The 72,089-nt window shown below is 40.3% G+C and overlaps 5 protein-coding genes across 6 annotated transcripts; 3 read left to right on the plus strand and 2 right to left on the minus strand.

The window, feature by feature from the left end:
- Positions 1–5,095: 5,095 nt before the first annotated feature.
- LOC309850241 (olfactory receptor 10R2-like) lies at positions 5,096–6,037 on the minus strand (the record flags this gene model as incomplete). The annotated part of the gene is made up of 1 exon (XM_082703922.1): positions 5,096–6,037. One exon carries the CDS (start codon positions 6,035–6,037, stop codon positions 5,096–5,098), a length of 942 nt encoding a protein of 313 aa, XP_082560048.1.
- Positions 6,038–12,676: 6,639 nt separating this feature from the next.
- On the minus strand, positions 12,677–13,618 carry LOC309850239 (olfactory receptor 10K1; the record flags this gene model as incomplete). The annotated part of the gene is made up of 1 exon (XM_082703920.1): positions 12,677–13,618. One exon carries the CDS (start codon positions 13,616–13,618, stop codon positions 12,677–12,679), a length of 942 nt encoding a protein of 313 aa, XP_082560046.1.
- Positions 13,619–30,428: 16,810 nt separating this feature from the next.
- LOC309850237 (olfactory receptor 10T2-like) lies at positions 30,429–31,373 on the plus strand (the record flags this gene model as incomplete). The annotated part of the gene is made up of 1 exon (XM_082703918.1): positions 30,429–31,373. One exon carries the CDS (start codon positions 30,429–30,431, stop codon positions 31,371–31,373), a length of 945 nt encoding a protein of 314 aa, XP_082560044.1.
- A 5,292-nt stretch (positions 31,374–36,665) lies between these two features.
- Positions 36,666–44,505, plus strand: LOC309850238 (olfactory receptor 10K2-like). 2 transcript variants are annotated; one of them, XM_082703919.1, is made up of 3 exons: positions 36,666–36,981; positions 42,557–43,596; positions 44,409–44,505. In XM_082703919.1, exon 2 carries the CDS (start codon positions 42,616–42,618, stop codon positions 43,558–43,560), a length of 945 nt encoding a protein of 314 aa, XP_082560045.1. In that variant the 5' UTR covers positions 36,666–36,981; positions 42,557–42,615; the 3' UTR covers positions 43,561–43,596; positions 44,409–44,505. The 2 variants fall into 2 exon arrangements, 1 of the variants encoding a protein (XP_082560045.1); XR_014304149.1 differs by lacking the exon at positions 42,557–43,596 and having other exon boundaries at positions 36,666–37,031.
- Positions 44,506–60,166: 15,661 nt separating this feature from the next.
- On the plus strand, positions 60,167–61,114 carry OR10T2 (olfactory receptor family 10 subfamily T member 2; the record flags this gene model as incomplete). The annotated part of the gene is made up of 1 exon (XM_082703069.1): positions 60,167–61,114. One exon carries the CDS (start codon positions 60,167–60,169, stop codon positions 61,112–61,114), a length of 948 nt encoding a protein of 315 aa, XP_082559195.1.
- Between the last annotated feature and the right edge of the window lie 10,975 nt (positions 61,115–72,089).

Here is a 72,089-nt window from a genome sequence, read left to right on the forward strand (position 1 = left end):
AGGAGATTGGAACAGTCATCAGAAATCTGCAAACAAACAAAAGCCCAGGGCCAGACGGCTTCCCAGGGGAATGCTACCAAACATTTAAAGAAGAACTAATTCCTATTCTCCTGACTGTTCCAAAAAATAGAAATGGAAGGAAAACTTCCAAAATCATTTTATGAGGCCAGCATCACCTTGATCCCAAAACTGGACAAGGATCCCATCAAAAAAGAGAACTACAGACCAATATCCTTGATGAACACAGTTGCAAAAATTCTCACCAAAATACTAGCCAACAGGATTCAACAGTACATTAAAGGATTATTCTCCATGACCAAGTGGGATTTATTCCAGGGCTGCAAGGTTGGTTTAACATCTGCAAATTAATCAATGTGATCCAACACATAAACAAAAGAAAGAACAAGAACCATATGATACTCTCAATAGATGCTGAAAAAGCATTTGACAAAGTACAGCATCCCTTCCTGATCAAAACTCTTCAAAGTGTAGGGATAGAGGGCACATACCTCAATATTATCAAAGCCATCTATGAAAAACCCACCACAAATATCATTCTCAATGGAGAAAAACTGAAAGCTTTTCTGCTAAGGTCAGGAACATGGCAGGGATGTCCATTATCACCAGTGCTATTCAAAATAATACTAGAATTCCTAGCCTCAGCAATCAGACAACAAAAGGAAATTTAAGGCATCCAAATAGGCAAAGAAGAAATAAAACTATCACTCTTAACAGATGATATGGTACTATATATGGAAAACCCCAAAGAGTCCACTCCCAAACTGCTAGAACTTGTACAGGAATTCAGTGAAGTGTCATGATATAAAAATCAATGCACAGAAATCAGTTGCATTTCTCTACACGAACAACAAGATAGAAGAAAGAGAAATTAAGGAGTCAATCCCACTTACAATTGCACCCAAAACTATAAGATACCTAGGAATAAGCCTAACCAAAGAGGCTAAGACTCTGTACTCAGAAAACTATAAAGTACTCATGAAAGAAATTGAGGAAGGCACAAAGAAATGGAAAAATGTTCAATGCTCCTGGATTTGGAGAACAAATACTGTGAAAATGTCTATTCTACCTAAAGCAATCTATACATTTAATGCAATCCCTACCAAAATCCCATCCCTTTATTTTTCAAATAACTGGAACAAATAATCCTAAAATTTATATGGAACCAGAAAAGATCCTGAATAGGCAAAGAAATTGAGGAAGACACAAAGAAATAGAAAAATGTTCCATGCTCCTGGATTTGGAGAACAAATATTGTGAAAATGTCTATTCTACCTAAAGCAATCTACATATTTAATGCAATTCCTATAAAACTACCATCCATTTTTTTCAAAGAAATGGAACAAATAATCCTAAAACTTATATGGAACCAGAAAAGACCTCAAATAGCCAAAGGAATATTGAAAAAGAAACCCAAAGTTGGTGGCATCATGATTCCGGACTTCAAGCTATGTTACAAAGCTGTCATCATCAAGACATTATGGTACTGGTACAAAAACAGACACATAGATCAATGGAACAGAATAGAGAGACCAGAAACAGACCCTCAATTCTATGGTCAACTAATCTTAGACAAAGCAGGAAAGAATGTCCAATGGAAAAAACACAGCCTCTTCAATACATGGTGCTGGGAAAATTGGACAGCCACATGCAGAAAAATAAAGTTGGACCATTTCCTTACACCACACACGAAAATAGACCCAAAATAGATAAAGGACCTCAATGTGAGAAAGGAATCCTTCAAAATCCTTGAGGAGAACACAGGCAGCAACCTCTTCAACCTTAGTTGCAGCAACATCTTCCTAGGAACATCGCCAAAGGCAAGGGAAGCAAGGGAAAAAATGAACTATTGGGATTTCATCAAGATCAAAAGCTTTGCACAGCAAAGGAAACAGTTAACAAAACCAAAAGACAACTGACAGAATGGGAGAAGATATTTGCAAATGACATATCAGATAAAGCGCTAGTGTCCAAAATCTATAAAGAACTTAGCCAACTCAACACCCAAATAACAAATAATCCAATCAAGAAATGGGCAGAGGACATGAACAGACATTTCTGCAAAGAAGACATCCAGATGGTCAACAGACACATGAAAAAGTGCTCCATATCACTCGGCATCAGGGAAATACAAATCAAAACCACAATGAGATATCACCTCACACCAGTCAGAATGGCTAAAATCAACAAGTCAGGAAATGACAGATGCTGGCGAGGATGCGGAGAAAGGGGAACCCTCCTACACTGTTGGTGGGAATGCAAGCTGGTGCAACTACTCTGGAAAACAGCATGGAGGTTCCTCAAAATGTTGAAAATAGAACTGCCCTATGACCTAGGAATTGCACTACTGGGTATTTACCCTAAAGATACAAACGTGGTGATCCGAAGGGGCACGTGCACCCGAATGTTTATAGCAGCAATGTCCACAATAGCCAAACTATGGAAAGAACCTAGATGTCCATCCACAGATGAATGGATCAAGAAGATGTGGTATATATACACAATGGAATACTATGCAACCATCAAAAGAAATGAAACCTTGCCATTTGCGACAACATGGATGGAACTAGAGCATATCATGCTTAGTGAAATAAGTCAAGCAGAGAAAGACAACTATCATATGATCTCCCTGATATGAGGAAGTGGTGATGCAACATGGGGGCTTAAGTGGGTAGGAGAAGAATCAATGAAACAAGATGGGATTGGGAGGGAGACAAACCATAAGTGACTCTTAATCTCACAAAACAAACTGAGGGTTGCTGGGGGGAGGGGTGTTGGGAGAAGTGGAGTGGGGTTATGGACATTGGGGAGAGTATGTGCTTTGGTGAGTGCTGTGAAGTGTGTATACCTGGCGATTCACAGTCCTGTACCCCTGGGGATAAAAATATATGTTTATAAAAAATAAAAAATAAAACGAAGTCAAATTAAAAAAAATGCATCTGTGGAATCCCCAAAAGTTTACTTAACTTTAAAAGATAGATTTCATAACAAAATTCACAAGTCAGTATTGCTAGAAATATACTTGTGAAGTACTTGAAATGAGCACAATGAAACAATGACATGTACACACAAAACAGATCATGATCTCTCATAGTAAGATGGCTTAATTACAAAATCCAGAAGATATCTATACTATGATATTATTTTAATTTAAATAAAAATATTTCATTGGAAAAACATTAAAATGCATGAATTCTAAAAATAGAACTTGTACCAGTCACATACTGTCACTAACACACACACACACACACAATAAATAAATAATAGAAGTTACTTAAATATTAACAAGGAAATATCTATCATGAATAAATACCTGTTTCTAAAAAAATAATTGGGCAATAAATGAAAATTGCAAACATATTAGGAAGAAATTTTAATTTCTAATTTTATTTTATTTTATTTTTAAGATTTTTTTATTTATTTGACAGAGAGAGATCACAAGTAGGCAGAGAGGCAGGTAGAGAGAGAGAGAGGAGGAAGCAGGCTTCCTGCTGAGCAGAGAGCCCGATGCGGGACTCGATCCCAGGACCCTGAGATCATGACCTGAGCTGAAGGCAGCGGCTTAACCCACTGAGCCACCCAGGCACCCTAATTTCTAATTTTAATTAGAAATTTAAAAAAGCACAGAATGAACTAATGGAAATGGCCTATGCCATGTTTACAAAGATATATAGTGCTTTAAGTGCCTTAATTATTTAACGACTAAGAATAAAAATAATATAAAAAGCTTTAATCCAAAACCTGAAAAATGGGAGATAAAAATAGAGAGGTAATCACTTTAAAATATGCATCATTGATGATTATACACTTGAATTGGAAAATCTAAATACATTTAACAAGAGAGTGCAGTTACATTTTACCTGGAAATGGAATCATGTGTGAAACAAGAACTTTGATTTCAGTCATGAGGCTTCAAAGACAATACCGATATGCTGTCGTGTGTCCAGATGACCGTACACAAGAAGACAGTGTCTGAAATTCAGATCCTGTAGGTAATGGGTAAAGTCCTAATTGTCATAATCACCTCAAATATCTGTGAACCAAGGTTATCAGGTATGACACGAGAGACTTAAAGTGTGAAAACTATAGAAAAGCAAGTGTCTCCTGCAACAAGGGGAAAGCAACAGGTTCCGGGTCAGCACAGGATGGGTTCCCTGGGAGGTACTCTGGAACGACCCTCTGTACAGGGGACATGTGGGACAAGATGGCCATCAGAGTCATTGGGTAGCTCCCTCTCCTTAACGAATTTAGTTTGGAATGCCATGGAGACCTCTCCTCCAGCTTGCTTATGGGGACTGGATGGTGGATTATTTTTTCCACTCATTTATGGTACGTATCTTCTATGTTACAGAACAAGTGGTTCAGAGGGGTAGTCAGAAAAAGCACCTAGAAATACCATCTTCAGAGAAGTGGAAGAAGAAAAGGTCCTTGCCAAGATGCCCCAAACCTCTGTTAATATGAGCTTCCGCTCTATGCCGCTGTACATTTTACATGTGCTTTCTTTCATCTTATCCATTAGATACAAACAAAATCCCTGGGAATTAGAAAAGGAAAATTATACTATCTTTATTTTCCATATTATAACATTCAGATTCAGAGAACAATTGTGATTTTCTTAATGTCATGGCTTAACCAGTGTTGGGCTGAAACCTAATTCCTAGTGCAATAAATGATTTCCCCATCATGTAATGCCCCAACGTCTAAGCCAGCTTCAGACTCAAGCACCTCCTCTTAAGCTGGACATAACCTTAAACAAAGAGAACCATCAGAGCTTTGGGACAAACAAGCCAAAGAAAGAGCAAGAGATAAAGGTTTTTTAGAGACTTTTGAGAACTATAAGTCATGAAGAGGAGAGCTAACCTCTAGGGACAGACGCTGTGCTATCTCCTTGGATCTTTGCAAGAGCCTTGAGAGGAACGTATTACCATGTCTGCTTTAATAAGAGAACATTTATACCCTGAGACATCAAACAAGTTGTCTAAGGGAACACACTTATATGGACAGATATTATCAGAAACTGTTATGGACTAAACATGTAGTGACACATTTGGCCCAAATGTGTGTGAAAACGTTCTGATTATAAAGTCTTAAGAGAAACCCCAGTCTTCCCAATCATTTTCCGAATAGCCAGCTGTACATCTTTGTTCCTAAGGCTGTATACCATAGGGTTCAACAGTGGGGTAATGATAGTATAGGTCACTGTCACCAGCCTGTCTTTGCCTGATGAATATTTGGCTGAGGGCCGAAGATAGACAGAGGAAGCACATCCGTAGTGGACAATGACCACAATAAGATGGGAGGCACAGGTGGAGAAGGCTTTCCGTTTGCCCTCAGCAGATGGGATCTTCAGAATGGTATGGACAATGAAGCCATAAGAAATACAGATGAAAATCAAGGGTACAAGAAGCACCAAGACTCCGCAGATGAAGATGACCAGCTCATTGATGTAGGTTTCAGCACAAGCAAGACGGATAACTGGTGAGATGTCACAAAAGTAGTGGTTGACTTTGTTGGGGCCACAGAAAGGGAGGCTGAAGACCAAAGTCGTTCCTACCAGAGATATTAGGAAGCCACTAACAATACAGCTTGCTGCCAGCTGTCCACACACCCTCCAGTTCATGAGAATGGGGTAGCGCAAAGGCTGGCAGATGGCAGTGTAGCGGTCATAACCCATAACTCCCAGAAGCAGGCAATTGGTGACAGCAAAGCCGAGGAAAAAGAACATCTGTGTGGCACAGCCCGTGAAGGAGAGTGTCCTGAGGACAGAGAGCAGGTTGATAAGCATCTTGGGCAGGATAACAATTGTGTAGAAGACTTCAGAGGTTGAAAGGACACAGAGAAAAAAGTACATGGGTGTGTGAAGGCTGCGGTCCAGGTGGATGACAGAGATGATGGTGAAGTTTCCACTCAGGATGATCAAATAGAGGCAGAGAAAAAGCACAAAAAGAACAGGCTGCAAGTCACCAAAGCTAGAGAAACCCAGCAGTAGGAACTCAGTGACCTGGGAAGAATTGGCCATGGAGAAGATGCTGTGGCACAAAGTCAGTGTGATCAGGTCCAGGGACTCCTGGGATGGAGGAATCAGAAAGACTTACTCTTCATAATAAAACCAACGCTAGTCTGGTGTGAATGGGAAATAAAGAGAAAAAAAGCATTATAGATTAACCAAAAGTTATCCTAAATCAGTATGTATCCACAGTGCTGTTTCTCTGCCGATGATTTTATCAGTGAGTCTGGGATTAGTGTTCACAGGAAGCCAGTACTTTCATCCCCCCCGCTCCACTCTTGCAGACTTATGTTCTCTCCATTTAATTCTTTGGTAACCTAAATTTCAAAAGAAACCTTATGTTAATTATGATTTTCCATGATCATAGTTTTATCCATATTGCTGATACATATATTCCATAAGCAATAGCACCAGTGTCCAAGGATATGCTTCTTACCTGCTTTCAATACATTCATCATCTAGGGAAACATCCTTGATCTGTCTTTATGCCGCTGGCTTCTGAAGAGTACAACTCCTTTTCTTTACTGACCGATGGCCCCATTTCCATGCAGTCGTTCATGAAAGGTTAATTTGGCTTAGAACTACTCCTTCTGTCTTAGAACCAGTTTGATGATTCCTCTGCCCACCCTTGTAGGACAGTAAGCCTGACTTCTCTTGTGGAAAACCCATGGCTGGAAGAATTTAGTTTTGATTCCACATTAGCTGGTTGCCCATTGGGTTTCATGTCTTATCCTTGATACACTCGACTTGGAGACTCACCAGACCGTCTTTCCCAGGATCCATCTCTGAATTGCTGAGTAGGCAGGCTCAGATAATATCCCTAATGTTTCTGGTAAGTTATTGTTTCTAGCGATAGATTATATGTATTTTAATCAAGATCATTCTTGTTCTCTTCCAACCCTTCTCCAGATCTATTCCTTCACAAGGATTCTGTGTCTCAGTAAACAGATCCAAAATCCTCCCCATCACGTAAATTCCGGAGACATCTTTAAACATGTGATTTTTCTCATCCTCACATGCAATCTATTTTTGATCTGCAATAAGTTTAGGATCATTTCTTCTTTTCTGTAAATTAGTTCTTGTCTGGGCATGACTGACAGACCTGCTAGATTATATTTTGTTCTACTCTAAGCCATCCTCCTTTGTGCCCTCAGAGCTGTCTTGTTACAGGACAAATCTTAACTCTGTTAACAAACCTAAATGACCCTTAAGTATCTGCAAACTTAAATCAATCATACTCTGTGTCTCGTATTTTTTCCCAAATGCAATAATACCCTTATTACCCCTATGCAATAATAATTAAAAAAAAAAACTGAAATCTTGACATTTGCAATGATGTGGATGGAACTAGAGGGTTTTACCCTAAGTGACATAAGACAATTATCATATACTCTCTCTGATATGAGGAATTTGAGAGGCAGGGTGGGGGTGGGGGTAAGGGAGAGAAAAATGAAGCAAGATGTGACCTGGGGGTAAACGAACCATAAGAGACTCATAATTTCAGGAAACCAGCTGAAGGTTGCTAGACGGGAGGTGGTGGGAGGGATAGGGAGGCTGGTTGTGGACATTGGGGAGGGTATGTTCTACACTGCTATGAACTGTGTAAGACTGATGATTCACAGACCTGTACCCCTGAAACAAATAATACATTATATGTTAATTTAAAAAAAGAAAGAAAATAAATAAAAGTCAAAATACCAGTTTTAAAAAAAATTACTGCTCTCTGACCATCAAGTGGTTTCCTCCTGAACTAACTAAACTTGTAATTTTCCATTTGAATAGTTAGTCTTAAAGACCTATGCAAATAACAAAGCTTCTATCATCATTTGCTCTTTTGCTTAGTCAAAGGTGTAGAAAATTTTAAAATGGGACTAAAATCAGGAGCTTTCTCTTCTATTTTGGTTGAAATAGAATTGCCCATCCGTGGACTTTATAAGTAAGAAACACACACCAAGGTCTTGACCGGGAACAGTCTCCCCTGGGGCTCTTCCTGAGATGCCATCTTCAACTTTCCAGTGTCCCAGTCTTCATCCTTTGAGTTTGCTCTTTCATAGGACCATCTCCAGAAAGAGCAGTGACCTGTCACCCAGGGAGGGTTGGGGTTTGTGTGGAAAGAAAGAAAGGCCATGTTACTGGGTGACCATGTTGTGACCCTCCCCCACTGCACTCACAAGACATCACCTACTTTCTCGAGTCATCCTTGGAATCTATGCAAGAATTGAAATTTGAAAAGAAATTCCTTATTAAAACAGACAAACAAACAAACATACTGTCTCTCCTTAACCTGGCTGAGGATGTTGCATAAAATATTTGGTGAATAGAAGAGCTTGGAAGGGAAGAATCTACAGATTCAGAGAAAAGCTTTGGGAAAATAAGGGCAGGGGAGAAAATAAATAAAATTGTGTAACTCAATCGTCTTCTTAACAAGTGGAAAAGTGAATTGATTTCTCATTACCTTGCTCAATGACTTCATGTGGAGGCGAAGCCAGTTCCTTAAGCTGGTTAAAAAGACAGCTAATTCTTCACCCCCAATTCCCTTTACAACTTTCTCCTCTAAATCTCCATCACACAGAAATTAAATTAAATATGTATAGTTTTCTTTTTTTTAAGTATATTTTAAAATATACTCAGAGACAGAGAGAGGGAGCGAGTACAAGCAGGGGAAGCGGCAGAAGAAGAAGCAGTCTCTCCACTGAGCAAAGAGCCTGATGCAGACTCTATCCCAAAACCCCTAGATCACGACCTGAGCTGAAGGCAGACCTTTAACCAACAGAGCCACACAGGCATCCCTGAAATACTTAGAGTTTTCTATATATGCTTTTGATTTTCAAGACTTCATGCTGAGAAAATGTGTGTGCAAGAGATAGAGACAGATACAGAAGACAGAATTAGGGAGAAAGAGACAGAAAGGGAGGGAGAGAGAAGGATAGAAAGAGAGAGAGGGAGAGAGAATGAGACAGAGAGAAAGTAGAGGCCTCCATACTCTCTTGCCTTCATCTAGGGCCCCCCCATTGTTCACATTTTTTTAAAGACACTAGTTGTTGAACTTTCTCTAATCTGTACAGGGGGAGTTTGTTGTTTGTACTATATGTAACATTTAGTGAATTTCAAGATTGTTTTCTGTGTCTTTATCAAAATACTCAACCTGCTGTGTACAAATTATTTCTTCCAGTAGACTGGAAAACCTCAGGAACAAAGACCAGACCTTAGTCACTATGAAAACTTACCCAATGTTTAAATTAATAAGATATAAGTGCTTGATGAATAAGTAAATCAAATAGTCCATTAATGAATTAGTAAGGATCCCAATTAGTTCCCTCTACAGCAGCTGGGTTCCCTTGGTACCACCACGTGCTCCTAAGTGAAAACACGGCCTGCGTTCTCTGTCCATTCCATGTTCTCTATAAATTTTCATTTTCATCCTTTCTCAGTCTCATACTGTATCCCCAAACTCACATGAAACAATCAAACTGAGTCTGTGGCCCTGCCTTCTTGTTGACCTCCATCTCCAGCCTCAAAGTTTTCACCATCCAGTTGTCTTTTCTGACATTTTATCACATTTCCCACTACTGATCAGGAGGGGAAAGTAAATCACTGAATCATGAAAAAACTCAATTTAAATTTTGACATACAAGAAATGACAGGATTGTCACCATTCTTCTCAATGTGGAAATCAAAGTCCCTAAATAAAAATAAAAATTTTGCAGTCCTTCAGATCAATGCTAGTGCCTGGTGGTATGCTGGCCTCTTCATTCTCAGACACTTCCTTGAATCTTCTATGAGGTTTTCTAGGTGAAACTTGCAAAATTGTCTTCCCTGTCATAATGTGCTAGAGTTCTTCTCTGGTTTTCCATCAACCATCTGAACCAATATAAGGAAACTGTCTGTACGACTCCACAGAAAGTATCACCTGTGCCTCTTCTCTATGGGTGGTTTAGCTCATGCCTCAATGAGCATCACCAAGGGTGTTTTTCCTTTCTGCACTGGCATGGCCTCAATGCCTTGTTGGTAATTGAGATCCCCTCCTCCACCGGGAGCTAATTACCGCATGGTGCCCAGTGCTTGTCCGTAATTTCCCCAGTTAGCAGGTGGAATGATAGTAATACACTAAGAGAATTTGTTGGTCAGAGAGAAGGCCGTTTTTAATACACCATGGTCATTAGTTGGTTTCCTCTTCAAAATTCTCTGGGGACTCATTAGGAAGCTGAACATTTTCTGGGCCCCATTTGTTAAAACAAACATCAATGGAGTTTGAGTTTCCCTACCTAATGACTCTAAATTTTCATTCTCCGGTTGGAGGAAAATGTAAATTTTGCAGTCTCATTTTTGACATCTGTAGGAGGGAAAGAAAGGGACGAACAAAGGACAGTCTACTAGAACGTCAGAGGCAGCCTAAGTGTTTCAGACTCATGGGAAACATACTCGTTCCTAGAGTGTACTGTGAGCATGATTAGTATCTGTTCAATAAACAAATAAACAAGGTAAATTTGGGTCATGGAGAAAAATATGGGGGTGCCCTGGTGGAGGTAAGTTTTAGCTTAGATGTCTCCCTTGATAGAATGTCCGCCTATTTTCAGATTGAGTATTATTCCCTCTCCCAGTGAATCCAGACACTTGGGCTGGAAATAGGACAAATGCTAGACATTGAGGGAAATGATAGAGAAGGACTAAAAATACGGAGATGGGAAATTATGCCCACGACTCACAAACCAAACAAGGGAGGAATCTGGATACTTGACAGTTTAATATTCAGACCAGGAGTATTAATGAACAACAAAAGACAGTAACAAAAAATATTTTGATGTTAACAACTATAATTCACAATGAAATTATTACAGATATGAATTTGCAACCCCCCCAAAACACAGCTGCAACCTTTGTAAGAGAGAAACTGTAAGATCTTTACAAAGAGACACAGTGATAATGGATAACTTTCCTAAATCACTCTGCTCAAACAAATCAGGATGAAAAATATCTCCAAGAGGTTAGGAGCCCTAAGGAGCAAAATAGTGAAGTATATCAGATAAGTATTTATTGGAATTTGTGTTCTAATGAAAGAGTACACATATTCTTATCAAGGCACATGAAGTATGTATGAATTTTGGCTGTGTATTAAGTCACAATAAAAATTTCAACCAAGGTCACAAACTAGTAAGAATAACAAACAATATTCTCAATCCCAGTGTAATAAAGTATGCAATGACTAACAGAGAAAAATGGCTTTTCTACCTGAGAATTTTAAAATCTATGAAATAATTGTTGGGTCAATAGGAAATCCAAGCAAAGTGAAATAAATTCTAGGAAATAGTATAAATTACACTCCATGTATCAGAATATGTGGATTAAGTTTAAAGTGAGCATGATAGGAAATTTCACAGAATAATTATATACATAAATAAACTTTAAAATATGTCATGTAGAAAGCATGAGGTCAGAAATAAAACATCGACTTAAAAGAAAATTCAAATGAAAGGTAATACAAACAACATTAAAAATAACAGTATGGGAGCGAAGCCCCATATTGTTGGCTGTTGCATCCATTCATTTACATGAACGTTAGCTTTTTGAAAACAATTGACAAGACAGATAAAATATACAAACTACTACTATATGAACCATAAATTTTTAAAAAAAGCAAAAAATATGCATAATATAAAATGACAGAGGAGAAAACCATTATAGGAATTTTCATATCTCAAAATATTTTGTAAATATTTTACAAAGAATTTTGAAAGTTTAGAAGAAGTGAATGATTTTGTAGAGTACTAAATTCCAGATATGATCCATTAAAAACAAAAATGACAATTCAGGAGAATTTTCTTGAAAGAAATTTAAATTATTATCACAAATAGACACTGTGCCTGTATTATTTCACAAAATTTCAACTAAACTTCAAACATGAAATGATCTCAACCTAACATTCAAAGAACTCAGTAAAATCTTCTTTAAGAAAAAGAGAAAAACCTGCTTAAATCTTTAAATCACAAAAGTTAAAAAATCTTGCAGCTATATCGATAAAATGCAAAAACAAATTAAACAGAGAAAAATTATACCACTGAATGAAAAAATTGGAAACTAAGTTTAAAGATATTAACAGATTCTATGATTAGTGGATAATCAATGATTTGTATAAAATGAAATATTTATTTGCAACATAGACACAACTAAAAATATTAGAAAACAATAGGTAATTTCTCAAAGATTATAAAAATGTTGATAAAAACCTATGACAAAGTGATGGATAAAAACTAAAACTCTAAAGTAGGAAATGGATGTAGACATACAGTTGATAAAATAAAAGGCATACAATTCACTGAATAGTTAATTATTTTTTTTTAAGATTTTATTTAGGGGCACCTGGGTGGCTCAGTGGGTTAAAGCCTCTGCCTTCGGCTCAGGTCATGGTCTCAGGATCCTGGGGTCAAGCCCCATATCCGGCTCTCTGTTCCACGAGGAGCCTGCTTCCTCCTCTCTCTCTCTCTGCCTGCCTCTCTGCCTACTTGTGATCTTTGTCAAGTAAATAAATAAAATCTTTTAAAAAAAGATTTTATTTATTTATTTGACAGACAAAATCACAAGTGGTCAGAGGCTTTAACCCACTGAGCCACCCAGGTGCCCTGAATATGTAAAATTTAATTTTAATGAATCAATTTAATTAAAAGGATATGAAATCTGGCCCATTACCCTTCGAAGGGCTGACTTGAACTCCTTATTCCTCAGACTGTAAATCATTGGATTGAACAGTGGAGTGAGGATGGTGTAGGACACAGATATGAGGGTGTCCTGACTTGACGAGTAGCTGGACTTGGGCCTTAAGTAGATGAAAGAGGCACAGCCGTAATGCACAGTTACCACAATGAGATGGGAGGCACAGGTGGAGAAGGCCTTGTACCTGCCGGTGGAGGATGGGATCTTCAAAATGGCAGAAATGATGCGGATGTAAGAGACCAAGATAAGTAGCAGGGGAATGACCAAGACGAATACACCAATCATGAAAATGACCAACTGACTGAGGCGGGAGTGGTGGGATGCCACCTTGAGGACAGGGGCGATGTCACAGAAGAAATGATGGAGCTGGTTGGAGGAACGGAAGGGCAAGTGAAATACTAGGGAGGTGATAATCTGTGCAATAGTAAAGCCACAGGCACAGGCAGCGCCCACTAGTCCCACACACACCCGGGGTCCCATGAGCTCCGTGTAGCGCAGAGGGTTACAGATGGCCACGTAGCGGTCATAGCCCATGGCTGCTAGCAGGAAGGAGTGAGAACAGCCAAGGAAGAGGAAGGTGAACATCTGGATGGCACAGCCCAGGAAGGAGATGGTCTTCTTCTGGGCCAGCAGGTCCACCAGCATCTTGGGTACAATGACGAATGTGTAGCAGGTCTCAGAGCAGGAGAGGACGGCAAGGAAGAAGTACATGGGGGTGTGAAGGGCTCTGTCCAGCACGATGGTGGAAATGATGATGGCATTGGTGCCCAGCGTGAACAGGTAGATGGGCAGGAAGGCTATGAAGAGCAGCCGCTGCAGCCCAGCCAGAGAAGAGAAGCCAAGGAAGACGAACTCCCTCACCAGGGTCTCATTACCCTGCTCCATGCAGAGCGCCTCCAAAGAGGAGAGTCAGGGACAGCGACAGAGGCCAGGATCCAGGAAGGAGAGTAGAAGTGTGTGGGAAAATCAGCACAAACTCTGTAGGCGGGCAAGTCCTTCATTCACCCTCAGAAAGTCTGCCAAGAAAAGAATTAAGGCTAAATATACAACCGAGGATTGGACAGCCACTTAGGAGACTTCTCTGAGACTAAGACCATGGTATCTCTCTAGCCAAGGATTAAGGATCTGTCTCACTGGTTTTACTTGTATCTTACTTAGGGATTACCATATTTGTCTTTTCACTAGCATTCCAAGAAACTAGCTCTCCAAAAGTGAAAAAAAAAAAATATATATATATATATATATGTTTAATTTCAGCCATCTGAACTCATTCAGAATGTGGAAAGAATGAGAGGTGTTCAGACACTATGTGTGAACCTGTTTATCCAACATAAAATGGGAAGGGAAAGGAACAGTCCTCCAGCAAACATGTGAGAGGAACTGTGTTTGTTGGTGACTTCTTACATGCTAGATATGTGGTAAGACCATCATAAACCCATGGCAGTAACCAAAGCATTAAGGAAAAACAAAAACAAAAACAAAAATCCTTTGGTGTTACTTCTGACAGACTGACTAATGAGTAATTAAGGACATTCTTGGAGGCTCCACTCTGGAGTCCTGAGCAAAGTGCGGGACAGATGACAACACTAGTTTAAAGAAGAACATCCCCTATTCCAGGAAAAGATGAGTCACTAGCATGGAAGAAAGAGACTCATTACCTTTGCAGTATTTGTAGCTCACCTCCCCTTTCCCATTTTCTGTGTCTCAGAGAAACTCAGAGAACAGAGTTTTCCAAAAATGGCTCAGAGCTCACAAAACATGAGAAAGAATGGGACGACTGGTCAAGTGTTCCAAATTCTAGTACCCTGCCATAAATCACAGACTCTGTATTATATATTGTCATATCAACAATATTTCTTTTTCTTTCTTTCTTTCTTTCTTTCTTTTTTTAGAATTTCATTTTGGGGTTTGTTTATTTATTTGTTTATTTATTTATTTATTTATTCATTTTTATTTTTAGCGTAAGAGTATTCATTGTTTTTGCACCACACCCAGTGCTCCATGCAATCTGTGCCCTCCCTAATACTCACCACCTTGTTCCCCCAACCTCCCACCCCCCGCCCCTTCAAGACCCTCAGGTTGTTTTTCAGAGTCCATAGTCTCTCATGGTTCACCTCACCTTCCAATTTCCCTCAACTTTCTTCTCCTCTCCATCTCCCATGTCTTCCATTTGTTATGCTCCACTTTTGAATATTCTGCAACACAGTCCCCAAGCTGCAGAAAGGATTTTTTCTTGTCATTTTTAGGACTAATATCAGATAATTTTTTCATGGGTGTATTTCCCAATTGTCCATGCCTGGGAACTAAAAAAAGTGTTCTTTGTAAGCAAAATCTACTAGCCTTTATTTATTGGTCTCATCCAGTCTTTATTTACACACTTTCAGGGGCACCTGGGTGCCTTAGTCAGTAAGTGTCTGCCTTTGGCTCATGATCCCAGGGTCCTGGGATTGAGTACTGCATCAGTCTCTGTTCTACAGAGAGCCTGCTTCTCCCTCTCCCTCTCCCTGCCACTCTGCCTACTTGGGCTTTCTCTCTGTTGAATAAATAAATAAAACCTTTAAAAATATTTTAAAAACTATTTTATTTACATACTTTTCAGTATATTTATATACTTGTACATCATTTTCTCTTCAGGAATCATTTGCATCTGCTACCAGAATTTTTCATTTTTACATTCTTCTAGCTAATAGCAAATCTTAGATTTCTAGATTTAAGTTAAATGATGAGATCTTTTTCTTTTAAAGATTTATTTATTTGAGAGAGAGGGAGAGAGAGTGCACAAGTGGTAGGGGCAGGGAGAAGTAAAGAGAATCTTAAGATGTGCATCTCCATCTCCTAACCCCCAAATTATAACTTTAGTCAAAACCAAGAGTCAGATGTTTAACCTACTTTACCATCTGCATGCCTCAAATGATGGGATATCTCTGAAGCTCATGGTATCTGTTCCTAGAAAATGGAGATTAAAATTTTTGTTCTTTCTTATTAGTTAGCAACTGGTCCTAAGCTTAAATAGATATAACTAAAAACTTATTTGAAATCAATATGCATATACTCACATTGGCTGGTATGAAAGCTCTTTAACAAATAACAGGGATTTGTCATTTTTTAACTATCAAGATAGTTCTGTTAAATATAAAGTATATATTTATCATGTCTATCCCCATTATATAAATATATATGTGTACAATAGCTGTATGTTTTCTATATTTAGGAAAAAAATTGAATGAGATAGTGTACATACATACACCCTCACCAGGACAAAGGGATTTCTGTATTTCAAGACAATGAGGCAAATCTATATTTATACACATTGCTTGTCCTTGTCTTGGCACTTTCCAAATATTTTTCTGGGTTTCCATTCACCTAATGCACATCCAATTCCCACCATATCCTGACTCCACTGAGTATATCATATGGATTAGGCCACAGAGGCTGAAATTCTCTCGATTCTGAAGGTGTACCTGTATCTACCCAAATCCAGAACTACTGTGTAAATGATTTGTCACTCAGACCCGTGAAACAGCTGATTTCAGTTATGTGGACATTTTTCTTACATACTATTAATATTACCCCACCATCTAAATGGATTGTGTTATTGATATATTTGCCCTTTTGTGATATATGGGAACCCAGAAACACAGTCCATCTGGGGAAGCAGCGCTCATCTGCTCCAGATAACATCAGAGACCACTACAGTCTGATAAATATGTACCCTGAATAGAAAGATACAAGAGCAGAGAAATGAAAAGATCTTCCAGCCAAATACCCACAGGCTATAAAAGTCAAGAAAAAGATCCCTCTGTGATTCATGAGAAGAACTCTATGTTAAGTAGCTTTGAGTAACTTTGACCAAGACACTTCATTTAAGACACACATAAAGTAAGGATATTCCATCACCTTACTTTAAAACTAAGGGGCTAGGGGGGCGCCTGGGTGGCTCAGTGGTTAAGCCGCTGCCTTCGGCTCAGGTCATGATCTCAGGGTCCTGGGATCGAGTCCCGCATCGGGCTCTCTGCTCAGCAGGGAGCCTGCTTCCTCCTCTCTCTCTCTCTCTGCCTGCCTCTCTGCCTACTTGTGATTTCTCTCTGTCAAATAAATAAATAAATAAAAAATCTTTAAAAAAAAAAAAGAAAGAAAAAAAACTAAGGGGCTAGGGTAAGCAACAAGTGTTATAATTTGACCAGAGGCATGGAAAAGTACTTAAGCAGAAGTTCCTTGAACACTACCTTACAAAAGGAGTTTTGCTTAGGGTGAGAGTGAAGTTTAGATCCCAAGAGTCTTTTCAACTCAGGGAGTCCAAGATTCTCTAAATGATGATCCCTAAAGTGCCCTTATATTTGAGAAGCTTTGGAGGACATTCAGGTTTCAATTCTAGGAGATGATATTTGCATACCCTATTTCCCTCATTCCTTAGATACCCCACTGAGATATAATATACTCTGGATTTAAATAGTGTCTTGGCATAGGAGGCCTTCAAAAGGGGGCAAATCTACATGTTTTTCCAATGCAAAACTTTTGAGATACCCAGATGCTTTCTTAAGGAAAACATCAATCAATAAACCAAGAAAAATTACATAGACAGCAATGGAGATCAAAGAAGTAAAATTTTTATCTTCTTTTATAAACACAAAAAACCTGAACTTCTCCTATTAAAATGGAGTCTGAACATTGGATTTCAGTAATAACTAAAAGGAGACTTCATGAGTACACGGCAGAGAGAGAAGTGGAGATTCGGGATCTGTTTCTTTCAATCCCTGAGTCAACCAGACAGAAAGAAGAGAAAAGAAAATCTATCTGGGAACCAAATTGACCTAATCTGATCATTATGAAAATTCATGGAACTCTACTAGGGAGCACACCTAATCACTCTTCGGACCTCAAGTTAAAAGTAGCCCCTGATTCTCCTTCTCACTTACAGAAACGGCCCTCGGTGATCTCCTTGAGGAGCTTGATGTTCACAAGCTCTACCCATCACTCAGGTTCACACCGCACAGAGCCCAAGGCTACATCGATATTCCTGTTGTCCTATCAGCACCTACATCACTCTCCTCCTTTCAGTTCAGACAGAAGGAGCTATTCAGTATCTGGAATCCTTGACAAGTAGATTCTAAGCCAAAGATTGGAAACTGAAGAAATGACACCAGAAGAGAGTGAATCTGCCCTGAATAGAAGCTCTCATCTCCATCAATAGAGCAAGCCTCTGCCACCCATCAGGACCCTGGGTCAAACTCACTGTCTGTAGAAGCTCTGGTGACCAGCATGCAGTGTGGTTATCAGAAGCATGTCCTTGATTGTTGGACTCTTGAGGCTAGTTCTACTACTGGAGATGTTGTCTTGGGGTTAATTAGATATCAAGTCTATTTTGGAGAATTAATGTCACCATGTTCTCAAAGGTAGCCTTTTCTGGGGAACCTGGGGAGAAGGAGCCAGGAGCATAATTAGCCTGAGTCTAAAATGGAAGTTGAGTCTGTGCGTGATGGATTCTGTGGGGGAAATCACCAGAATTGAAACTATATTCCACAGACCAAGTGGGAATGTTTCATTGAATTTTAAGTCAGGAATATTGTATATCAGCCTAGTGATTCTCAACTTCAGTATTGCTAAGAGTCAAAGGAGGGCTTAATTACAAATTTATCTTCTCAGGTACTTGTCTATATACATTCTCATTAGGGACATTGAGATACTCTGACAAAACCTGAATTTTAACATGCGTCGTCAGTCTAATGAACTCTATCATTCAATTGCTTTCTGTCTACAAATGCTTTTTTTAGTAGAGTGACTTAACATAAATTTCTCCCTTTTATCCAAGCAAGTCCAAAATGAGTAAAATCCAGTTCAGTTCCCAGCATGAATCATGAAGGCAACCGATAGTCACATTTCTGAAGTCTACATGGAAGAATAAGGCAATTTTGAAAAAGATGGGTCATACTGAGGCTCACTCTTCTCAGGAATAAGGTGGCTCAGTAGTAACAAAGAGCACGCTGTGGGAGCAAAGAGAGATAAATAGTACAGACAGACAGAGAGGAGAGCTCAGAAATGCATCTGTGCATTTTTGGCAACACAAATGACCTCACATGTCAGGAAGAAAACCATGATTGTTTAGTGAATAATACTGGGAAAAGGGCTCCCTCTTTGGACCTCATCACTCAAAGGAGGTGTCCTGGTAGAATAAAGACATTTCTTCCTGAAGTCTCAGTAGGAGCACTGAGTGTGTGACTATTCCTGATTGAGCCCTGTGAGTCTACCCCGTCTTCCAAGTAAGGTGCTGTGCCCACTCCCCAGCACCAACCATGTGTGAGTCTGGGAATCAGTGGGAAAGGAGTTGGACACCCCTCCTTCCATTACACCCTGAATGACTGACACATACAAGGTTGAGTTTTACAGTTCAGAGGCATTATTTCTCAAGAGTGTTGCCTCTGACAGGAAACACAAAACTGGAAATTGAGGCTTGCCTTTGGCCATTTCAGTCTACTTTGTTCTACTGTACAGGTGATCTGCAGGCAAAATGGGTCTTGTTACACTAGCTAGAGTAATTGTCCTATTTTTTTGTGATTGCTACAGCATTGATTTTACTTTTCTGACAAACCTCCTTGATATAAGAATTTAAATTTAACTTATAGTTGTATATCTACAGATAGATGATTTTTGTGACTGTGCTATAGTTGTGTATCTACAGATAGATAATTTTTGTACCCTTTAGCATGAGGAACACAGCTAAATCTTTCAATGAATATGCAGATTTTTGAAAGGTACATTATTTTAAGTTTTTAGATTTTCAGGTCCAGAGGTTATGTATCATTTGTTTTCCATCCAAGTATATTGACTGCCTTGATGATTGAGCCAATAGATTTTTTTTCCCTCTCTTTAAAACATTCCAATTATTTTCATTTTTTATTTTAAAATGTTTTATAACTTCACAAAAGTTGCACATATTTAAGGCATATAATGTGATGTTTCATATATGTATGTATTGTGAAATGATTATTACAATAAAACTATTTATCATACCAATCACATCACTAAGTTGTGATATGTGTGTGAGGGGACAACACTAGTGATCAACGGACTCAACAAATTTAAACTATACAATACAGAGTTACTGTATATAGTTACCATGCTATACATTAGACCTCTGGGACTTATCCATTCTTTGTAACCAAACTTTTTCTCTCCCTTGTTCTCCCTAATGGCCATCACTGCATTTCGCCTCCCTCCAACCCTAGCTGCCACCATTCTAGTCTCTGCTTTTATGAATTTGCCTTTTTTGATTCCACATGATTATGTGTTTTTTTTTTTTTGTGGATGTCTTTTTTCACTCAGCACAGTGTCCTCCAGATTCATGTACATGTCGTCACAAATGGGAGAATTTCCCTCTTTCTCATTATTGGGTAATATTATATACACACACACACACACACACACACACACATATGTATATATACATATATGTATGTTACATATTTATATAAAACATATATTTATATATATAAATACAATTTCTCTACCTATTCATTCATCAATAATTATAATATAGCTGTGGGTTTTTCATATATGGCCCTTATTCTGTCAAACAAATTCCTATCTACCCAATTTGTTAAGAGTTTTAATCATGAATAGGATGGTGTATGTTATCAAATGATTTTTTTGCATTTTTATTCTGGTCATTTTAATTTTTTTTCTCTCCTTCTGTTAGCACAGTCTACCACGTTGATTGATTTGAATACCTTGAACTGTCTGAATCTCAAGTTGGAAAACAGTTTAAAATAAAAAATGAAAATAATTGGAATGTTTTAAAGAGAGGGAAAAAAAATCTATTGGCTCAATCATCAAGGCAGTCAATATACTTGGATGGAAAACAAATGATACATAACCTCTGGACCTGAAAATCTAAAAACTTAAAATAATGTACCTTTCAAAAATCTGCATATTCATTGAAAGATTTAGCTGTGTTCCTCATGCTAAAGGGTACAAAAATTATCTATCTGTAGATACACAACTATAGCACAGTCACAAAAATCATCTATCTGTAGATATACAACTATAAGTTAAATTTAAATTCTTATATCAAGGAGGTTTGTCAGAAAAGTAAAATCAATGCTGTAGCAATCACAAAAAAATAGGACAATTACTCTAGCTAGTGTAACAAGACCCATTTTGCCTGCAGATCACCTGTACAGTAGAACAAAGTAGACTGAAATGGCCAAAGGCAAGCCTCAATTTCCAGTTTTGTGTTTCCTGTCAGAGGCAACACTCTTGAGAAATAATGCCTCTGAACTGTAAAACTCAACCTTGTATGTGTCAGTCATTCAGGGTGTAATGGAAGGAGGGGTGTCCAACTCCTCTCCCACTGATTCCCAGACTCACACATGGTTGGTGCTGGGGAGTGGGCACAGCACCTTACTTGGAAGACGGAGTAGACTCACAGGGCTCAATCAGGAATGGTCACACAACCTGAGTGTCTTGAAGGGGTTGGGGGTAGGAAGTTGGGGGAACAAGGTGGTGGGTATTAGAGAGGGCATGTATTGCATGGAGCGCTAGGTGTGGTGCAAAAACAGTGAATACTGTTATGCTGAAAAGAAATTAAAAAAAAAAGTATTAATGGCTATAAACTTTCCTCTTAATGCTGCTTTTACTGTATCCCATACATCTTACTATATTGTATTTTCATTTTTGTTTGTCTCAAGATATTTTTTTTAAATTCCCTTTTGAGTTCCTCCTTGACACAATGATTAGGAGTGTGTACTGTTTAGTTTCCATATTAGTGAATTTTCTCTCTCTCTTCCTTTTTTTTTACTGTTACTGATTTCTGGTTTCATTCTATTGTAGTCAGAAAAAATACTTTGAATGATTTTGCTCTTGAATTTGTTAAGACTTGTTTTGTGACCTAACAAGTGATCTATCTGAGAGGATGTTTCATGTGCACTTGAAAAGAAAGTGTATTCTTCTGGTATTGTGTTGGAAGTTCTGTGTATGTCTGTTAGATCTATTTGTTCTATACTGTTGTTCCATTCTTCTGTTTCTTTACCAAGTTTCTGTCTGTATGCTCTTTTTATAGAGGGTGGGATATTGAAGTCTCCTACTATTATTTGATTACTGTCTGTTTTCCCTTCAGATCTGTCAATATTTGTTTTATATGTTTAGGTGATTTGATGTAAGATGCATATATATTTATATTGTTATACCATCCTGTTAAATTGACACTTTTATCATTATACAATGATGTTTGTCTCTTGCAAGATTTTTTTAAAATTTATTTTCAGCATAACAGTATTCATTGTTTTTGTACCACACCCAGTGCTCTACGCAATCCGTGCCCTCTATAATACCCACCACCTGGTTCCCCCAACCTCCCACTCCCGCTGCTTCAAAACCCTCAGATTGTTTTTCAGAGTCCATAGTCTCTCATGGTTCACCTCCCCTTCCAATTTCCCCCAACTCCCTTCTCCTCTCTAACTCCCCTTGTCCTTCCTCCATGCTATTTGTTATGCTCCACAAATAAGTGAAACCATATGATAATTGACTCTCTCTGCTTGACTTATTTCACTCAGCATCATCTCTTCCAGTCCCATCCATGTTGCTACAAAAATTGGGCATTCATCCTTTCTAATGGAGGCATCCTACTCCATAGTGTATATGGTCCACATCTTCCTTATCCATTCCTCTGTTGAAGGGCATCTTGGTTCTTTCCACAGTTTGGTGACTGTAGCCATTGCTGCTATAAACATTGGGGTACAGATGGCCCTTTATTTCACTACATCTGTATCTCTGGGGTAAATACCCAGTAGTGCAATTGCAGGGTCATAGAGAAGTTCTATTTTTTAATTTCTTGAGGAATCTTCACACTGTTCTCCAAAGTGGCTGCACCAACTTGCATTCCCACCAACAGTGTAAGAGGTTTCCCCTTTCTCCACATTCTCTCCAACACATGTTGTTTCCTGTCTTGCTAATTTTGGCCATTCTAACTGGTATAAGGTGATATCTCAATGTGGTTTTAATTTGAATCTCCCTGATGGCTAGTGATGATGAACATTTTTTCATGTGTCTGATAACCATTTGTATGTCTTTATTGGAGAAGTGTCTGTTCATATCTTCCGCCCATTTTTTGATATGATTGTCTGTTTTGTGTATGTTAAGTTTGAGGAGTTCTTTATAGATCCTGGTTATCAACCTTTTGTCTATACTGTCATTTGCAAATATATTCTCCCATTCTGTGGGTTGCCTTCTTATATGTCCTTTCTGATATGAAGAGCAATCTCTGTCCTTTTCTTGGTTATCATTTTCATGGAATCTTTTTCTATCCCTTCACTTTTACCTGTGCATGTCCTAAAAGCAAAAGCAAGTCTCTTATAGGTAGGATATTGTTGGTTGTTGTTTTTTTGTTTGTCTGTTTTTTTGTTTTTTGTTTTTTGTTTTTGTTTTTGTTTTTCAATTCATTCAGCAGCTCTGTCTTCTGTTGGATGATTTATTCCATGGAAATTTAAAGTGACTAGGAAAAGACTTACTCTTGCCCTTTGATTCATTGTTTTCTGACTGTTTTGAAGCTGGTTTCTTCCTTCCTTTCTTCCTCTCTTGCTGTGTTCTTTTGTGAGTACTATTTCTTTAAGGAAAAAAGAGTCACTATTACAGGGTAGTGAAGAGTTTGTGTGGAATCTAAAAGAAGTGGCAATATGTCTTTTATTACTTCATATACAAAGGCAAATTTTGATTGAAACAACCTATTTAGGCAAAGCTACCCAATTCTGTAGGAAATTTTGAGGTGCTAACGAGGTTCACAAGAATGTTCACTAGGTGAAAGAAAACAATCATAAATAACTACGATAGTCTTTTTTTAATTTTTTTATTTTTTTTAATAACTACGATAGTCTTGTAATGAATTCCAGAAATGAGGATTATAGTAGCTGTGTTTTATTTTCTTGTTTGCTTAATTATTTATATATTTGTGTATGTTAACCATTTCCCTCCTCTTTTGATATGCTGGTTTATATAAGGTATCTTGCTGGTGGTAAACATCATAATTCAATTCTTATGGAAAGACCATCAAGGAATATTTAACCTGTGACACTCTGTGTTTCCCTTTTATAAAGATAATGGGGGCACTCTTTGTGTAAGACTTGCATCAAATTAGTTACTATCATTTCAGAATGTAAACATGAAAAGACGGGTATGTATGGATGTTGAATATCCAAATGGGGAAACCGTGCTGGTTATATTTTGTTGACACTTGATAGCATACTTATACTTCTCTGATTCTCTTTACTGTACTCTTCTATAAGGACAGAAATCCTCAAAATCCTGGAGTCTTTACAGTTTCCTTGTGTCAGGGAGAAACAATTCCTGAAAGATCCTTCTAACTGGATTCAGAAGTGGACATAAGACAGATTAACAGGAGAAAATCAATTAAAATTAATAGGTGTAGATATGGAGAATCTGCATAGACATAAGGAATTCCAAACATAGGCAAAATGAGGTATGTGGGTCATTCTGACCTAAGAAGAGTGGGTAGGGTTCTGGGTTTCAGAGGAAAAGAATGGACTTCATTGGGTGATAAAAAGAGCAGATGTATGGTAATTAGATGTTTGTCCTACCATGTCAATGGGTCACTCAGATAAAATTTGTCTGCTAATAAACTATATTTTGGGGAAAAAAACCAATTTAGATTATTCTGTGTGGTTAAGGGAGGACAAAAGTTTGTCTTGAGCCCACAGGTTCTCAAGTGCCTTCAAATCAAAGTAACCCACATACCAAAGTGTCACATCTTGCAGAGTGGCAGAGGAGGCTCTCCTAAATCCCTTCACTTGCCAGGAAAATTTGAGATATATTTAGAAGTGCACAGATAATGGAAGAGAAAGAGATTTTTCTGGAAGCATGTTATGCAAGCACTTGCCAAGTGGTAGATAGAAGCTTTTACCCTTGGCTTTTGGATTTCCTGAGCATCACTCATCAGATACAGTTTGGTGAGTTTGGAAAAAATGTATACATCCAAGTGACAGCCACCCAGTCAAGTTATAGAATGTTTCTACAACTTCCCAAAGGTCTTTCTATCCATTTGTGGTTGACCTCCCCCAGCCCTGTCCCCAGAAAAATACTAATCTTGCTTCTGGTTGAATGGCTTGATCTTTTCCATAATTCCATACAAGTGAAATCAGAGTATGTTCATTTGTATGTCTTACTTCTTTCACTGAGCATAGTTTTTGAGATTTACTCATGTTGTTACATTCATCAACTTTCTGTTTATTGCTTAATAACATTCCATTTAGAAATATACCACAATTTATTCATCTGTTGAACTGTTCGGGGACATTTTGATTATTTCCACTTTGAGGCTAATCCGAATAAAATGATTATGAAATGAGTCTCCAATTCATTGGAGATATAGATACTCATTTATCTTTGGTATCTATGAAAGCAATGGCTGTGCCGTCTGGTAGAGGTCAACTTAACTGCTTATAAATGGGCAGACTGTTTTCCAGAAAGGTTGTATGGTAACTAATTTCCACCAGCAATGTAGGAGGGATCCTGCACTCCCACATCCTCACTGTGGCATTTACTGCCCATCTTGTCATTATCCCACATGGATGGTGACATCTCACAGTACTTTTATTATGCATTTACTTGAAGACTTAGTATGTTGGGCAGTCTTTCAGGTGTTTTTGGCTAGTTGTAATTTCTTGTTAATTAAGTTTGTGTACAAAGCTTTGATGATATTTTCATTAACAGGTTTATCTTCCTTGTTTTCCTTTGCGAGACATAGTTCTGTATGCTGTATACAAGTTTTTTACTAGGTATAACTTTTGCAAATGCGTTCTCCTACTCCTTTTAATTTTATTAATTATGGCTTCATTATAATAGTTTTAATGAAACATAACTTGCAAACATTTATTTACATTTTAAAGTATACCATTCAATAGTTGTCTGCATAATCAGAATTGTGCACTCATCAACATTATCTAACTTTAGAACAGCAACAATTCTAATGTTTATGAAGTTCAATTTATCACCTTTTTCTTTTTATACTTCATGTTCTCTGCCTCCTGTTTAATAAATATTTGCACTCCGAGTTGCAGTTTTTCTGTTTTTTTTTTCTGAAAATTGTTATAGCATTTGACATTTCTAGTTAAATTGTGCATGACTTTTGGTAAAAGTCAAGATTTGTATTTTTTAATATGTGCATCCAGTATGGAAATCACAGTACATTGAAAGGACTACACTTTCTTCATTATAAAGCATTAACATCATTGCTGAAAACTGATTGGCAATAAATGCATGGTACTATCTCCATATTATTCATTCTGTCCCATTGATTCATGGGCTTAGTCTTTTGCCTTATAACTGGGATAGTTATGCTCTAAAGCATGTCTTTGTCTCTGGTTCATCTGTATCTAAATTGTGCTCATTGTGTGTGATTTTAAAAAATTAATTATTTAATATGTGGAATCTTAAACAAAACAAAACTAAACTAACTAACAAACAAACTAAAAGAAACAGAAACTGACACATGAACACAGACAATATACGGGTGGTTGCCAGAGGATGGGGGTGGGGGTCGGCAATATCGGTGAAGGGATTTAAGAGACACAAACATCCCATGATAAACAAGTCAGGAGGATGAAAAGCACAACATAGGGGATCGAGTCGGTAATAGTGTAACAGTCTTGTGCGGTGACAGGGTGGCTACACTCTCCCTGAACTGGCCGGCCTCCCTGGGATTCCGCGGGCAGAGCACAGCTCCTTTACCTCTTCAAGCTTCTTCACTTTAGGCCGATTTACACTCCTCAGCCAGCAGGACCATTGTGCTCTCCCTGGATTCCTTCTGAAAGTGCACACAGCATGGTCTGAACCACGAGCTTTTCACAAGCTGTTTGCACTGGTGAGTGCATACTGGGGGTGCCTAGTAGGTGCGCACAAAGCTGCTCTTGATATCAGAGCTACGGGAGGGAAGTGAGGAGCAAGGAAGTCTTGACAAAGCAGCCCTTTGCTCTTTCTCTAAAATGACCTATCAGTTTAAACAACTCCTTAAAGTTTCTGCGTCCTCCTCCTTAGAAAGCAGATGAATACTGACGAGACTCATTTTTCTATTGGCCCATAGCACACATCCATCAATGAGGACCTTATATTTCTCAGAATGAAAAATTAAAACACAAGAAAGAAATCTATGATCCCATCCCTCCTTACATAGCACAAGAATCCTGAATCCCTTAGGAGGAGACATCCTATTGGCAGGGAGAGATGTTTTAGGGTAATGTGAGGAGTTTGAGAACCACTGTTTGGACCCTGAGCGTGGGTAACGCTGCAGCATCTTTAGTGGGCCTCAGTCGTAGCCTCCTTACCTTATTTTCCCATCTCCCTTTCTAAATACCACACTCTCTTTGAACAGAAGGTGGTCCTTGTAAACATGCTAAGAGAAGAAATCACTTGAACCAAGTTCAGAATATTCCCAGACCCCATCCCAAGTACTTCTCCTCCAGAGGACCCCGGGGAAATCCAACGACAGGCATCTTCCCATGCACTGCAGGAGGCTCGTGTGTATGTGGCCCAGGAACCACCACCATCATGGGCTATGTCCTCCCTCCTCTTTCTGAAGCCCGCCCCACAAGGCAATCACCACAGTGCCCGGAATGACACTGGTTCTCAATGCATAATGATTAAATGACTAATGAATTGACAGATGCACAGTCGAGTGTCTGAGTTAACTCATGTCCTTGAAAAGATGAGGCTAACAGAGAAATGTGGAACATTTAGAATTTGTGCCCCCTAGGAAGGCAAGCGTAGCAGAGATGCATGAAGCAGGAGAGATGCAGAAAAAAATGATCTGGTTTCTTCAACTAGCACACTTGAAAGTGGAGGAAACCATGATGTTTGTCAAAGGAGGCGTTCATGTAATCCCCCAAAACAGTTAATCTATATGCAGAATCTATGAGGCCAATGATAAAGGGAGTTACAGTCCCTTACTTCATTCAGCAAGTGGAAACTTGAGCCAAAATGAATGACCTGTGGGGGGGAGGGGGAATCGCAGGGGTCAAAGCAATCCATCCTCTACACAGATCAAGTAAAGTACAGAATTTATTTGATTCTTTTTATCTCGAGTTTTTCATGCCCAGAATCCAAAAAGCACTTCCCTCCGAGGCCTCAATCCCCTGGAGAACCTGCATCTATAAGACCCAGGGATGTCGCTGGCACGTCCGCCTCCAGGAGCACAGGGCTGGTGAGATCCAGGCTGTCCACTTGCTCCAGCCCAGCCAGCAAACCGAGCTTTCTTTCCTCTTTAAAGGTTCATAGCCCCTGAATGCCCCATGGTTAATTCTAGGAAGAACTTACTGTCTGATATTCCTACAGAGTTTGCCTGTTTGTCGGTCCCTTTCTACTGTGACAGGGCGCAGAAGGAAACCTGGGGCTGGGCAGGAACTCTGCCTCTAAATGTAAGTGTTCCCTTTGCGTTGTGGCTGTCACACAAGACTGTGCTCTCAGCGGTGCCCTCTGTCAAGCAGTCTACAGAAGTCCTGGCCCCCCAGGTAAGACTCAGAGGCAGAACTGCCGGTGGACACCATGCTCAGCTGAAGTGGGTCAGAGCGTCAGGATCCGGGGAAGACACAGGGAGCAGAGACCCAATGGTCCGGTGGACAAGTTGTGCCATCTGAATGCGAAGAAAGCAAAGGGAGAGATGGGTCAAGAGCAGAAAACAGTCAGCTATTTCTAAAACAGACCTGAACCAGGAAACAGGAGGAAACACCCAGAAGGACAGGACAGAAGGAAACCTTGGGTGACACAGTGAAGGTGGGTAAGGCGAGGGAGCAGGGCAGACCCATCTGCTTCCTCCAGCACTGGTGTGTAAGCACACAGCACAGAGGACATCTCAGGAGGAGGACCCCGTCAGTGGAAGACAGAGCCCAGGATGGGAGAGTTTCAGGTATGTGGGAACCAGTCTCACCTCTGCCGCTAAACTGATACATAGCCCAGAACTTTACACGTTCCCTCCCTGGGCCTCAGTTTCCTGACTTGTAATTTGAGGGTCAGCTGTAGCTCACCCATCCTGGAAATTCACTCTGAGTCAGGCAAGGACTTGTGTGAGCGTTCGGTGCTCCTGAAGTGGTTTCTGTCATATTATTGCCTTTTCACATGAAAGCCTGAGGCTCAAAGAAGTGATTTCCACAGGGTCATAAAGCTGGTCTGTGTCAGAGCCTCGGTCCCAGCCCCACAGTGAAGCATTGTGTCCATGCTGGCCTTTCTCTGCTTCTGTTCCAACACATGGCTCTGGAACAAACTGACAGAGAAGTAGACACTCATGGTACTCACAGCCTTAGAGCGACTCACCGATCACCTTTCAGGAGACCAGTGTTCAGCTGGGGTTTTGTGGCAGGGATGAAAGTTAACTGCGGGCGATGAAGAAATGTAGGAAAGGGAATGTAATGTTAATTGTAAAGACAGAGGGATGTAATTTATGAAATGTGATGGTCATTGACAAGCCACATCCCTAAAGCTGAGGCCAGAAGTAAAACACCTGAGGCAACAATCAGGACAGAGACTTGCAGAAACAACGTCATGAGAAATAATGAGGGAACTAAGAGTGTTAAAAGAAAAATGAGACTGGTAAGTGGATACGACCACCACTTCCGTAACTAAAGGGTTGTCACTGATGGAAAGGAACCCCTTGCAGGTGTCTTCAGGGGACACTTCCAGAGCTAGGGCTGGGTGAGTACAGGCATATCAGGCTCATCTCTGACTAGAAAGGTTCTCCACACTCAAGACACCAAGCAAAAAACTGGCCTGTGTTATGTCTGAGGATTTCTTCCAACTGGATCTTGACTGTGGGAACTAGGTCTATATCATATATCCCAGGTCTATACAGAAAGTTCACAGAATTGGATGAAAATTGAGGAAGGAGATTCCTGAGCAGCTTCTAATATGAGGATTGTCTGGTGGTCTCAGCCCAGACAGAAGGTTGCAGTGCTATGTGCTCTCAAATCAAATGACAGATCTTCCCACATATAATGGGAAGAGTTGTTCTTAGAACATTCCAGAGGAGTGGACATCTCATCACCCTCTGCACTGAGTTGAAGCCCTACGTAGCCTCCCAATCTCAAATTTCCATGCAATCATGGCAAGGAAAACCCCAATATGTGGGATCATTCTATGCCCATCCCAAAGGCTTTCCAACTGACTACCAGAAATAACTCTCCACACCTTAAATAATAGTAATAAAAATTACTTCATTAGATCTAAGCAAACACTACTTGAGGCAAACATAGAAAGGGCTGGATAGAACACTTTTCACTGGTTTTTGGCTTTTTTTTTTTTTTCTGAAACAGTCATAAGAATGCTTTTTAGGTGAGTGATTTCTGAGGGCTGTTGCTCTCACATGGGTTAAGTAAATGGCCTGATCGTTTTATGCCTGAATTTCTTTTTCCATACAATGACAGGATTAGGTGAGGTGAGCTCTAAATCACTTCTTAGTTTGGCATACTGTGCATGGAACTTCAGGTGTCCTTGCATTAGGACATATCTTAGGTCACTTGTGCTCCTGCCTACCACTCTCCTCCATCCTATGATCACTGTGCTTAAGAATTAGCTACTTGTTTCTTCAAACCAGTATTTCAACTTCAAGCAGAAGCACAAATATGGCCTCCTCAGGGCATTTCCCTTTTGTCCGATTCTCTCTGTTCACAATTTCAGGAAGTCTGGATCTGGTTCGCACTGACCAATGACAAGACAGAACCGGAGCATGATCACTGAATTCGTCCTTCTAGGCTTCTCAAACCTGGGGGACCTGCAGGTCCTTCTCTTCTTCATCTTCTTCCTAGTTTACCTGACCACTCTGATGGCCAATGCCACCATCATGACTGTCATCCGTCTGGACAGGACCTTACACACCCCTATGTACTTCTTTCTCTTTGTCCTCTCCTGCTCTGAAACCTGCTACACCTTGGTCATTGTACCCAAAATGCTAACCAACCTGCTTTCCACCAGCCAGACTATTTCTTTTTCTGGGTGTGCTGCTCAGCTCTACTTCTTTGTGGGCTTGGCTTGTACCAACTGTTTTCTAATTGCTGTAATGGGCTATGATCGCTATGTCGCCATCTGCAACCCTCTCAACTACACACTTGTTGTCAGTCGAGCCACCTGTGTGCAGCTAGTTCTAGCCTCCAGCTGCTGTGGCTTCCTGATCTCTGTGGTTGTCAATGTCTTGGTGTTTACTGTGCCCTTCTGTGCCTCCAATCAGATCAACCACTTTTTCTGTGATATTTCCCCAGTCATAAAACTAGGTTGTACTGACACCAACCTGAAGGAGATGGTCATCTTTTTCCTCAGCATTCTGGTCTTGCTAGTCCCCTTTGTGCTGATCTTCATCTCTTATGTCTTCATTGTCTCCACCATCCTCAAGATTGCATCAGCCGAGGGACAGCGGAAGGCCTTTGCCACCTGTGCCTCCCACCTCACGGTGGTCATCGTCCACTATGGCTGTGCATCCTTCATCTACTTGAGGCCCACATCCCTCTACTCTTCGGATAAGGACCGTCTTGTGGCAGTGACCTACACTGTGATCACACCACTGCTCAACCCCCTTGTCTACACACTGAGAAATAAAGAAGTGAAGACTGCCTTGAGTAAGGTTCTCAGCAGGTATTCATCCGCCAAAACTGTATGAGTGACTTGGTAAATCCGGAGAGTTTTATTCATGAAGGAAATGAGGACTTCAGGTTACCTTGACTCCTTTAACTGGGAAGTGTTTCTTTGTGGTTAGCCTGTATCAGCTGTGGAGGTTATACCCATTGGCCCCCAGAAAGGTGTGTGAATATGGGAACTCTCAAGTACTCAAGTTATGCTATTTTCATGCACTGGAAATGTAGGTTTTCTCTGCTGAGCTACAAATGACACATTATCCTTTTGAGAATGTCTATCCCATCGACACTCTTCTCACAATGAAGGACACCATGGAGAAGGAATTTAAAGTTCCAGAATGCTTTTTTGTATATTTTGAGGTTTACAAAGAAATATTTATAATAAATGGACTATATTTCAGAAGAATTAATTCACTTATGGATAAAGGAGGAAATAATTCAAGTTCCAAAAGACTGATGGTAGAGAAGACATACAGACTGTTGGACTCACAGAAACCTTGGGTTTGAATCCAGCTAAATGCCATAAGCCAGGGTCAACCTCTCTTGTGGTCAGTTATGCATAACAGGAGACTGCCAATACCTCTTCAGTGGAGCATTTTAAGAACTCAGTAAATTAGTAGATGCGAAGTAATCCCATGCTTGCCTGATCAAAGGCTTAAGGATTGCAAAATATTGTTCCCTTTCATATCCCCTCCATCTTCCTTCTTTCTTCTATAAACTAGGATTGTACCAAACGTCAGATAGAGTGGCAAAGTAAGTTGACTACTTGAATTCTGTTGATACACCTAGTACTGTGTAAATAGGAGTAAATAGTGTTGTATGTGAAGAGCGCTCTTTCTTTCATGACCATTATAATAAGTAACCAAATTTCAATTAGCTATTTCAGTATCTCATACATATTCCACTGAGTACTCTGGATTTTGTTAAAGCTGCATTTCAATAATAATTTATATAATAACTTCATAAATATTCATTTCTCAACCTTTCACTTGAGCACCCACTAGGCTTTCAAAAAAATTTTGTTCAGTTAATAAATGATGATAAAATGTAGTTCATTGAAATCTTCTAATTTACCTGTAAATATAAATTATCATGAAACTGAATGGATTTTTCTCCTAAATTTTCAGTGGGTTTTTTGTTTATTTGTTTGTTTGTTTGTTTGTTTTTGTTTGTTTGTTTGTTTTTTGGAAGTGGGAGAAGGGGGTGGGATTATGGACATTGGGGAGGGTGTGTGCTTTGGTGAGTGCTGTGAAGTGTGTAAACCTGGTGATTCACAGACCTGTACCCCTGGGGATAAAAATATATGTTTATAAAAAATAAAAAATTAACAAAAAAACTAATGATGTACTTTTTGGTGACTAACATAGCACAATAATTATTATTTTTTTTTAATGAAAAGCACTAGTGTAGAGTACTTACATTTCCAATATAAAAAAAGATAAAGCAATGCTGGTGCAAAAATAGAAACCTTGAACAATGAAAGAGAAAAGATCACTCAGAAATAATCCAATATACCTATATTCATCTGGTTATGGCAAAGGTGACACTGGGCTCAAGTGCATCTCTCATTTTTGAAATGAAAGAAAATCTTTACAAAAATAGTGCAGCATCAATGGATATCCACAGGAGAAACAGAGAATGTACCTTTATCTCATATCACACATGTAATCGATTCCAGATGGATATTAGAATTAAATGTTAAGGTCAAGCAATCTGTTTTCTAAAATATTGAAAAATGCATGCTCTTGTGGGTGGGAGGTGCGGGGAATGGGCAGCATGGGTGAAGGGGAGCGGGAGGTGCCACACTGGCATCTGCTGTACAGAAGGACAAAGAGAGACAGCGAGTAGGCAGGGATGTTGCCTTTTGTCATCCTTCATTCAGGAGGACTTGAAGAGGCTGCTCAGTGGGAACTGCACCGGGAGAGGGTCTGGAGTGTCTTCGTCCAGACTCATAGCCTGGGTGGGCTGAGAGCAAGTAAATAGACGTGTGTCTTCCATTGAAGCTGTAAGCCTGGTGCTTAAGGTGGGATACGGTCACATTGTTTTGCAAATCTTCTTCTTTTCTGATTAGGTATCCAATCATGATCTCTGGCTTCATTAATGTGATCGATTCTTCTATATTGGAAATCACATCCCCACATTATTAGGTCTGTGAACAACATGACGCTTAACTGTTTTCATTGTCTCTTGAATTACCCAGTGTAAATTTTGATGCATAATTTTGAAACTGAATTTAATACATGTATTTGGCTGCAGGGTACACATTTCTATACCCTCCTTCCAAAGGACTCCTTAATGACCCCTTCCAAAATCACCTTGCTATATTATTACTTTACTTTCATCCTAATTTCTTATATGTTAATACATTTATACTTGCCTACACAGCACATACTTAAATCATCTCTAATCCATCCTGGAAGGTGATAAGGTCTTATAATTTAAGATTCCTTGGTTACAAATTAAAAGTAATCCAACTCAAACTGGTATTAATGGAAACTAAACCTATTGGCTCAGGTAAGCTGCAAAATCCACTCTGGCCATGGTTTTGGGCACAGGTTGATGTAGAGTTCCAACAGTCATCCTCACAGAGTCCTTGAGATGTGTCTCAAAGCTCTGCTTCTTCAGTCTTGGCTTAAGTTTTTAGCTTAAACTCAACAGTCTCTGACAACTCCAGCTCACACAATCCAGTCTAAAGGAAGAGAGAAGTCACTTCTTCAAATGTGAAAACAGAAGTTAAGACACTGGATTTTTCTGTTTCTGATGGTCCAGATTTGGACCACATGCCCATCCTGAACCAAACCCTCAAGCAGAGGAAACCCACTGGCTAACTGACATAGTACATGTCACCTGCTCTCCCCGGAAACATTAAAGGAAAGCAATTGGATGAGACTGAGGGCAAAATTGGGAAAAAATGAAGGTAGTAAGGGTGGCCATTTGTATATCTTCTTTGGAGAAATGTCTCCTCAGGCCATTTACCCTTTGCTTAATCAAGTTATTTGGTTTTTGGTTCTTTGTTATGGTTGTTGTTGTTTTGCTTTTGAAATGTATGAGTTCTTTATGTATTTTAGATATTAACCTCTTATCAAACACATGCTTTGCAAATTTTTTCTCCTTTAAAAATTATCTTTTCATTTGTGGATTGCTTCTTTGCTGTTCAGAAGCTTTTGCGTTTGATATCTTTGATGTTTGCTTTTGTTGCTTGTGCTTCTGGTGTCATATCAAAATAATTATTGTCAAGACCACTATCAAGATAACATTCCCTCTGTTCTCTTTGAGAAGTTTATAGTTTCAGGTCTTATGTTTAAGTATTTAATCTATTTTGTGTTGATTGATATGTATAGTGTAATGTATGTGTCCAATGTCATTCTTTTGTATGGAGATATCTGTTTTTTTCCAACACCTTTATTGAAGAAACTATCTATTTCCAAGGTTGAAGACAAACAAAAAGTGAACAGACATCTGAAAAATTGCTCAACATCACTTATCATTAGAAAAATGTAAATTAAAAGCACAATGAGGTATCAGCTCACATGTAGACTTATTGTTTAAAAGAATGAATTTTATTAAAGACAAAAAAGGTAAGTATTGCCAAGGAGGTGGGGAAAAGGGAACTCAGGCACCCTGTTGGTGAAATTGCACTTGGTGGAGCCATTCATAATGGAGCCATTATGAAAAGCAGAATGGAGTTTCCTTAAAAAAATTAAAAATACAACGATCGTATGATCCATCAACCCCATTTCTGAGTATTTATCCAGGGGAATCAGAATCAGGAGATCAAAGAGATACCCAACTAAAGGCCCACAGGAAGGATGAATGGATAAAGAAAATGTGGTATATACATACAATGGAATCTTACTCAGCCTTAGAAGGAAGGAAGCCCTGTCCCTGGTCAGATGAGCCTGGAGGACATTATGATACATGGAATAAACCAGTCACAGAAGGACTAATACTACACAAGGTCCTGATAAGGGGAATCAAAAATAGCACAAACTCATAGAAGAGAATGGAAAATAAATGGTGGTAGCCCTGGGCTACGGGGAGGTGAAAATGAGGAGATGTCGGTCAAGGGTACAAAATTTCAGTTATGGAAGATGAGTTCTGGAGATCTACCATACCACACAGTACTACAGCTAACAATACAATACTGCATACTGCAGATTGGCTAGGAGGGTAGATCTTATGCTTGCCATCTTAACACAAAATGGTGAAAAGAACAATGACAGTAATAGTGATGGGAGGAAATTTTGGGAGCTGATGCATAGGTCTATGGGCTTGGTGGTGGTGATGGTTTATGGGTGTGTACTTATCCCCAAGCTCATCGAGATGCCTACATTAAATATACACAGCTTTTCACAGGCCCATAATACCTTGATCAAGTAGTAGAAGTGAGCGATGGGCATCAGTAACAGAACAAAGTTCAGCATTCCAATTCAATCCATTAAATTCACTCTTCTTATTTCCTTCTTCATGGGCATGAGTTCTGATGCTCCCTTTTGCTCTGTTTTGTGTCATTTTTTCTTTATCTACTGATACTTGATGAGTTCCTACTTTGTGCCATCTCATTGTTAGGGGTTTTCAACATCCGTCCACATATGGATGGAAAGTGATGCTGAATCACATTCATGCCTCATGTGGCCACGAGACAAGGGGAAACCAGAAATTTTGGAGATTAGAAAATAAGCGATGGTACTGTTGTGCAAACTGAGAGGACGTTTGTATCATCAGGTAATGCTGTCTGTGACCACTGATCTACCCAACTCTCTGCACACACTGATATCATGTCCCCTTTGCACAACAGTACACTGTATTTGTTTCTGGGTAATGGAGGAAAAAGGTAGGAAAAATGCAGTTTGGGTGGTGAACTGTGTCTCTTTTCAGCTCACTCCCACCAGGGCCTTCACTATAAAAAGCAACATTGCTGAATCCACCCTCTAGCCTGACAGGAAGGGCTTCTCTAATTTTAAGTACAAAAGCCCATTTAAAGCTAAGCCAACATGTTCTATAGTGCATCTATCATCATGCATTCTCTGTGTAAATTTCCCTTTTGTCCTTTGGTAATGTGTAAAATTGAAAAATCAACTTAAAATTACTGAAATTTTCTAGGATTGCTTACATGCTGCATCCGAGAGTTGCTGAGAGCCCTCTTGCCTGGCCCCAATTTTGAGCAATTTGGCATTTGTTGATTTTCTATTTTTCACAATCAACTCAGCTGTTAATTAAACCCAGAGCAACATCTCCATGACGATGGGTCTGGCATCAGGAGACCCAGCTAAGAACCGCCGGCTACAAATAAATACAACACAGGTGCCGACTCTTCTGTGGTCAGTGTCTGATGTGGGTTGTGGACTTCCATCAACTGGTGCAACATGGCAGAAGGAAACTGAGTGCGTTTGGTCGGGGTCTAAGTCCCCAGATCATCATCACGGCTCTGTCCCTGAGTACAGACCAGTATCCTCTGTCTCATTTTGACCTTTCCCCTTTCTCCACTTCAGCTTGGGTTTTTGTCTCCAGCAGCCTCTGTGCCTCTGTTCCTCTCAGGAAGACAAAGAGCAGATGGGAGTCCATGCCTGAATAACAGACCTCTGTCTGGGAGTGACGCCCTCTCCAACTGGGAAAGCGGACAACGGACAGGAGGTGAGAGCAAACATCTAGCTCCCAGTGGGACCTATGGTTTTTCATCTCAGGTAAGAGACAGAGAGGGGTGATGGGCCCATGCTGGTGCAGTGCCACTGAGAAGCAGAGAAGGCCACGAGTAAGGCTGTGGTCTCCAAAGAATGCTATCCAGGACGGTTTACGCTTTAAAGTGAATTTCAGTAGAACTATGCATATAATTTTATACATATCCTAAATTAACGGTCTCAGTGAGCTTCCTCAGTTTACATAGACACTGTCCTTGTTCTGATTTAACTCAGGAGGGCACTCAGCAATTTTAATCAGAAAATCTTTTGTTTATTAGAGCAAGGATACTTATCATGAGATCCACCCTCTTCATTAATGTGAAGTACATAATACTGCAGTGTTAACTACGGGCACGATGATGAAGAGCGGATCTCTAGAACGTGTTCATCTTGCACGGCTGGCAGCCGTACCCACTGAACAGCCACTGTGCACTTGCCCTGACCCTGACAATCACCATTCTGCTCTGTGTCTGTGCGTATGACTCTTTGGTTTCCTCCTCTATGTGGAATTTGCTTTCTGTGACTGATGTGCTTCACTAAGCATGATTCTTCCAGGCCCATGTTCTTGTAAATAGCAGGATTTTTTCTCTTTTTTTTTTTTTAACTTTTGTTTTGTTTTGTTTTTTTAAAGTCTGAATAACAACCCATTGTGTGTGTGTTTGTGTGTGTGTGTGTATGCATCTACAAATCCAGAGTAATATTCTTTTTCAGAAATGATTGTGGTGTGTGGCATCTAGACGATTACAGTATCTAAGTTGTCTCAGAGTTCCTGAGTTCCTGCAGACAATGACAGTTGATAGACCCGAAGACACAGAAGTCCAAAGGCACGCAAAATCAGAGTCAGTCAGAAACACTAGCACAAGCTCATAGAGACCCAGTGGGTTCAGGAACAGACATGGGAGAAAGTGCACAAAGATGCACAAAGAGAAGTTAGTATCTACATAATAAACACCTCGGGGAAGAATGATAACACAATTGCAATTACATTCTGAAAGACAAATACCTCTCTTCTGTTGCTGACACATCAACTTGGTTGTTTCTGGCCTCGGGGTCTCCCTAGCACTCTCTGAAGCTCAATTTCTTCACCTTTCAGATGAGACTGCTGGGCTAGAGGTTTAAGATCTCCTGTGACCATGACATTTATGACTCAGACTTTTTGGAGATCCTCCTGGATAAGGGACAGGTCAGCGTACATTTCCCTGTCCTGGTCAAGGAAACTATCCTATTAAACCCGTTCTGAAACCAGTGGAGTGCACCCAGCAGTATGAAAGTCATATTGAGAAGCATCTGCCCGATTTTGATTCTCAAATGATAATGGCAGAACTAATATTTGCATAACACTTAACCATTGCCGTAGTATTTTCCCACTTATTTTGGAGAAAGCTTGAAAGTTAGGTTAGCTGATTATCAGAGTGAACTCCATGATAAAGATGAGAAAATTGATTTAGATACATCAAAGTCCCAGAGCCAATACATGGTGGCGTCAGGACTTGAGTCCGCAACAGAAGTGGCACGGAAAGCCTGTCTGATTACCTTTGTATGGAAGGAGAGTGACAGAATTCTGCTGTCCTCTTTTCGGTAACATATGTATGTGTGTTCTACTGGCTACTTCTACTGGCTGTGTGAACTTGAATCATATCCTCAAACTCTTTGGTTATTAAATTTCTCATCTTTATAATGGATATAATAAAAATAATATGAACCTCAGGGCTCATTATGAACACCAATGATCAATACATATAATTTTTTTTTCACTCTCTTCTGAATATGGCGAACTTGTAATAAATGTTAGTTCACATTATATTTCTAAAAGATGGTTCTAACTTTTGGTTGATAAGCTCTCACAAAATTGTATTTTATTTTTTTTCTTTCCTAAAATGTCAAAATGAATACTGACAGACTAGTGGGGGGGGGATGAAGTCCCCCTAAGAACTAACTGAAGTAGCCTAGGGGTGGGGTTAGTTGGTGAACTTAATGTGACGTTAACGGTACAGAAACAGAAGAAAGGGAGAAGTGAGTGTTTCACAGCCATGAATGTATAAACACCTGCATTTCCTTTGGAAATATGAAATGTCTGTATGTTAACACAACAAAACAACAGGCACTGGTTCTGTTCTGAAGGGCTAGTCAACACTAAGGAAAGTGGCCATCAGCTCAATCACAATGTTTACATGAATAATGCCTGTAATGTCATATTTTTATCAAAATGCTAACTGGTGATATTCGAATACTATTTGCTCTTCAAAGATTTCCAGAAATTATTTGTCGTTTCCTCAAGATTTTCAGGACATTTTGCTGGTACTTCTTTCATAATGTTTATGACGGTTTGCCTTGCAATATGCCTGCTGTTTGGTTCGCTCTTCTCAAACAAAGGGACAGTGATTTTACTCATATTTATATTTCCGGTGCTTAGAACATAATAGAAATCATGAAATCATAAAGTATGAGAATTATGGAGCAACATTCTTTAGGAGCTTGATGAAGAGTTGAGTTTGATACTTAAATACATAGATACCTAAAAACATTTACAAAATATGCATCATTGATAACTATAAAACATCCAGAATGAGAAATTCCTAATATGTGACTAGGACTGATACAATTTATTTTCTAAATTTGTCTCATACCATCCCCAACAAAATAGAAAATGTAAGAAAGCTCCTTTGCTTTCTACCAGATGTAATTAACCTACACAGTTGGCTCTGGCTGTGGAACAACCAGGCAGCAAAGGGCTGGCCTCATCCTTAAGTTCTAAACTTGCTCCCTCCAGTGCAGAGCAACACTCCTTAGACAACCCGATTACCTTCAGGCTTGGAGAGCCTCAGGGGGATGATAATCCTCTTAAATTTTCCCTCCCTTGGAAAGCACAGAAATGGCGATTCAAGGACTTGCCCTGAGTTAAATGCTCATTATGTTACTGACGAAAAGGGAACAACAGTAAAGTAATGAAAGGAAAGTGTTTACTGAGCCTTCGCTATTTACTAAATTAGACTCTTCCATATACGTGATTTCAGTTCATCTTCACTGTCGCCCTGGGACACAGGAATTGCATTTCTCACTATACAAATGAAACAATGGGACTTGGGGAATTTATGATCTTACCACTAAAGTATGCCAAAGTCAGGATTAAGGCCTAAATTGGTAGAAGTTCAAAACCCATTTTATTCCATTACTCAACTTCACTTGTGCTTATAAAGGTAAAATTTGAGAACATGAGCATGGAAATTCATTCATCGTCCTAAGAATTGGGGATCCTGGAATTAGAAAGATAATAGTATACTAGGAATAAACATGCCTTCTAGGAAATAAAGACCCTTTTGTCACGTGTTGAACAAAAAAGTAGCGGAATAAGGAGGAGGAAGAGAAGGTCTGACAGGGGTGGGGGATGACACTATGGTAACACAAAACATCAGGGGCAACACAGCAACTGTGCTTCCCTAAACTTTTATACATCTGGATGAAAGTAGAAACTAAGTTATGCCCAGTCTCATTATATTCTCCAAGAATGCTTTAGTTCAACATTTCTATTGCAGATACAAAGAAACCCAGAAACAAGCACAGACATATTCTTTTCCAAAGATATACAAAAGATTTTTCTCCTTGGTGCTTTCAGCTGCAAGTGAGAATCTGCCATTTCAGTCGCCACATTATTTTATAATAATCACTTCTGCAAACATCTCACCGCAAACCATGAGGTCCTGGACTGGGTTTTATTTTTATGCATGTCCCTAACACACAGCGCCTTGTCATAATCACACTGCTTAACACTTGCATAGCGTCTGATATTCTTGATGTAGGGGTTCTCTGCTAGGGTAGGGTACACTGCCATTATTTTTTGTTATTGGTATTAGTTAAGATAATAATTTTGAATGATATGTTTTTTAACATTGGGATAAACACATTGGGATAAAAAGTCTACCTTATATTTTCTCTCCCATTTACTTACATTCCCATATGCTCTAGAGAATAACCCATGTCCAAGGAGTTGGGAATACATGCAGTTCCAGTTATGCTCTCTTCAGTGCTATATTCCTATTGTAAATGGAGATTTCTCTCTTAGGTTTGAAAGGTACTACTTAGTTCCTTGTAGTACAGAAATCTTCAGGCATTCTTGGTCTTGTATAATCCTCATGCCCGGGAGGAAAGAACACTGAGGATTCTCTTACTCTGAGCATTCTAGGAAGACTTCTTGACATCACAAGATAAGTAGCAATATGCCAAGTTAGCTTTTTTTATTTATACGACTATTATTTATTGAGAAGCTATTAGGTGTACTTAATACGGTTCTAGATACGGAAGAGAATTCAGCTGAAGATACATACAATTTACATCTTCTCCTCAAGGACATAAAATCCAGTGGAAAAGAGAGATGAGAAAAATGCATTATAATATTTCAAGATTAAGTAAACACAGTAAACTGGGATTAATGCCATATGTAAATTCTTGGAACAGAGACAACTCTTTATGGGATGATATCAAGGACGTTCCCCAAAAGCAGATTTAGCTAAAGCCTTAGAATAATGGTAAAAGATTTGTAAATAAAAAAATGGGTAACAAGGAGCCTAAGCAAGGAGTAGAGGCAAAGAAGATGAAACATATCTGCATAAGGATGCATTCCATGAAGGTTGATATGATCACAGACCCATAGTTCGGTTTCCAAAATAAGACCTTAAAGCCACAGAGAGTTGGAATATAAAGTCATAGGTAAATTTTGAGGCGGGGAGTAATATGATATCATTTATATTATAGAAATTTACCTGGAATCAGGGGTTGCATCTTCAGATGCACTGAAGAGAGATGTGGGTGTGGCAGGAAGGACAAGCACAATGGGGTGTCAGTAGGAGTTAAGGGAAGTGATGGAAATGGACTAGGGTCCTGAGGAAGATGGGGGTTCTCTCTGCAGGAGGAAGCTTTCTGAGGTTGGCCCTGGAGGATGCAGAGGTATATTCTATCCTGGAAACCTTGTTCCAGTTGGGGAACAGAATGAAGGTCCAGAAGCAACAGTCAGCATAATAAGGGTATGCAAAAGTGGAGCCAACGACCATGCCAGGAAGTGTGGCCTACAGGGGCAAGGGAAATGCAGGTCCAAGTTATGGAGAAATGGGAACTAAGAGTTGAACTATTTAAGGAAAATGTTAATGAGAAGATGCTGAGGATCATGGACAAAGTCACCTCTCAATGTAGTGTGTGAAAACCATGTACTCTGCAACTGAGGGTCCAGGCATGTGAGGACAAGCAAGCCAAAAGGCCAGGTTTGCATGATAAACAGTGAGGGCTGAGGGATGTGAATGACAGCTGCATCCTGCAAGAGGAGATGAAGGGAGTGTTGGGTCTGAGAAACATCAAGAACCATTTGCCTGTTTTGTTAGAATGATTGTGGAGATGCAAAGTTGGATGTGCTCTTGGCTGATTTTAGGCACCACCTTTTGTCTAAAATATAATCTGGATAGAGGGGGATTAATGAATTTAGAGCTCAGATCTTAACACCTATTCAATGATGAACAATTTCTTGTGATTCTACTCATTTTCAGAGGTTTTTCTTGATACTATCTACCCCTCTCTTGGATTGTCTCCAAATGATGTACCTTCCATGGAGTGGGGCAATGAGACCCTGGTGAGGGAGTTCGTCTTCCTTGGCTTCTCTTCTCTGGCTGGGCTGCAGTGGCTGCTCTTCATAGCCTTCCTGCCCATCTACCTGTTCACGCTGGGCACCAATGCCATCATCATTTCCACCATCGTGCTGGACAGAGCCCTTCACACCCCCATGTACTTCTTCCTTGCCGTCCTCTCCTGCTCTGAGACCTGCTACACATTCGTCATTGTACCCAAGATGCTGGTGGACCTGCTGGCCCAGAAGAAGACCATCTCCTTCCTGGGCTGTGCCATCCAGATGTTCACCTTCCTCTTCCTTGGCTGTTCTCACTCCTTCCTGCTGGCAGCCATGGGCTATGACCGCTATGTGGCCATCTGTAACCCTCTGCGCTACACGGAGCTCATGGGACCCCGGGTGTGTGTGGGACTAGTGGGCGCTGCCTGTGCCTGTGGCTTTACTATTGCACAGATTATCACCTCCATGGTATTTCATCTGCCTTTTCACTCTTCTAATCAGCTCCATCATTTCTTCTGTGACATTGCCCCTGTCATCAAAGTGGCATCTCACCATACCCACTCGAGTCAGATTGTCATCATCATGCTCTGTGCATTGGTCCTAGTTGTCCCCCTGCTACTGATTTTGGTATCTTACATACACATCATCTCTGCCATAGTCCAGTTTCCTTCCACATTAGGCAGGTACAAAGCTTTCTCCACCTGTGCATCCCACCTCATTGTTGTCACGATCCATTATGGTTGTGCCTCTTTCATCTACTTAAGGCTCAAGTCCACCTCCTCCTCCAGCCAAGATGCTCTCATATCTGTCTCCTACACCATCCTCACTCCATTGTTCAACCCGCTGATTTACAGCCTCAGAAATAAAGAATTCAGGTCAGCACTTCGTAGATCTGTGGAAAGAACCATTTCCCTGCCACAACGTTAATCAAGATCCTCCTCTCTCCAAGCAGTAAATTGCAAGGTGTGCAAGAAAAAACTCCCAGAGCAGAAGTGATCAAGCAAGAGAACAGTTTTCAAGAACAGAGATCATTTCCTTCATTTCCATATATAAAATTCAGAAAAAATACATCTTGCTGCAATCACGTCCATTATTGCTCATTGAGGTTTTTTTTTTTTTTTTTTTTTTTTCAGTTGAGGAAAAAATAATGGATGGCTATTATAGGAAAACTTGTCTGTGTTCGGAATTCTAGAGTCTGGCAAATACTATCATTCAATCTCAGCCAGATGGGAAACAAATCCTGAAAAATACTTCACAGCCCTGACTACCTGTTTCAGGAAACCAAGAAGCTCCTGTCTCCATATTTCTCCCTTTATCTAAGTTTCCTGAGTCTCGGTCTTTCGATATTGGCAGACCACAGGGCTTACATTACATAACATTTGTACATGAGTGTGATGGTATCTGGTGCTTAAGATATATCCAAGTAAAGTTCAAGCAAGAAAATTGTACAAGAAGTTATTCATTGATGCGTTTCTAATGTATTATGGGAGCTGATTTTTTTTTTCTAATTTTCTATCCACTGATACAAATCTAATTTTTTTTTTTTTTTAAAGAATCCCTTGAAGACACTCGCAGAAGCATGGGTTAAAAAGAACATCTAAAATCTCAGAGCATGGCCAAGAAAGGCCAGCTAACTTAATCCTTTTCATTAACTATGCATAAATTCTTATGTAAAGAGCAGTTTCTGTTCTGTGGGCACCAGAATGCAGCAGAATCTCATGTGCATTTGAGACCAGAATTTGTGTTAGACATTTTTGTTTTCTTTCCTTCTGCAGGAGTGAAAGCCAGCAGGGTGCCCGCTCCAGCAGAAAGCTGCCTCGTCTGTATGCTTCCCTTCAAGATCCACTGGGCAATAAAGGTCTTCTGACTGAATCACTGTTTCTCCATTTCTCCCTTTCCTTCCACCCGATGCCCATCAATGTCATATCCCGCCCAGGCTTGAAGTAGGAGGGAGGGGAGGGGTTGTCTCACTCCCAGCCCCTGTGTGTTGTGGAGGCTGAGTCTGTCTGCAAGACTGGAAGTCAGCTGCCCTTCTTCCATTCCTTCGAAGCTTGAGACTTACCAAGAGAGGGGCCTGAAGAGAGGAGAGACTAAAGCAACATTAGTTTCTTTGGCCATCACGTTGTGAGTCTGTTTCAGGTGCTAATTCTTCAAACCTGCAGTATGTGCTGCTCTTTCAAAACTGTTACTTGATGTGCACTTTGGGCAGCCTGGGAGGTACACAGTAGGATCCATACTTTATGGGTGAGAAACCAACTGTCAGAGGATTAAAATGTCTAACCCACTAGTGAGTGGAATTGATACTGAGCCCACATCATCTGCTTCCTTTATGAAGGTCCCTGCAGTGCTTTCACATGACCTCTCATGAAGATACGATCGTTTTAATTAACAGAGAGTAGAATGCATAGGTATTCATCTCTGGCAGCAGAAGACTATGCCAGGTGACATCTGTGGAAAAGATAGACTCCCATGGATGAGACAAATGGCCTTCACCTCAGAGAGTGTCACTAATTCCCATCCTCATATGATAGGTACTGTGGGGTGGAGGCATGGGAAAACCTCCCCCGTTCCCTCTGGTCTTGTTCATGACTCGTTTACGCTGCTACTTGGAGTCAGATATCAGAACACTGGTTAAGCGTGTAGGGTCACTGTGTGTTAAAAGATCATGTGTGTTAGATGACTCTCCTGACACTTCATCCTCACTCTTTTTTTTTTTTTAATTTGACCAAAGAATTCATTTGACCTTGGGTCTGATCTCATGGGTTAGAACTGAACATCCTCTCCTTCCTCTTCCACACACACACACACACACACACACACACACAATTCACATACACAAGCTCTCCTGGTTAATTATAGCTCCACCCTCTCTCCCCTTGTGTCTTCTGGGAAAGTGGTAAGATCTTCAGACATGGGGTTGGCTTTAGTGAGAAAGCAAAACCTGTTAGACCTTCAGACTATAGGATTATTTCTGCTGAGTTTACAGGCATAAATTCAGCCAATAACAATGACTCTGTTTGTTTCCGTTTAGTTTCATGGTCCATGAACACATCATGGGAAAGGCTAAACCAAGGCAGAAGTAGGGATCAGGAAATTTCTGTGACCTTGGCCGCAACACAATGTGATGTCACTCTAAGTGGATTTGGGGCCTCTCGGGCTGGTCTGTGCATTGAGACTGATTTTCTAGGACACCCTCTAACACTGAGCAGGCCAACCGCTATTCAAGGAAATGTAGTTTTAGGCATATCCGCCTAAGATATCTACCGATTAGTGGAGAGTGAAGGAGCCCGGGACAGCAGTTAAAGCCCCCCCCCCCAGAGGCATTCACGCGGAGCAGGCAACCAAGAGCCTCCCACCTCACAGAGCTCTTTCTGTTCCATAGAAGTCGGTGAAAGATTACTTTAAAATGAAAATTTTTGGTTTCCTATTCATTAATTTATAACAATATTAACATTCACAAGGATTGAGAGTTGATCAGATTGACTGATTATTTACACTCAGAAAAAATTCAACACATCATTTTTTCCTGCTTTTCTCATCTTTCTTGATGATTTTAATGAGATACCAGTAGTTTCACATATTTTCAGAAAAGCAGATGTTGTGCAATAAGAGAAGGAGCTCTGCCTGGGTCAGCTCCGCTCTGCACATCTCGCCAGGACCTCTCTCCTTTGAGAAGACAGTTGCTCAGAAAAGCACCACGCGCACATTTGTACCCATACCGCTCTCCTCTCCTGGCAATTAAAATGTGACTGTGGCACCACTTCACCGTCCCAATGAGTTTCTGAGCCCAGTGACCAGAAATACAGACAACGTGTGTCTAACAGGATGAGAGAGATCAGCTCGCGGCAAAACGGGGTTCCAGAATAGCCCGTCTTGACTCTCTGAGTCAGCCTTCATGTGCTAATTCAAACTCAGTCCATGCTCCATGAGATGACTTCCTATATCCTTTCCCCAAAAAACGTCTGCACTTCCCAAGATAATTTTCCCCACAATTCCACTTTACCTTGAACGTTCCTTTATGGAAAACCTTTGGGAACATGATTTTGCTTTTTGCTTTGGTTTTCTCCCCTGCTATGTCTCAGTCAAGAAAGCTGCTCATTTCCCCTGAGGAATCTTTACGGGCAAAGTGAAGGAACTTGTGTCAAGTGTAATGCAGTCATGTTTCCCCGGGGATATGAAAACATACCCACAGAGCAGATGTTGTGTCTGTGCTTGGCAAGAGACCAAGAGACGTCACTGGCAGCAATCACGGGAGCAAAGACTCAGAGTGAATTTGTTGGAGATGTGAGCTCAGTGGAGAGATGTTGGGGAGCGGAGAGATGTGCTTTCTGTCCTGTCTGTATCCATAGGGCTCTGAAAGTTTAAGAGTAAATCCTTAAACAGCCTGCAAACGAGGATCTCAGGAGGAAAGGGGCAAGTCGGGGATATAAGTGTTCCTCCTAGAACTCAACACAGCTGTTTGAAAACGTTCATGGAACGTGTTTGCAAATATAGGAAATATAATTATTTACCTTAAAAAACATCTTGAAATATATTTAACAATGTCTCAAAATATACTTAACAATAGTCAGGACCTATTGAAATAAAATTCTTACTTTATTGGGCGCCTGGGTGGCTCAGTGGGTTAAGCCGCTGCCTTCGGCTCAGGTCATGATCTCAGAGTCCTGGGATCGAGTCCCGCATCGGGCTCTCTGCTCAGCAGAGAGCCTGCTTTCCTCTCTCTCTCTCTGCCTGCCTCTCCATCTACTTGTAATTTCTCTCTGTCAAATAAATAAATAAAATCTTTAAAAAAAAAAAAAAAAAAAAAAATTCTTACTTTATTAAAATATAACGAAAACCCTTTTCTGAGGGATACAGAATAGAGCTTGAATAAATATAGACACACTTCGTACAAGGATCAGATGCCCCAGTTCTGTCGAGCTACCAATTAGAACTATTTCATCTTTAACTTTAAATCAATTCTAATCAAATATCTATTTTTCTATAGTGTGATAAATGCCCTTGCTTTTCTAATGAAGCACTAATTGCAGATGAATACCCAAGGATATTCTGAAAAGCAGTGGTAAGAGTTGTTGTGCCAAAAAGGAAAATGCTCAATGAATGACAATAAATAAATTAGTTTGATATTAAAGAAAAGTAGACCCACGCATCAAAGCACAGAATGGAAAATCCTAAAGTAATATTATTATGCAGCAAAGTAATTAAAGAAGGGTTATTTTAAAAGAAGTGCACATCATTTATTTTTACTTTAATTTTTAAAGATTTTATTTATTTATTTGTTTGTTTGTTTGTTTGACAGAGAACACAAGCAGGGGGGAGTGGGAGAGGGAGACGCAGGCTTCCCGCAGAGCAGGGAGCCCATTGTGGGGCTGGATCACAGGACGCTGTGATCCTGACCTGAGCCTAAGGCAGCCGCTTAACCACTGAACCACCCAGGTGCCCCAAGTGCACATCATTTAATGTTAAAAGGATTCTAGTTGGATTTTATCTCACAATTTATTCCAAAAATTTATCAGCTGTTACAATATTTTTAAATATAGTAAATTTAAAAGATAATTTAAGTAAATACATTTGCTCTTGAGGAGCTCTCTAAAACGTGAAAACAGAAGTAGTAAACAAAGAAAATGGTTTTAGTATATAAATGACTTCTACAGTATCAATTAGCTATTAATTAAAATAAAGGATAAAATGAGCAAAAATATTTAAGCACATAAAAATAATTGCTTCTTTATAGAAACATAAACATAGAAAAATTAAGACTATAAAAATGAAGCTAAACAATTAAAAAATAGGGATGCCTGGGTGGCTCAGTGTATTAAGCCGCTGCCTTCGGCTCAGGTCATGATCTCAGGGTCCTGGGATCGAGTCCCGCATCGAGCTCTCTGCTCGGCAGGGAGCCTGCTTCCCTCTCTCTCTCTCTCTGCTGCCTCTCCATCTACTTGTGATTTCTCTCTGTCAAATAAATAAATAAAATCTTTAAAAAAATAAATAAAATAAAACAATTAAAAAATAAAATATGAGTGAACAAGAAATTCAAAAAAAGAAAATATAGCCACTACATAAAAAAATTTTAGAAAGTTTCAGCTGTGTAAGCAACTGAATTAGCACCTAGAAACAGTCATGAGGCTGCATAAGACAACATGTGCGAAGTTGTCAGTAATTTCCTGACCCATATCAGGTTAAAAAAATGACAGCCAGTATTATTTATACATGAATGGGGATTTTTGCTGTCAGGAACTGAAGAAGAGTTGCCGAGTGCAGGAGGTGGACGGTGCTTGTTTTATGTAGCTAATGCCAAAGTGACTTCAGAAGTGTCCACTGTCCACCCCGACAGCAATCCATGAGAACCAAGTCTCCGCATCCTTGCCAAAAATTAACGTATCAACTGTTTTACTTTTGCCAGTGAAATGGGCAAAATATTTGACTTTAGTGGGGCGCCTGGGTGGCTCAGTGGGTTAAGCCTGTGCCTTCAGCTCAGGCATGGTCTCAGGGTCCTGGGATTGAGCCCTGTATCAGGCTCTCTGCTCAGCGGGGATTCTGCTTCCCCCCCCCTCTCTCTGCCTGCTCTCTGCCTGCTTGTGATCTCTGTCTGTCAAATAACTTTAAAAAAAAGTGCTTTAAAAAAATATTTGACTTTAGTTAATATTTTTATCATTACTTATGTCTTGTTCTTTTGCCTTTTTTCACCTATAGATTGATTGTTCTTGTATTTTTTTTCACTATTTGTCACTATTTCACTAGTTTATACTTTTTCTTTCCCTTTATTTTTAACTCACATGAGGGGGAGCACAGTGTACAGAGAAAGAGCATGAATCCTGTGGCCTTCCTGTCTGGGTCCCTCTCCTCCACTCAGCAGCGGCGTGACTTGGGCAAGTTACTTGATCTCTCTGCCCATCACTTTCCCCATGTGTTAAATGGTGATACAGTATTATTTATATGAAAAATTGATGTGAGGATTACATTGAATTAATAAATGTAAGGTTATAGCAGTGCCCCAAAGCAGTGAATTCTGTATAAATGCTGTTGCGATTACTCTCTCTCTATTAACTATTTGTCGTAAGATTCATACCATGAACCCAATTCTCGCCCAAGACGAGACACACGGCTTGGATCAGGAGCTGCGTCCTCACGTGCACGTGTCTGCCGTGTCCTACTTAATATATCCCTTCTCTAGGTGCTCGTAATAAGGGTTTGTAACTTTCCCTGCAGAAGTCTGGCATATAATTTTTAGATTTATTTTTATTTTGAAGATTTTATAAATGGTGTCTCCCCCCGTCCCAAATTCCTTGTTGGAATGTTTGGAAATGCGATAGATCTGTAAAACAATTTTTTCAATCTAATTAAATTGTTAAATATCCTAATTCAAATAAATTCTTTGTAAGTTCTTCTGGACTCCTACACACATAGTAACATCATTTGCCAGTAATAACAGTTTGATTCTTCTTTCCCAATCTTTATTCCTTTTTTCTTTTTTTATTCTTTTATTATATTCTCTGGAGCGTCATGTGAAATATTGAACAGAAGTGGTATAAATGGACTGTTGGTTTTTATCTCAAAGGGAAATTTTCTGACATTTTACTATTAGATTTGATACCTGCTCTGGCTTCATTGTATATGAACCAGATTAAGAGATATCTTTCCGATTCTAGTTTGATACATGTTCTTGTTTTGAATGTTTATCTTATCATCCTTCTTTAATCCATTAAGGTGGGAAATTATATTACAATTTTTCTTATGTCAAAAAAAAATCCCTTGCATTTTGGGGGTTAAACTCAATGTAGGTCCTCTTAAAATAGTGCTAATATTTACTATGTGTTAACGTGCATGTGCGTGCATGGGTGTTTGTGTCCATAATTTGTGAATCATTGAAACTGCAGAGGCCATGTGAGCCTGGCTATTTTTTTATTGAATAGCTTATAAATGATTCAGTTGTTTAATGTTTAAACAAACGCTCATATCTTCCACAAGAGCTCATGTTAAGGTTTATTTTACAGAGACTTCATCGATTTTCAACTAGCTTTCATAAACAGAGGTATAACATTCTTCCCAGTGTGTTCTTATTAACATGTTATTTCCCATAGCATCTCTGGTCATAGCCCCATTATCATTTATAACAACTTTTATTGAATTTCTCTGTCTCTGATCAGTCTTATTGGAGATTTATGGCATCAGTTTTTCTCAGAGGAACAATCTCTGACTTTACTAATGACTTCTATTTATTTTTTTCATCATATAGGCTATGCTCTTGTAACAAACACTTCTAAATTCTAAATGATTTACAACTTCAAAGGTTTATTTCTTGAGCAAGTTGTGTTTGAGCATCAGATGATACTTGCATTCGGTATTGCTTCCTCTTTTCTGGGGTCCTGGCTGAAGAAACAGCCTTTATCTGGCTCCCACTATTCTCATTGGAACAGGGAAAGCGGCAGGTAGATCCATGCCAGGTTTTAAAGCTTCTGCTACAGCGTGGCCCACACCAATGTTTACATCTCCTAGCCAAAGCAAATCTCATGGTCGAGTTTTGATGTCAACGAGACAGGTAAATACGTGCTCCCCATGGAGAAGCATGACAGATCTAATGGCTACACATGGAAGTTTATAATACTATGACATGAGAAACAAAAACTATGGTCAAGATAATGGCCTGAAATTTTCTTTTATTATATTATCCTTGCCAAGAACAAAAATTAATATCATGCTGATGTTCAAAATATAGACATTCACTCCAGGTCTCTTACCCTACCCTTTTCCCCAGAAGGCTGACCTGTATGAATCACAATAATTGAATGCAATTACGAAGGATATAAAGACTAGGATGCTCCTAACTCCTGGTAACTCTCCTATGCCTTGAATTTCCTCAGTTTTACTGGGCTATTTATTTTCCATTGGGACCTTGGCTAATACATCGATTTGATAAAGAAATGACCTGAAGGGGGAAAAAAAAAATCATGGGGTTCTAGGACTGGGTTACTTATCTATTTAAGAGTATACAGACAACCGTACTAGTGTGAAAAGGGATGAGTTCATCCTGACATCTGACACCGTTAGCCCTTCCTCAGGTCAGCACCAGTGTGGCATTGTTTGAATTATGGAGGGAGGCCACGGCATCGGACAATCATGGGCCTTCACTTAGATGGCAAGGTAATGACAGTGACTACAAAGAATTTTTAAGCTTCTGGCACTTTTTCAATTATCGAGAGTGAATCCAGACCAAAACAAAGTTACAGGTAATGAATAGACAATTAAAAATGTGTGGAAAACCAGAATGCCCCCTTAACAGATGTGAAGGAGTTCCACATTATCCAGAGTCTTAGGACAGCTTATCCCTAAAAGCAAAAACCATAGCGTGAAGATATGTTTAGGTTTTAAAGATCAACCTGACCAGAGCTCTTATGCTAAATGAGACATGAGGCACGAGACATAGGATGGATACATTTCAGCTGATCCAAGTGAGGCTGAGATCTTGATCTTCTCATACCCTCAAACCACCCTTATCTGTTGAGGAAGATAGCACCCCCACCCTGTACATACACATCTAAGGAAATCAACCGTTCTCCACATAAAAGACTCCACGGTTGCACCTGGGCTCATTGACCCATTACCTAACTTTATTTCTAGGCCTACAAGAGGAACCAGATCACAATGCAATCTGGATAGAGAGGTACAAGGCCTGCTCTGGGGTAGCTTGAACACAAAAAACAAAAACAAATACCTACAAGTTCTGCCAATTTGTGTCAGTGGGAGTTAGGAGGCCATGTTTCTATGCAAAAGAGAATTATGAAGATCTTAGACCAGAGGAGAAGAAACATCAATTTCAATCCCATTTAATTCATTGATAGAGGAACACTCAACAGAGATTCAGAATTTAATCTGTTGACTCATGCATCCAGAAACAACATCAATCCTCTCATGGAATAACTAATTGAAGTCTGAACTAACCATTGACAAATGTTTAACAAATTGGATATGCCACAGTTTTTTGTAATACATCATAAAGGAATCCCAAAGCTCTGGGAAATAAATGTTTGGGATAGAAATACTATAGAAAACCTCCTCATCTAACCATTAATCACTATCACCCAGGGAACCTGCTGGTGTTTATAAAATGCAGTGGTGATAGCAATATAAACATCTTTAAAGAGTTCTTTGGTAATTGTTATTATAGACTAGAGATGATGGTGGAAATACTACACAGCAAATGAGTTCACCAATTTCAAAGAGAGTAACAGTATTCTGGAGAGCGGAACCCTAGGAGCCACACAGAACTGTCAGAGATAAGATATGGACAATAAACAACATTAATTGAAGTTTAGGATGATGATTAGTATTATGACCTGCAAAGATCTGTGGAAACAGCTGGCCGAGGGGTTTGGAGCCATAAAATGGATGAGCAGCCAATTGATAAACTGCTTGATCATATTCTATGTCTGGTGGATGGATGGCTTGGAAGTTATGGTATGGCAAGTCATGGCCATTTACCTAAATTTCAGTACTACACCAATTCCCAAACCTAAGCCCCCTTGATTATGAAAGAAGATGGGTAATTTTGGTGAAAGATCACACCCACACCCACAACCGTATCCCTAAAACTTTGACCCAGTATTTTCCCAAGGGACCTCCACCATTTACCGAAGTTCCTGTGCACTGGATAAAGGAAAATATCTTGTGGGGATTCTTAGATATTGTTTGTATACTTGTGTTCATCCCAAGAGACCCAGAATGCCACACGATCTGGTCAGAAGAGGGACCGATGGAGGTCACACACTAGATGAAGTCTTGTTTCAGGTCTGCCAGGATTTGAGGCTTTTTGAAACTAGTCTCAGGCTCTGAGAAGGCTGTTGGTCTATCTCTTGTTTTCTTCATTCCTATTGTGTTCACTTTGTGGATCTCAACCCCAAATCTTGGGGAATTCTTCAGCTTGCCACTCCTCGGTGGTCCATGAACTGTATTTTTGTCCTCAGACCTCACAGGTCTCAACCTCTTGACTTTTCAGGATTTTCTTCCAGAGTTGTATAATCTTTGTAGATTGACTTTTTTCACTCAACAATATGTATTTAAGGTGACTTGATGTCTTTTTACAGCAGCATAGCTTCTTTCTTTTTCTATTTGTCTATTCCTTCACCAATACCACATCGTCTTGTTTATTGGTACTTTATTGTAAGTCTTGAAGTCAGGAATTATCAGACTTCCTGTGTTATTCCTCTCTTTTAATGTCTTTTAAGATGTAAACTTTATTTTTTTTCCAGTTAGACCAATGGATCAGGAAATAATTGCCTTTGAAAAGATAGTTTATTACACACAGTTCCTGTGGGGAAGGGGGTACACCATGTCACTCAGGGCCATACCAAGAAACACTGACTTGAGTCAGAGGGAGAGAGGGTTAGGGGAACTGCAAAAGATCCCCTTTTGTTGTTGTTGTTGTTGTTGTTGTTGTTGTTGTTGTTGTTGTTTGTTTGTTTTCTTGGGAAGGAATGGGCAAGCCGGGGTAAGCAGGCTATGCAGGTTTAGGACTGGCCAGTTAATAATTTCAGTGAGCTCCTGGGTGTAGAGCCACCTCTTGTTTCTAGTGCTTGGCCCTGGGATACCCAGCACAGGAAAATCATGTAAAGAGCCTAAAAAGCAAATATTTTAGGACTATGAGCCCTAGATTGTTTGCACTTGAAAAGCATCTTCTAAGGAAAGCCATTTGTTGTCTCCAGGAACTGGAATCCTTTAACCCCAGGGGGTCAGTCCCTCCCTGGTCAAGGTCCCAAATAGTAAAACAACAGATACATAAATCAGAAAATGTGGTTAACATGCAATATTGTGTTGACTACCCTGGGTCTTTAGCCTTTCCATATAAACTTGATGATTAGTTCCTTAATATTTCTAAAATAACTTGTGGTTTTGATTGGGAATACCTTGAATTTATAGATCAAATTGGGAAGAACTAACATCTTGACAATATTGGGTCTTCCCATCCATGAACATAGACTATTTTTCCATTTATTAAAATCTCCTATTTCTTTCATCAGTATTTTATAATTTCATAAAATTGACTTCTGTGTATTAACTCCATATGCTGGGATCTTGCTTTAATCACCTATTAGTTCCAGGAAGTTTTTAAAATCTATTCTTTGGGATTTTCTTATTGTGTTATTTTAGTCACCATAAAATACATCATTAGTTTTGTTCCAAGATTCATTGTTTATGTACAATACCTAGTGCTCCATGCAATACTTGGGATTTTCTGTATAGACAATCATCCCATCTGTGAAGAAATGTGTTTGTTTTTATCATTTCAATTTTGTTCTTTTCTAGAAACTAAGCAGAGTTTCCTTTCTCCAGAGGTAATCCATATTTGTGTATGGTAGATGTTTAGAAGGACTACCAGTTTAGGTCCTTTAAAAATTTACAGTAAGTTTACTATAAATTTACAAATTTAGATCTACTGCAAATTAAATTCAGAGCTCAAGCTTTCCTAGACCAAGTTGAGATACAAATCTGAGCTGTAAATTTGATGAAGTCTAACTTTTCACCTCTCTTGAATGGATGTATTTTCCCCACCCTGACCCAGTGTCTTTGGCCAGCCTTGAGGTAATTTTTCCACTAGTACCTCCTAACAGGGAGCTAAGGAGTGCGCTTAATTCTGCTTCGTGCTTATGTTAAGGCAGCATCCTTCAGTTACAGCTTAAAGTAGAAGATCGACTCTTTGACCCTCATTAGGTGAGTGCTGGACTTTCATTTCTGTCAGGGTTGTCCTGCGCTTCCCTCAAATCAACAACTTGGATTTGTGTTCCTTCCAGATAAGCAAATGTCCTCAATGTGAAAGGAACTTCCAGCACTCCACTCACTTTTCTAGATTCTTGCTTTTTTTCAGATTTTATCCTGAAAATTCCTAGCATAGGAATCTTTGCTCAGCTTGCTATTAATGAACATTTTTAGAATATTTCCCCCGTAATTTCACTTGTTTTCAGAAGGATGGTTTACTGAAATACCCAGATTGGGGAGCCCAGCCTTCCCTCTTGAATGTCCTGGCACAAAAAAGACAGTAGTTTCCACTTAAGTTTCTCATTCTTAATGTTTTTGTTCACAAAGTCATGGAATGAGTCTCAGCCCTGGTTGTGTCTGAGGGTCTTCACCGGGACATGGTGCCTCAGCATGCCCCTTGTAGATAGCCATGCTGCATTTGTCCCTGCGAAATTGGAATGATCGGTATGATCGGTTTATCTTTGAGGCACTGTGATGTGTAATGTCATGCTTGGCAAATCACTGCACTCTGTGAAGGGTTGCTGAATCAAAGTCTTCCCAATAACTCCCTGAAGGACATTTGAAAAAAAACAGTTGTCTGACTTCTTCAGGCTTTTGGTAGAGAAGTAAAACAGAGATTTCCTGCGTAATCGCCCACCCTGTCTTTACTTCCTTCATTTGTTAAATCAATCTTCATGTAAACCTTAGGGTTGGAAAACTTGGTCTCTCTTGACATCCTGGTGTTTTGTAAACTTTTTTTCTGAAAGTAACTAAATTCCCCCCATGCTAAAAAAAATACTTGCTTCCTTTTTTGTGCTTTACAGAGAGGGACATTTTTTACAATCTGAATTATTTCTTCTTGTATTAGATAAGATGCTTTTGTCCACATTCAGCCATTTATTTTCTGTCTCCCGTCAGCTCCCCGGGGTCTCAAAGGGCCCTAGTCCTTAGACTCCCAGAAGACTGGAAATACTCTCCAACTTAATTATAGAATCTGAATTGACATATGAATATAGAATGGACTATTTTCAGCCTCTTACTTAAGACTCAAAGAGGTTTGGACAACTAAGTGTCCAGATAAACTCATCATGAAATGTTTCAGTGCATTTTTTTTTTCCTCAGTCACTTAATCTTTCAGGACACATGTTATTGCTTTTACAAGTGACCTTGTACTACTCCTTCTTTCAATATTCAAAAGATCTACAAGACTGGGAGCCATTAAACCCAAAGTCATATGTCAACGTTCTTGATCACTTGAACCTAAGTGGGTAAGTGTATTTCTTTAGTCAGTTACTATCTAAAGAAACATTTTCCACCAAGGAGTTCAAATTTGAATGTATTTGAATAATAGTTTTTACTATTATGAAAAATAAAAAAGATTCTGCACCAAAGTAAAACTGAATTTGCTTTTTTCTCAAAATGAAAGAAGCATCCACTCTGATTGAGTCTGCGTACACACACAAACAGAACACACACACACGCCGCACTGTACATCAAACTGAATGCTGAGAAATCCCAGAAGTAAAGAAGTAAAGGGGCTGGGGCAGGAAAGTTTATCAGCGTAGATTTCTCCTTTTTTAAGATGACTTTGAGAATTAAAAAAGAAGAATTAGGAATGATATAGATTTTAATAGAATAGCAGAGAACATATTCTAGGGGAAAAAATTATGGTCTATGAGAAAACTCAGAAACAAAAGTAGAATTAAAGCACACCATCTCGTATTAGGTTTTTGTTTGTAGGGTCTATTCTGTACCCTGTACTGTGGCGGGACTGTAGGTCATTCAGAATATATTGCTATGGTCCCTGCCCCAAAGAAACAGTCTACAGAAAGTGTGTGCGTTACTAGATACTACATATATACTATGCTAAACATGGTACTATGTGCTCTATTCACTCTATATTCTAAACTGTAGGATATATAGTATAATGCACTATACTGTGTGTAATATACTATATAATATGTAGTATTTAGTATGGAAATATGGTATATATAATAATCTGTACTCCATATATAATGTACACATAGTGTTACAAGATAATGTCCAACCTACTCACCATACATATAATTTCAAGATCTCTAAATAAGCATCTATGGGGACTGTAATTGTCAGAGAAGGTATATTGGAGGCTGTGGGAAATGATGAGGATTCGAATGTAGAAAACCACAGGTCATACAAGTATGTGAAGTGGCATGAGAAAACATAAATATTGTGGCCCTAAACAGGAGCTATCTTAGACGCAATCAAGTTCTTGCTTAAATCACAGAAAAATAAGCTGATGCTTTAGGGAGATGGTGAAAACGGTTTGAGTCACAAAACTGTGATTAAAATTAAGCAACATCCTTGACATTCCCTATCTTTGAGTGTGTTCACCAGATCGTGGGCTTACCTTATTGCTATTCTTTTGGTTCTTTTTTCTCACCTCCCAACCCAAGGTTTAGAGATAATAAATCTCATATTCTAAAATTTAATAATTCAGGAAAATTTAAGAATTAAAAGTGAAATATTCCAGGAAAATCAGAAAGGGCAAAATGAGTTTTTACTTGAATAAGCAACCTGGGACCATGCCTGCTTTAGTGCCTTGGAAAAAAATGTGTGGGACAGATTCTGTCATAAAATGGCAGTCGCATGGGGGGGGGGGTTGTCCCCGGGTGGCTCAGTTGGTTTAGTGTCTGCCTTTGGCTCAGGTCATGATGTCAGGGTCCTGGGATCGAGCCCCGCACTGGGGTCATTGCTCAGCGGGGAGCCTGCTTCTCCCTCAACCCCTCCCTCCTGCTCACATGCTCTCTCGATCTCTCAAATAATTTTTTTTAAAAAAAATCTGAAAAATATATGGTGGGTAGAAAGTGGATTAGAAGCTAGAAGACTTAAATTCTCGCACTGACTTGACTACTTGAACATATTATTTAGTTTTTTTTAAATATTCTATTCAGATTTTAAAAATGAGCCTATGATAAACTACAGATCATGCTTTACGCTAGGGATTCAGCTATTAATAAAAATATCAGTCCTAGCTTGTAGGAAGCGAATAGTCCATAGAGGGAGCCAAACACAGGAGAGGAGTTCAATTTAACACCTTCAGTGCAAAGACAAGGCTGCTCCCAGGTTACTCTGCTCAGGAGAGGACACTCGGTGCTCTCACCTTACCTATAAGAAGGATCCAAAGACACTCGTGCTATCTACTGGGTGGGGAAGGCCAAAATGAGGTAGCGTACATGAAAGCATCTTGTTTTCTGTAAAGTGCCATAAAAAGGGAAAGGGTGACGATGGCCCGTGTGGGGAGCTACCTAGACAAAGGAGCCACGGCAGAGGTGAGGAAGAGGGAACATGCACGCGCCTCGTGGGAAGCTATGCTTTATGCTTTATACCCACTGGAGGAGCCAACAAGTTGAGCGATGCCGAGAGGTACACGTGTTGTACTGGGTTTCTCCTGAGTTCCTGAACCTGCACCTGAAAGTAAGAGGATTAAGGCTTTGGGTGTTATTTTAATATGAAACAGGTACGCTTTGTATTTTGCTAACGTTTCTAGCAATAAAATGCCTTACACATGATACTGTCTCCCTCTGAATGAAAGCCTGTGTTATAACACGGCACCTTATAAAATTAAGGGAAGGAAATGTTTGAAGTCAGACCCTGAGAAATACTGCTTTCAAGAGGCAAACTACTTCCTCCTGTGTCGTAGCTGGATGACGTACTGGTGGGGAGATTTCCAAGGGTGTGATGTGGACATAGCCTTGGAGAGATGGTCTGTTTTCTGAAGCAAACCAGGGCTGGGGAGGTCACTGTTCTGCCTCTGACAGATGTGCCCTCCAGAGCCCCGTTCCAAGGGAATAGTGGCAATGCATTTCCCAACGCAAGAGGAGCAATCTACCTTTCCTCTACCACACCATCCTCATTCCAAACCCTCCAAGATACCTTCTAGTGTAGGTCAAGTGATGAGTTGGATTCTTAGACTATTCTCTGCCAGGAATTGTCCTTGAACTTTAAAAATGATGTTTCTTTAGCATTGCACCTGTCTTCTGATTGTATCTGACCATCACATGTTCTTTTCTTGCTTGCGTCTATCATAGCTGGCCATGTACTGTGATGGGTAGTGGTCAGAGGACAGGCATATCATGCTGCTAGTAATCATCTGCACCAGCAGATGTTATCAATAATGTGTAATATAGATATGTAGTCATTCCAAAAGCATTTTTTTTTTTCATTTTGGAAAAATAGTATTATTGTATCTGGAAACAGTAAATCATTCTTATTTATGTTTGGACAATATCTTTTCCAACAAAAGGAGGTGGAAATATCCTGCATTAAAAGTGAAGTATATTTAGAGTCATCAAATTAAAATAGATTTATTGTTAAATATTTGAAAATATAAAAATATATCAGAAAGCAAACCCAAATCTTCTCCAACCTTACCATAAATACAGGTTGATATCTTAAATATGGCTTGGTATCTTATCTTTTCTCTTATTATGGTAGGAGATTTTCTCATGTCCTCATGTCATCTTGGGGAATATCAAAGTAGCTTCTCTTGTTGTTTCTTTTCATCTTGTACATTTCTATAATATAACTAATCATTCTCTCATTATTGGAGATTAATAATTTCTTATAAAAATCATCAGAAGGAGTATCTTCTCCTATCTTCTCCTATAAAAATCAGCAGAAGGAGAGGGAGATAGAGGGAGAGAAAGAGGCAGAGAGATTTATTGATACTCTGGGCCTGAAGAGAAGACACTGAAAGAGAAGTCATTGGGAAGATATTCATCATTGTGTCTCCCAAACTCATTTGCAGAAAGAAGTCATCCAGATGCATGGTTCCAACAGAACCACGATGGTTGCCCAGTTTATCCTGGTGGGCTTCTCCAGCCTGGGGGAGCTCCAGCTGCTGCTGTTTGTGGTCTTCCTTCTCCTGTACCTGACCATCCTGCTGGCCAATGCCACCATCATGGCCGTTATCCGCTGTAGCCGGACTCTGCACACTCCCATGTACGGTTTCCTGTTCATTCTCTCTTTTTCCGAATCCTGCTACACATTTGTCATCATCCCTCAGCTGCTGGCCCACCTGCTCTCGGCCACCAAGAGCATCTCCTTTGTGGCCTGTGCCACCCAGCTCTTCTTCTTCCTCGGCTTTGCCTGCACCAACTGCTTCCTCATTGCTGTGATGGGGTATGACCGCTATGTGGCAATCTGCCACCCTCTGAGGTACACACTCATCATGAACAAAAGGCTGGGGTTGGGGTTGGTTTCCCTGTCTGGAGTCACGGGTTTCTTCATTGCTTTGGTGGCCACCAACCTCATCTGTGACATGCCTTTCTGTGGCCCCAACAGGGTCAACCACTATTTCTGTGACATGGCGCCCGTTATTAAGTTAGCCTGCACAGACACTCATGTGAAGGAACTGGTTCTCTTCAGCCTCAGCATCCTGGTGATCATGGTGCCTTTCCTGCTGATTCTCATCTCCTACGGCTTCATCGTTAACACCATCCTGAAGATCCCCTCAGCTGAGGGAAAAAGGAAGGCCTTTGCCACATGTGCCTCCCACCTCATGGTGGTCTTTGTGCATTACGGCTGTGCCTCCATTATCTACCTGAGGCCCAGATCCAAGTCTGCCTCTGACAAGGATCAGCTGGTGGCGGTGACCTACACTGTGGTGACTCCCCTGCTTAATCCGCTTGTCTACAGTCTGAGGAATCAGGAAGTGAAGACTGCCCTCAAAAGAGTCCTGGGAATGCCTGTGACAATCAAGGTGGTCTAACAAAACCCCTGAAATTAATGAGGGAAGCTATAGTTGTCAAAGACAAGATATTTTTTTCTGTCCTTTTACCAATCCAGTCCTGACATGGACAGCATTTCTAAGGATTAAGACCTTTCTCTTTCCTCCCAGTCCAGAAAACGGATGAGTCAGTCTACATGCTACATTGTTCAATGCTTGGTTGAGAAACAAAAAACTGGGGCACCTGGATAGCTCAGTTGGTTAAGCATCAGACTCTTGGTTTCAGTTTGGGTCATGATCTCAGGGTCATGAGACTGAGCCCTGCGTTGGGCTCTGTGCCGAGCATAGGGTCCACTTGGGATTCTCTCTCTCTCCTTCTCCCCCGCCTGTCTTTACTGACACCCTCTCCCAAAACAAACATACAAACAAACAATGAAACAACTCACACTTGGCAATAAGAGAAAAGTATATATATATATATATATATATATATATATATATGGCATATATATGTGTGTGTGGGGTGTATATATATGTGTGTGTGTGTGTGTGTATTTTTATGAGAAGACAATAATCAAATTGAAAAGTGGTCATGGTTAGCTTTCCTGGATGAGTAGAGAATAGGATCCAAAGCTACTGGCCATGTCTTATCGAAGACGCAGGCATGGCATCTATAAGTAGTAAACCATCTATAAGTAGTAAACCCACTATATACCAGGTTCCATGCAAAGTGGGAAAATCATGACCAGTAAGCTGATAGTTTATAGAGAGGAGGGAAGGGTAGGAACATGAACAGAGAAAGGAAACTATGACAACGCACGATGACCAAATCTTTTAAAAGGATATAAACTAAGAGTTATCAGAGCCAAAAGAAAAAATATATATATATTCTTTCTGAAGGAAAAAAAATGGAATAAGTGAGACGAGAAAAGGGGAAAGAAAATCTGAACCAGGCCTTAAAGAAAGAGCAAGATTTCAATATCAAGAACTGGGTTTTCCAGTGATGAGAAGATCCATCAATATTACCAGAACTGTAGATTTTTTCCCAAAATTTAAAACCAGTTTCTTATTATATTAATTATACATTAGATACATTTAAATCATGGTTTGTAGTTTTGCTTTGTTTTCATGGTGACGTGTTCAAGTTTTTAATGGATACAATTTTGTTTTAATAATGGACCTAAAACAACCAGTAATGACATCACACTTGCTACTGAAGTGCAACACAATGTTCTGGAAAGTCTCAAAAGGCTCAGGGCTCGCAGCCCACTGACCCTGCAACAGTCCCAGTGTGAACCTCCCCTGACTCTAACATCTGATCGTCATAATTTGAACTACAAATACTAAATGGAATTGATTTTAAATGTTATTTTATTTTGTTATTTTATTATTTTAAACCTATTATTTCAAGCCATGTAATTTGAGACAATACCTAAAACTCTTCAAACTGATGTGCCTTGAACTTTTTTTTATCTGGACAACTGAGGGGCTTTTTGTTTTTGTTTTTGTTTTTTTTCCTGGGAATATGCAAATTATCCAGTGAGCCCAGAGCTTGTCTTCTACTCGGGAGAGTCGGTTCTATTAATTAGAATTTTTTCTCTGCCCAGTGACCTAACCTGTACTAGAATAAAAATCTCCTGATTTGTTAAAATTATGTTTCATCACCCAAAGGAAAAATGGTTATCATTAAGTACGTGACTGTGACAATAGCTTGTAAGCAGGGAACGTGTGTTTTATATAAACAGTTACAGCCAGCACGCTCTCTTCCCCGGGAAAAGCTCCCTGGCTGATTCCTCAGCATAATCAACACTCGTGTCCAGCACATTACTTCCTGGGGTGTCTGTGTGGCTCAGCCCTTCCAGGCTACACTGTCTACGTCTGTCCTCAGAACCGAGTGTGACAGTTGCATTGATGATCCTAATCATCCTGCTGGTGACGTGTAATTCTGTAGTACGGCCTGGTGAGATGTTATTGCAATCAAGATTATTTGTGTCTAATAGAGGCAGATGGAGTGTTCTGGAAAAATAAAATATGAGCAAGAAAATCACAGAAGAAAGGAAAATCCTAAAAGCCTAGAAGTGCAGTTTGCTTAGATTATTTTGCAAGTGTCTCTAAGTTCCCGCTCGTCCATAAATTCGTGAGAATTTTTCTAATGAGTTATGGGTTTATGCTAAATATGGTCTGAAGGTCTCCAATCACGTGGGCCAATACTTAAAGTAAAAGCTTTATCCCCAAGTGAAAATATGCATGGATATGTGCATGTTTTGGCATTTTGAGTCTAAATAAAGCATTTTAATTATATAAGGGTCGTTCTTTCACTATTCTGCTCTATCAGACTTTTTGGGGTTAGCCACCCAACCATCGGAGCCTATCTGGGGCAGGTATGTTTCAAACAGTGTGAAAATATTCTTCTCCCTGTGGATGACACAGAGACATGATAAGGCAAAAAAGAAAACAAAGGAGGTCGTGCTATCATGATGGGCATCTAGCTAATTTTCCTTGAATGCTATTTAAGGCCATACAATCTTCCAAAGTGCTCTACAGCCCAATCTCACACAGGCCTTGTTGGCAAGAAATTTACTACTTCCTTCTTGAGGTGACTAAGCCGGAATTTTCAGGAAGCCTGGGGAGGCACACAGTTAAGAAGAGTCAGAATGGTTTCCAGACACACGTGGAGTGCGGGCTGGTTCACTGAGCTGCTGCTCCTCCCCTCACCCCCGCCCCGTCATGCTCGGTGCCCCTTGCAGAGCCGCCCCTGCAGGACCCAGAGGCAGTTCTGGTGCTTCCCCGGTGGTGTGACACTTTGAGGAATGTGAATCCACGTCCCCCACATAGATGAGGCCTCCTGACACATATACTCCCAGGTCTGAGCTCCATCCCCCTTTAAGGTAATGTACTAAAGTACTAATGTACTCCGTCCCCCTTTAATTCCCATTCACAACGCTGCCCTGTAGCTGTTGGCACAAACCCACCAGGGTCCGGAGAAAGCCCGAAGTCCAGTTGGTGATTCTTCTTTGCCTTAAAGCAAAATGACTTTTCCCCCTAATGGTGTGCTGTTTAACTCCTAATTTGGCTTAGATTGTGTAGTCATGATTTATCTTCTCTCATGGCTTTAGTAAGTCCTTCGTCAAATTATACAGGAACTACTGAAAACGTGTCCTGATCCCTTAGCTCCCTCCTCACACGGCAGACCCTGTTTTCTTTCTAAAATGAAACATTATAGCTCATTCCAACCAAACACTCTTCCTGGTGTCAACAAGTTGAATAAAATATCCTTAAGTAAGAAATGGGAGAAGTGTATCATCAGCATAAGTTTCAGCAGGGAAAACCCCAGCAATGCTGGAAATCAGGTCTCTGGGTGCTGCGTCCACGCCTTCCTGTTAGTGAGCGCTACCCCAGTTACAGACACAGTTGTATCTCTATCAGCTGCTTCATTGTTTTTCTTCTTCTGACCTTATGTCTACACACCTGGCATCTCTGATCATCCTTCTACAGACTTCCTGTATAAAAAAAAAATGCACTTGGCCTTCATCCTTTTACAGATCTGTGAAATGAAATAGTGATCGCTCCGACCTGGCACATACTCTGGTTCCCAAATTTGCCACCCCTCCGGTTCCACACCTTTCCTGAAACCCACATTTCTTATTGCGTCAATAATTTGCTGGTTGGCTTGTTAGTACATTAGTGAATTTTTAAAAGATTCTATTTACTTATTAGAGAAAGAGTGAGAGAGAGAGAAAGCACACAAGTGGGAAGCGGGGTAGAGGCAGAGGGAGAAGTAGGCTCCCCACTGAGCAGGGAGCCCGATGTGGGACTCGATCCCAGGACCCCAGGATCATGACCTGAACTAAAGGTGGATGTTTAACTGACTGAGCAACCTGGGTGTCCCAGTACATTAGCAAATTTTGGCACATGCTTGAGATATATCTTTCTAAGGGTTTTTAAATATATTTTTAAACATATTGGATTTCTTATGAGATAACATCCACATAACACAACGACACACAATGGCCTGGGTGTCCTGCTTCTTACTTCCAGTCTTACTTTTAGCCAGGTCCTCTTCTCATATTCTATGTCTGAGCTTTTTAAACTATTTGGGGTGAAAGACTAACTTTCCTGACAAGTTATTATGTACCAGTGATGTTGTAATATACAATGAAAGTGAATCATTTAAAAAAACAAAATTAAAAGGACATGAAAGAACTTATTTTGTCTTACTATTAGACTAACATACGGACAGTTAATTGAGCTGTAAAAGTGTCTGAGCCTGGCTTCTCAGACGCAGGAAAGAGTCACAGTTCGTCCTGCTCTCATCCTGTTCCCTGAACAGCATTGCTCAATCCTCTGGTATTTCCAAAATACTTGGACTCCCACCACATTCAAAACTGAGATATTATCCATCTCTGAGCCTGTAATTTTTCAGCTTGGAGTGTCCCTTGAGCAAGCCAATGTTCCCTTTCGGTGAAATCTCTGACGCCTCTCTTGTGATCCAGCAGGGAGGACTGGTCACCCCTTCCTTCTGCCCACAGCACGAAGTTCTCTGCCTGACCTGCTGGCTCTTCCATCTTCTGACAAACTGTTCATACAGCTCTCTCCAGCACTGCAGAGTATTTCTTGAACTTGTTACTGCTCTCAAATAAGTGTCTTCAGCACGGGCATATCTCAATTTTAGATCTAAACCAATGGCTCTTTTGACCTCTAAATTCAGAAATTTATTAGGCATTTCAAATTAAACATCCGAAGCCAAATTCTCAGCCTGTTCTCCAGCTCTGTTACTTTCACAGTTTTATCTCTCTTAGTTAATTGTAAATCCCAATGGAATTCCAGTTTCTTGGAACAAAAACCAGGGGTCACTCCTAACTGTCTTCTTAAAACATGTGACACACTGTTCTCCAAAGTGGCTGCACCAACTTGCATTCCCACCAACAGTGTAAGAGGGTTCCCCTTTCTCCACATACTCTCCAACACATGTTGTTTCCTGTCTTGCTAATTTTGGCCATTCTAACTGGTGAAAGGAGGTATCTCAATGTGGTTTTAATTTGAATCTCCCTGATGGCTAGTGTTGATGAACATTTTTTCATGTGTCTGATAGCCATTTGTATGTCTACATTGGAGAAGTGTCTGTTCATATCTTCTGCCCAATTTTTGATATGATTATCTATTTTGTGTGTGTTGAGTTTGAGGAGTTCCTTATAGATCCTGGATATCAACCTTTTGTCTGTACTGTCATTTGCAAATATCTTCTCCCATTCCCTGGGTTGCCTCTTTGTTTTGTTGACTGTGTCCTTTGCTGTGCAGAAGCTTTTGATCTTGATGAAGTCCCAAAAGTTCATTTTCACTTTTGTTTCCTTTGTCTTTGAAGACTTATCTTGAAAGAAGTTGCTGTGGCTGATATCGAAGAGATTACTGCCTATATTCTCCTCTAGGATTCTGATGGATTCCTGTCTCACGTTGAAGTATTTTATCCATTTCGAGTTTATCTTTGAGTACGGTGTAAGAGAATGGTCGAGTTTCATTCTTCTACATATATAGCTACACACCACTTTGGAGGACAGTGTGGAGATTCCTAAAGAAATTAAAAATAGAGCTTGCCTATGACCCTGCAATTGCACTACTGGGTATTTACCGAAAAGATACAGATATAGTGAAAAGAAGGGCCATCTGTACCCCAATGTTTATAGAAGCAATGGCCACGGTCGCCAAACTGTGGAAAGAACCAAGATGACCTTCAACGGACGAATGGATAAGGAAGATGTGGTCCATATACACTATGGAGTATTATGCCTCCATCAGAAAGGATGAATACCCAACTTTTGTAGCAACATGGACGGGACTGGAAGAGATTATGCTGAGTGAAATAAATCAAGCAGAGAGAGTCAATTATCATATGGTTTCACTTATGTGTGGAGCATAACAAATAGCATGGAGGACATGGGGAGATGGAGAGGAGAAGGGAATTGAGGGAAATTGGAAGGGGAGGTGAACCATGAGAGACTACGGACTCTGAAAAACAACCTGTGGGTTTTGAAGGAGTAGGGGGTGGGAGGTTGGGGGAACCAGGTGGTGGGTATTAAGGAGGGCACGGATTGCATGGAGCACTGGGTGTGGTGCAAAAACAATGAATACTGTTACACTGAAAAGAAATTATATATATATAAAAAAAAAAGATAGTGGTAAAAAAAAAAAAATTCAGCTCTGTTTACAGAGCACACACAGTTTCAAGTCTTTGTTCACCATCTCCATCTCTAGCCCTGTGTTTTACCACCATCATTGTCATTGTCTTCTTGAATTTTTGCAGGAAGCTTGAAATACGTCTTGCTGCTTGCCGCTGCCCCCAAGTCTATCTATTCTCAACAAAATAGGATGATCCTTTGAAAAGCAAGTCAGATTATATCTCTTCTCAAGTCAAAGTCTTCCAGCAGCTTCTATCCTACTCCACAAAAGGGAATCTTTCTCGGGGTGAACTACAAGCCTGGTAGTTTTCTGGAGGCTCACTCTGCCAAGATCTCATTTCTGGACACTCTCTGGAGCCAAGATCTGCAGGGAGAACAGGACAATGGGGAGTATGGCTTCCCATCTGTTCCTTGCCTACTTTTGGGGCTAAATTTGAACTTCAGCCCGCAGATATGTATATTTTTATTGTTCAGTGGACTTTCATGTGTGGATGGGAAAACTCCCTAAAATGTGTACTGGCTTAAAGTTTGTAAAGACTTGAAGTCATCTTACTAACAACATAAATACATCAAATTATATTCTTCAGACCTTAAACACTCATAGTCTTTCTATATGTTTATGCATTAAATGCACAGCTAATTATAAAGCATAAGACACATGAAATTAGAAAAATTAATGAAACACCAGGAAGGCAAGTTCAAGAGGAAAGTTAACTAGGAGTTTATAGTATGTGTGTGTATGCATTTCTCCTTATTAAAATGGTAGCACTTCAAGTTTTTATTTATTTTGAGGTCAGTTTGAACTCAGTACATTAAAAGACTTAAGACGCATTCTTTTTTTTTTTTTTTTCCGCATTACCTATTTATTTATTTATTTATTTATTTTGATATTTAATATAATTTTTTATTTTTTATAAACATATATTTTTATCCCCAGGGGTACAGGTCTGTGAATCACCAGGTTTACACACTTCACAGCACTCACCAAAACACATACCCTCCCCAATGTCCATAATACCACCCCCTTCTCCCAAACCCCCTCCCCCCAGCAACCCTCAGTTTGTTTTGTGAGATTAAGAGTCACTTATGGTTTGTTAAGACGCATTCTTAATCCCTGTCATATTGAAAGCATCCCCAAGCATTAGCAGCACCAACTTTGCATACCACTGAAATGCCATGTGTGCCCCAGAGCACAGATTCTAGGAGAAGAAGAAGAAGAAGAAGAAGAAGAAGGAGAAGGAGAAGGAGAAGGAGAAGGAGAAGGAGAAGGAGAGGAAGAAGGAGAAGGAGAGGAAGAAGAAGAAGAAGAAAAGAGAAGAGAAGAGAAGAAATTCCTTTCAGGGATGCATTTGCTTCATTTTCTGTGTCAGAAAGTAGACGACTGATGTTCTTCAAAGGCCTCACCCCCTTCCATGGTCCCTACCACGCACTCCAATAAGCCGGCCATGCTGGAGTGCTAAGAGTTTTAAGAACACACCCGGTATAACAGGGCTTTCTTCTGCAGTTCCTTGGCTTGGAATGAACCCTCTTCTCCCTGGCACTGCATGGCATGGTTCTGGTTCTTGTTTTAGGTCTTCTCTCAAAAGCCACCTTCTCAGAGTGACCCATTCTGTCCACTGTCTTTGCAGTAATAGCCCATTTTCCTGCCTCTGATCCCCTTCCCCACATCAGTTTGAAATTGTATCACATGTCATTATCTTACATAGAGTATTTTAATTTGCTTATTGTCTGTCTTCCCTGCCCTCTACTATTGTGGAAGTTCTGTGTGTAAGGGATTTCACCCTATGTCTCTGCTGTATTTCATTACCTATCACAACATAGGCTTCCAGTAATAATGTCCTTAAAATATATGTTTAAAAAATTAAAATTAGGCGCCTGGGTGGCTCAGTGGGTTAAGCCTCTGCCTTCGGCTCAGGTCATGATCTCAGGGTCCTGGGATCGAGACCCACATAGGGCTCTCTGCTCAGCAGGGAGCCTGCTTCCCCTTCTCTCTGCCTGCTGCTCTGCCTACTTGCAATCTCTCTCTCTCTTTCTCTCTGTCAAATAAATAAATAAAATCTTTTTTAAAAAATTAAAAATTAAAATAAACGTGGAAGTTATTGACTTAAACATTCCCTGGTAAAAACAATTAGAACTTTATTCCCAAATACACTCAGCTGAATCTTCCCTTCTTTAATCCTTGTCCTTCTCCATACTTTTATTCTTGGTCATTTCCTTCCTCCATTTTTATTCTAGAAGAAAACATAAACAGCTGAGTTTATGTGACTCCACTACAACTGTATAGCCTTTCATGTCCTCTGATGATGTCATAGCTCGTATGATGTCACTAGTGAGCCAGCCGACTGACACTGAATAAAAAGCTGTGGAGACAGTCTTCGTTGGGTCCCAAGACCTGGGTGAGAACCAGAGCCAATGTTATTGCACACTAGAGCTTTAGGAGATTAAACACCAGTGAGGTGGCTTCTAGAACTGGACATCACCTGAGAGAAAGAACGGGGGAGAAGCCATACCCCTGCCCCCCTTCGGAGCAGCCCTCCCGTGCAGGCACCTGAGAGCTGGTGAGAACCTTTGGGTACCAGTGGTGGTGGAGGTCCTGAAGATGCTGCAAGCAACCCCGTGGGCAGCAGGCTGGGGCCCGTGGGGGTGTGACCAGAGAGGAAAAACCCATCAGGTGCACCTGGTAATCCTCGTTGCAGACTGGTTGGTGAGCAACACTGAGACAGACTTTCAGTTAGTGCCAGTACAGAGAAGCAGACCGAGGTGTGGGAGTATGTGCTATTACACCCCATTTTGTGGTCCCCCAGTGGTGAGGCCAAATAGCCCGTGCTCCTGAGAGCTCATCTCCTTTTACCTAAAGATGCTCTCTTTTATCCCCGATTCTCCAGTGACTTTCAGCCCCTGTGCAGTGCCCTGGAGGCCCCTGTAGGATCTGGCCCCGACTCACGGACCTCCTCCCATGTTCCCCACCATGTACCCCACTACCGTGGAAGTTCTTTGTCTAAGGGATTTTGCCTTGTGTCTCTGCTGCATTTCATTACCTGCCACAAGGCAGGCCTCCAGTAGTTATTGTTGAGGGTGTGGTGTACTGGCCAAGCGTGGGTTTGGGAGCAAAGCTGCCTACGTCGCTTACTAGTTATGTGCCCTTTGTCCCCTTATCTGTAAAGTGGGAATAACGGTGTCTGCCTCAGAACTGCTGTGCGGACCACATGAGTTAATACGTGTCAAGCGTGTAGGACAGTGTCTTCTGCACAGCCGACTGCATTTGGATGTTTATTAGTATCTAATCAGGTTTAACTGTACCATAAAATAGGTACTTCGCTTACTTATTTATTATTAATTAATTTATTTATTCATTCATTAGAAAGAGAGCGTGTGCAAGAGAATGGGAAGGGGCAGAGGGGAGGGGAAAGAATCCAAAGCAGACTCCACACTGAGCACAGAGCCCAATGTGGGGCTCAATCCGACAACCCTGAAATCATGACCTTTCCCCCCAACAAGGGCTCCACAGCACATTCTGCATAAAAATCTCTCTTCCCAGCAGGTGGCATTCTGGGAGGCTGGATCCCTGTCCCGGGGAGCATTGCTCCACGTAACCAAGTCCTCCACATCCTTGGCCATCTTCGTTTCTCAGGCAGAAGACAGGAGATGAGCGTTCTCTCAAGCAGTGGTTGTCCAAGGTCTTATGGCGACTAAGCGTGGCCCAGCGCATCCTGGTCCCACATGGTCCCACTGCAGCCTCCTCCAACAGTCACTGCCGCTCCTGGAGAATTCACCAGCAACCAGGAATCATGCCTCCATCTCTGCTTCCAAATGACCTTGTAGTGTTTATACCACATGTGTGTGTGTGACAGAATACAGCAAGCTCCGGGTTGGACAGGCAGCAGATCAGATCTTCTTCTCGGTGTTACAGCTGGTGGGTGTGGAGAGGGTGACCCCTCACTACCTAGAACACCTGGCTCTCCAGAGAAATAAGCTGGGTTCCAGGAGTCCAGCCAGAAGCACACAGTTAAGAGTAGTAGGTGATAGCTGTCCTCTGGGGTCATGAGGTGACACATTTTGCTCTTAAACACTAGGTCCTCACCCAGGAGCTTAAATTACATGAGATTACCCAACCTGAAGGTCTACACTAGGATGACACCCAGATTCTCTGACAATCTCCTGAACCTGTGTGTCAAACTTCTCCAAACGTATCCGGCAATACAGTCATTTACCCCAGGGCTCTCTCTGAGCTCATCTGTGACAGTCTGAGGGGAGAGAGGAAAAGGAGGCAGCCCCAGTCCATCACTTCCGGGTGCGCATCTTGTGCCTCAGCCAAACATACTCCCACCACTCAACTACGGGACTTTGCTGGAAGTAGAGCTAAGACGGGTTAGGATATCATATTTAGGAACCCAGAGTTTCCTGAAAATCGCTGTATTCAACAATCATCCTTCCCTAAAATACTCCGTGACTATCTGTACAGTTCAGCAGCTGAGACACCCAGAGCAGCACTCTGTGGTTAACCGGTGTCCTCACTCACAGTATAGAGTCCTGAGGGGAACTTCTGAGATCTCCCTCCTGCCTTCCTCCTTACCTGCATCTAGGGCTCTGGCTACGTGTATCAAGACAATAGCCCAAGGGAAAGAGAGAGTCGCCAGTGACCACATGGCCACAATGTTGAGGACACACTTCATCTTTCCCTGACACCAGCACTTTGGAAACGTGTCACCTCCCAAAAACCTAGGGCTTCCTAGAGAACTGGTATCTCCAAGATCTTTTCTGGGAAGTCAAAGATGATGGTATTTGCTCATTCAACAAACATAACTTTGGTCACCCCCTGTATGTCCAACTACACTCTAGGCACT

The sequence above is a fragment of the Mustela nivalis genome (genome assembly GCF_964662115.1).
Source record: "Mustela nivalis genome assembly, chromosome: 16".
NCBI lineage: Eukaryota > Metazoa > Chordata > Mammalia > Carnivora > Mustelidae > Mustela > Mustela nivalis.

Excerpts from the sequence above, each read along its gene's own strand:
- LOC309850238 (XM_082703919.1), top strand. The coding sequence starts at position 42,616 with ATGGAGTGGGGCAATGAGACCCTGGTGAGGGAGTTCGTCTTCCTTGGC.